We start from the raw sequence: 72,089 nt of genomic DNA, 5'->3' as shown, positions 1-72,089 counted from the left end.
TCTAGTCAAGATGCCGTGCACCTGTTTCTCCTCCACCACCAGCTCTTCCATCGACTCTTTTCTTCTGTTATATATTGTTTATTTATCAGCTCGCCTCTTCTCCTACGGGGTTTGTAGTTGAATAACCAGATTTCAGACAGTATGTCCCCTCGTGTGCACATGTCCACGCTGAGCCTGTTTCTCCCCTTTACCTTAACGAGAGCAACGCACATCGGCGGAAAGTAACCAGTATTTTCTATTCAAGTACTTTACCTTTCACTACCACACTACAGAATGGTAATCCGTTCACTACCACACTACAGAATGTTAACCCGGTATTAGGGGTCTCTCTCCTCCAGAGCTCTTCAATTATCAGGCTCAATGTTTTTGAGGAATGGAGCAGCTAAAGTAAGTTTCCAAGGCCATATTCTCCACAGAGTCCATTCCCCAGATCTCATATTAATTTAAATGAAAACGTGGTGGTTATGAGCAACCCTATATAGTTATCTAGTATACATTCAGATCAGGGGTTTTGATGGCTTAACATTGGATTGAGGGTCACCCAAGAAAACTCACTGATTTTACATTTCATCATATATTTAGTAATTTAGCTGAACGCTTTTATCCAAAGCATTATACAAGTTCTGTACAACAAGTCAGCAGGAAGAGTACAACTCTGGCAAGTAACATTGTTTGTCAAACAGTGTCGAACTTGAGTGCTACAGTCTTGAGTGCATATAGTATAGACATAATTTAGCATAGTAGGTAGTAGTATAATACTAGTAAAATAATTACGTATAATTTTATTTCAACCACAAATGCTTAAACAATAATGTTAGTGATAGAAGGGGGGAATGCTAAAATGGAAAGCTTGCCAAGGATCATGAGGCAGAATTATTACAATAGCCGATAATACATTTTCCCAATGATAAATCCCTATACGGGTGGACTGCGTGGGAAACTAAAGTGACGTCAGACTACACCTCCCTATAGGCTTGCTCTGTAACTCTACAAAACATGGTCTGCTCTGATTAGCATATGAACATAATGGATTTCCCTGTCTGTCTGGTACTTCTCTCAGGACCAGACTAATCAAAGAAGTAATGTGAGATCCCACACACACCGCTTTGCAGAGTGCAATGATGAAAAGGGTTTTAGTTTATTTAGGTTATTTTCAACTCATACAACTAAAATACACATATAAATAAATGTTGTTGTGACAAATCAAATCAAAGCAAGTTACGGACCGAAAAGATGGGCTGAAGCCTTAGCTTACTATACCTACCGTTTTTATTTTATTTTAGGATCCCTTTAAAATGTATACAAAGAAAATATTTTCAAATGTTAATTAATAAATGTATATTATTGTCAGAAAAAAATATCTATATGCATGTACACTAGTGTTCATACCTCAGTTTTATATTTGTTAATCATCTTATTTTAAAATATATATATTTTTGTATATATTTAGTTCATTTCTGCTGCGACCAGCGGCTCTATAGGTCACTCTGTCGGTTTGTTGGTCCCAGCCCGGCATTCTGCTCCTCCCTACTGGCCAAACCCTAGAATGCAGGCCAATGACCTCTGGCCCAGAAAGGTATTTTCGCAGAAAGACAATAGAAAAGACACAGCTCTTATCAAAAAATATTTGATTAATTATATAAAATCATAAAGACCATTTATTATTGAAAAGTCACCCAGAGCCGTAACTTGAAGGTGAAGTTGACTGGTATTAGCAGATGGCATCTATTGATCAGCTGGTAAAGTTGACTGGTATTAGCAGATGGCATCTATCAATCAGCTGGTGAAGTTGACTAGTAGAGCAGACAGCATCTATCTAACAGCTGATGAAGTTGACTAGTAGAGCAGACAGCATCTATCTAACAGCTGGTGAAGTTGACTAGTAGAGCAGACAGCATCTATCTAACAGCTGGTGAAGTTGACTAGTAGAGCAGACAGCATCTATCTAACAGCTGGTGAAGATGACTAGTAGAGCAGACAGCATCTATCTATCAGCTGGTGAAGTTGACTAGTAGAGCAGACAGCATCTATCTAACAGCTGGTGAAGTTGACTAGTAGAGCAGACAGCATCTATCTATCAGCTGGTGAAGTTGACTAGTAGAGCAGACAGCTGGTGAAGATGACTAGAAGAGCAGACAGCATCTATCTATCAGCTGGTGAAGTTGACTAGTACTGAACAGACAGCATCTATCTATCAACTGGTGAAGTTGACTAGTACTGAACAGACAGCATATATCTATCAGCTGGTGAAGATGACTAGTTAAGCATTACATCACGCGCAGGAGTGGGTTGTGACAATTAGACCATGCCTAGGGGTGGTCGTTAGACCCCCCTAGGCATGGTCTAATTGTCACAACCCACGACTGCGTGTGGTGTAATGGCTTTTATACAACTGGCACATTCATCCAACCTTATTGCTATACAATAAACACACATTAATTGAAGATTCATTGAAAAAACCATCCGCCAGAAAAAGTAGTTCCCAAAAAAAAGAAGTTGCCTCCATGTGGAATTGATTGATTGATTGATTGAAAACTTTATTAACAGATTGCAGAATGGGTACAATACAGTACAGCTCAATACACACAATTGTTAAAGGGGAACTCCACTATTTTGGGAAATTAGCTTATTTAACATCTTCCCTGGAGTTAGACAAGAAGATACATACCTTTTTTGTCTCTGTGCGTGCATTTTAGCTTTGGGAATAGACGCTCCGTTAGCATAGCTTAGCTTCATCACTGGAAGTGAGGCAGGACAGTAGCCTTACAGTGCCTTACAGTGTATTGCAAGGTCTGACATTGACCAAATTTGATATGCATGACCTTGGTGGGCTCTAGGTCAACTCCTGAAAAGGGGGTCAATGTCAGACCTTGCAATCAAAAGTTAGGGAGCGCACTGAAATTATGGCAAGGGTTATTAGCCCCCTAACTTTTGATTGCAAAGTCTGACATTGACCCCCTTTGCAGGAGTTGACCTAGAGCCCACCAAGGTCATGCATATCAAGTTTGGTCAATGTCAGACCTTGCAATACACTGTAAGGCACTGTAAGGCTACTGTCCTGCCTCACTTCCAGTGATGAAGCTAAGCTATGCTAACGGAGCGTCTATTCCCAAAGCTAAAATGCACGCACAGAGACAAAAAAGGTATGTATCTTCTTGTCTAACTCCAGGGAAGATGTTAAATAAGCTAATTTCCCAAAATAGTGGAGTTATCCTTTAAGGGGATGCAGACCAGAGAAAGACTTTTGTCTTGTTTACATCAGGGTCCCCCATTTTCAATTCATCAGGACATATATGACATACATGACATACAGATAGACAGTACTGCTACATCTATACATTTATGACATACCAGATTTGCAAATACAGTACTGTTTGTGATACAAAAAGAGTCCAGAAAAGGGAGTATATACATTTGACGTAAAAACTGTACATTGGAGGAGGTTGGGTGGGGTTGGGTGGGGGGGGTTGGGTAGGAGGGGTTGGGGGGGAAACACTGTACAACTGTACAAGCAAGACTGTATGTAGGAGCTATTTTATGGTTTTTGTGCTTAGTTTGTAGTTTGTTAAGTTCATCACCGGGTGGCAGCACGGAGCGCATAGGTTTTGAATAAAGGCACAGGTGTAGGCTATGTCAATCAAGGTATCTAGGTATGGGTGACGGAGAGATCTCACGGTTTTTACCGCATGAACACACGCACGTACCCTCGCTCGGTTTAAGTATTATTAACAGCATTATGAAGAAATTATTGTTTGGCTCATCACATGTATTATGCTAAATACTTCAATTAAATGGGAACATCACCCAACGGCAGGTGACACAGACTCGACATTGTGTATTTTCTAATTGCGCGTGAAAGACGAGGAATCCCTGCACCCAACCGGGCGTCTAACAGGACATCAGGATAGTCGCTACACAAGTAAAAACCTGATCTTACTTGGACAATGGAGGACTTTGGAACCTGGCTTGGAATGCTGCTTCTGGATAAGGATCATCATCCCGAGAGAGCACACCAAAGGAGGACGGGTTAGTGTATCCCATATGGGTTGCTTGCTAATGGAGCAGCAGCATTGAAAGTTTGTTATTATTGTATTGACTTTTTTTTCACGAAAGAGACTGTTGCGCCAGTCTCTTAAAGGAACAGTACGTATTATCGAAAATGGATTCACGTCATGATATTGTGGAGCCCACAGAAGGGCAACATTTTTGTGAGCCAAGAATAAGAAAGCCTTCTTTAAAGGTATTATCAATTATGATTGAAAGGCTCCAAACGGACAGAAATGCATATTGTACACAAGCAAGGAAATTGAAAAGGAAAATCATTACTCTTTTAGTTTCCAACGACAATGTAAATCTTGTGCACCAAAGTCTAAAACAGTTCAAAGCCCTATGTCAAGTTGCCTCTGAGGCACATAATACATTGATGACTGAGTGTCCTACAACTGAGGATACGCAGAGAAAGCAGGACGAATGGTTTTATGCAACAAAGGAAACAAATGATACAACATGGTTGAGCGAAAATGGGATTTTTCAGGACAATGATGATAATGCTGAATTGGAAAAAATGAAATCTGATTTGCATGAGGAAATTAAAGCTGGAGACAGTGTGTCTAATGTGTCTAGTAAAAGGTCAAGCAGAAGAAGCAATGCCAGTAGAGCATCAGGTTCTAGTACTGCATCTACACGCTTCTCTGAGCAGGTCCTAAATTATTTATTATTAATGCCATGGCAGAGAAAGCAGCTTTAATGGAGCAAACCGCTGCTCTGCAAAGGAAACATGAAATTGAGGCACAAGAGGAGAAACTCAGACAGGAACAAGAGAAACTCAGACAGGAACAAGACGGCCTGAGAAAAGTTAAGGAGCAACTGGAGCTTGATACACAAATGGCTGTTGTTACTGCAAGACTTTCTGTGCTGGAAGGCAGTGTTGTTGGAGGAAAGGCCCTTTCAGATGGAATTAATTCCTACCTGAGCAAATCAATTAAAGAGCTGAGACCTCAATTCAACCTACAGGCAACTGCATTTGTGCCAAAGGAGAACACCCTGACTTCGGATCAAGGCTCAAGAGCACCACCTATCTTTTCCACATATGATGTGTGACCAAAGGTGAATATGCACACACACTTTCAGGAGAAAGTACAACATCATGGAATTCCACAAGCAAAGGATACTACTCTCATGCCACAGTGGCAACCAAACACTGGGACGTCTCTCACCACTACTCTAAAGCATCAGTCTCAAAACGCTTTCACAGCCTCCACTGCTGCACCTTGTAGGTCAGTAGCTGCACAGGAACGACAGTCTACACAGAACGCTGCAGTGCAAAATACAGTGGACCAGGATGCCATTTGTGGAATCATGCAAAGGCAGAATGAACTCACCACATTGCTCATTCAACAGCAAATGTTATCTACTTTACCAAAAAGAGATATAACCGTATTTGATGGTGATCCATTGCACTTTATTTCCTTTGTTAGGACATTTGAACATTGTGTTGAAGAGGTAACATGCAGTTATCAAGACTGTTTATTTTCTGGAGCAGTACACCAGGGGGAAGCCCAGAGAGCTGGTGCGAAGCTGCTTACACATGCCACCACAACAAGGATATCAAAGAGCAAAAGGTCTTTTGAAAGAACACTTTGGTAATGAGCACAGGATAGCAACAGCCTACATGGAAAAGGCCTTTCGCTGGCCTGTTGTTAAAGCAGAGGATGTAGAGGCGCTGCAGGAATTCACGCTGTTCCTAAGAGGGTGCTGCAACAGAGATACAGTACATGGAGGAGATGAATGTTCCATCAAACATGAGGAATGTTATGATGAAATGGCCATACAAGCTGCGGGAAAGATGGAGGTCTACAGCTTGTGAGATACAAGAACGGCAAGGCTACAGGGCCACCTTCCCAGAGATGGTAAACTTTTTGGAGAAACAAGTCAAAATATTGTCTCATCCCATTTTTGGTGACATTTCAGATGCACGACCAAGCATCACAATAAAGCCTGTAGATAAGAGTGCGCCGCTACCCAGGAGCAGCATTAAAGGAAGCAGTTTTGCAATAACCATCGCAACCAACCAAGCTGAAACTGTGCCCACAGTGCACATAAATCAAATCAAATTTATTTATAAGGTACAACAACACACTTTAATGTCCCCTTTAAACAAGTCAAGAAGAAAACATAACAATAAGTTAAGAACAGAACAAGAACACCATAAGGTCCAACAAATTTAAAATAAATGCAAATAAATGAAAGAATGCAAGCACTCCCAGACATACCCGACGCGAAGGTAAGGAAAAACTCACTAAAACAATAGGGAAAAATGCTCCACAGGCAGTGTGGAGGAGAGAAACCTTAGAAGGGCCATTCAAGGGGGGATCTCCCTTCTTAGATGTCGGTGATAGTAGTGTTGCAGACTAACAGTTGGTAAGCATGCACTCAAGTGTGTAGTGAAACACAGATGAGTGCATGCAATAGCAACTGAACATTTTGAAAGATTAAAGATAGAGCTGATAGCGATAGCAACTGAACATTTTGAAAGATTGAAGATAGAGCTGATAGCGAATCTATTTGAGGCACAGGGGCGGCGCAAAGAGGGTCGCGTCCTCCCTGTCTTAATCACGGGACATTCAACACTCCGGTCATTGCTCAGGGACAGCCGGAGACAGGGAGATAGGGGGCGGCGCAGAGAGGGTTGCGACCTCCCCGACATCACATGATGCCAAAGCAGCCTACCGTAACTAAGGAGTTGTCCTCAGAGGCCTGCCTCTATTGTGAAGAGTCACATCCATTTTCTAAGTGTTTTAAACTGAATACGATTTCTCAAAGGGAGAAAATTGATTTTCTGAGAGGAAAAGGAATTTGTTTTGGATGCTTGAAGTCTGGCCACATGAGTAAGGAATGCAGAAGTCGTCTGACCTGTGATGAATGCAATCTTAAACACCCGACTATTCTGCATGTCCACAACAACGACAAATTGACCAAGTTACAAGAAACACCAGTCAGTAGTGCACTTGTGTCTCTTCAGGCATGTGGTTGTACTGGGGCCGGAGACCACGACTGTACCCTTTCCATTGTTCCAGTACAGTTGAGATCCAAGAAAGGAAATTGAGTGCTGCAGACCTACGCCTTCTTAGACCCAGGAAGTACAGCAACCTTCTGTACCAACCATCTTATGAAGAAGCTGAATCTACAGGGTACAAAGACCAACATTCTTATGCGCACTATGGGTCAAGAAAAGGTAATTGAAAGCCAAATCCTTACAGGACTGGAGGTGTCCAAGTTGGATAATAACCACTTTATGGAGCTCCCAGAAACAGTCACACATGAAACAATCCCTGTTTCAAAGAGTAACATCCCTACTCAGCGAGATATTGAAAAATGGGAATATCTGAAGGGTATCAGGATCCCAGAATTGGACGCTGATGTTGAACTTTTGATTGGAGCTAATGCATCAAAATTCATGGAACCCTGGGAAATTATCAACAGCCAAGGTGATGGACCTTATGAAGACCCTATTGGGGTGGGTCGTCAACGGTCTTTTGAGGGGTAATAATGGTTGTCAGAGAAGCTGCTCGACCATATATGCCAATAGGACATCCATTGTCAAATTGGAGGAGCTGTTGGTCTCTCAGTACAACCAAGAGTTAAATGAGAAGTCACTGGAGGAGCAGCAGGAGATGTCAAGAGAGGACCCAAGTTTTATGGAGATCTTGGAGAAGTCTATTTGCATGCAGGAAGGACATTATTGCATGGACTTGCCTTTTAAAATGGATGACATCACCATGCCAAACAACAGGTGCATTGTGGAACAGCACCTTCAGAGTCTGAAAATAAAGTTTGAACGGAATAAGGGCTACCAAAATGAGTACACAGATTTTCTTACTCATGCGATTGACAGTGGCTACGGAGAAATTGTGCCTCAAGTCTAGCCGGACTACAAAAATGGCAGTGTGTGGTATCGCCCTCATCTCTGGGTGTGCCACCCAAAGAAGGAAGGAATGAATGAATGAATGAATGAATGAATGAATGAATGAATGAATGAATGAATGAATGAATGAATGAATGAATGAATGAATGAATGAATAAATGAATGAATGAATGAATGAATGAATGAATGAATGAATGAATGAAAACTTTATTTAACAGATTGCAGAATGGGTACAATACAGTACGGCTCAATACATACAATTGTTAAGGGGATGCAGACCTGAGAAAGACGTTTGTCTTGTTTCCATCAGGGTCCCCCATTTTCAATTCATATAGACATTTATGACATACACAACATACATGACATTTATGGCATAGGGACATATAGGTATTTAGTACTGATACATTTGTGACAAACGGTATTCAAATATACAGTACTGTTACCCCTAGATCCTGACAGAGTATATACATAATGATGGGGAGGGGACTGTACATTAGGAGGGGGTGGGTGGGTGGGAGAGAAATATACATACGGTGGGGAGGGAATATATACATGCGGTGGGGAGGAGACTGTCTATTAGGAGGTGGTGGGGGTTTTGGGCATTTACGGTGGCCAGTTTCGAATTGCAGCCTCCCGTAGGTGCTCTTTAAGAGCGGTTTTGAATGTGGGCAGGGATTCACATTCCTTACAGCTTTGGGTAGGGCATTCCACATTGTTGTGGCATAATTGCGAAACGTGTTTAGTCCCTTGTTTGAGCCGAATCTGGGTTTAACATGATTTGTTGAGCTTCCTCTGGTGTAGTGGTTGTGGTATTCACTGACCTTTGGGAAGTATTTTGACATGTACATGGGCACGCCGGTCGTATAGTGTATCTTGTAGACCAGGCCCATTGCAAGTTGCTGTACTCTGTCGTCTACTCTAAGCCATCCTAGGTTGTCAAAGTGGGCAGGGGTGAGGTGGGTTCTGGGGTTCAGGTCAAGTAGTAGTCTGACCAGTTTGTTTTGTGATGTTTGTAATTTTGTTTTAAGCGCCTTTGAGGTGCTTTGGTACCATGAGGTGCATGCATAGTCATAGTACCCTTGAATGAGTGCTCCTGCCAGAGTCTTCAGGGTATTCTTGTTTACCAGATAGGAGATCCGGTACAAGAATCTAGTTCGTTGGTTGACTTTTTTTTATTACATTGGATGCCATTTTGTCACAGGAAAGATTTGCCTCTAGGATGAAACCCAGGTAGGTAATTTCGTCTTTCCTTGTGACAATATTGTCACCCACTGTAACTGAGAAGCCGTCGGTCTTGCTGAGTTTGTTATTTGAACCGAAGAGAATGGACTCTGTTTTGCCCATGTGTAATGATAATTTGTTATCAGCGAGCCATATGCAGATTTTGCCTAGTTCCGAGCTGAGGGTTTTTTCAACCTGCAACTTGTTCTTGTCAGAGACCAGCAGGGCTGAGTCGTCCGCAAACAGGAACAAGTTGCAGTCACAGGCTGACGACATGTCATTTGCATAAATTAGGAAGAGTAGCGGTCCTAGTATGCTTCCTTGTGGAACACCACAGCTCACTGTGAGGGGGGGGGGATAGAGTACCGTTTACCTCTACCATCTGTTCTCTCCCCAGGAAAGACTGAGAGTGGAAAGGCGAGCACACACCAGACGTGGAATCTTTCCAATCGTCAGTCCCAGTGACCAGTTGGGGTTCTCGTCACCATTCACCTTGCTACCAAAACTGTTGTTGCAAGAAATGTGTCGAAGGAACATGTCTTGGGATGACCCCATACCCCAGACATTCTCACAACGATGGGCAAAGGGCTTGTACCGTACGGGCAGTACGGTTGAAGACCAAGACAGGGCAGTTGGAGCTGCCCATATCCAAGCTCTTTCTGCTTCAAGAAGCAGTGGAAGGTCTGGCGGTAAAGGTCACGACCCAACGTTGAGTTACGTGCTGGTAACCTCTGGCTCAGAGAAGAACCAAGAACACTTGTTATAGTAGGGCTGGGCGATATAACGATAACGATAAATATCGCGATATATTTTAATAATCGATATCGAATATCGAAATAAAATAAAAAATCGAAAAATAATTTTTTTTTATATATATATATTATTTTTTTTATATATATATATATATTTTTTTTTTGACCTGCAACAGGGCAGTGGACAGACTTGTCTTTCTTGCCTGCAACTTAAAGTAATGGCTTTGCTTGTCCAAATGACAATACTGACGAAATTGAGATTTATTTTTCTCTTGTCCATTTATTTGGTTTGCTTTCTAATTTAAAATACATTTTGAAACCGTCTGTACACAGTAGGCTATGTGTGCTAGCAGAACTAGACTCCAGTCACGAGTCACAGTGCACATGTGCGGTGGTTTGTCCACCAAAAAAGCACCAAAAGATCGAAAATAAACTAACAGAGCCAGAACTGTTCAACTCCTCTGGAGCCACAGCCAGCAGAGAAGCCGGTTTACTTTAGCTTTTAAACCAGCTGCAGCCTGAGAACTGGAGTGTGAGGGGATGTAACACTGAAGATGGCGGCAACGACAAAGAATTGCTGCAAAATAAACATACATCTGTTGTTAAAAAAAATAAAAAAATAAAATTCTTTTTAATACTTATAACAATTAGATAATTATCGATATCGAGAAATAAAATAAAATTATCATATCGTTATCGCGATATGTTTTTTTTCCATATCGCCCAGCCCTATGTTATAGCTCCTTTTTTCTTCTTTAATGTAATTGTTTTCCACCTTCACATTTGGGGCCGGGGTGTAGGAGCTATTTGATGGTTTTTGTGCTTAGTTTGTAGTTTGTTAAGTTCATCACTGGGTGGCAGCACGGAGCGCATAGGTTTTGAATAAAGGCACAGGTGTATCTAGGTATCTAGGTATGGGTGACGGAGAGATCTCACGGTTTTTACCGCATGAACACACGCACGTACCCTCGCTCGGTTTAAGTATTATTAACAGCATTGGGAAGAAATTATTGTTTGGCTCATCACATGTATTATGCTAAATACTTCAATTAAATGGGAACATCACCCAACGGCAGGTGACACAGACTCGACATTGTGTATTTTCTAATTGCGCATCAAAGACAAGGAATCCCCGCACCCAACCGGGCGTCTAACAGGACATCAGGATAGTCGCTACACTGTACATTGGAATATTGACAACCATACTAGGTAATTTACTGTACATTGGAGGGGGTTGGGGGGGGGGGGGGGAAACACTGTACAAACAAGCAAAACTGTACATTGGAATATTGACAACCATATTAGGTAAATGACTGTACATTGGAGGGGGTTGGGTTAGGACATTTACAGGGGCCAGTTTCCAATTGCAGTCTCCCGTAGGTGTTCTTTGAGAGTGGTTTTGAAAGTGGGTAGTGATTCACATTCCTTTACAGCTTTAGGTAGGGCGTTCCACATTGATGTGGCATAATTGCGAAACGTGTTTAGTCCCTTGTTTGAGCCGAATCTGGGTTTAACATGATTTGTGGAGCTCCTTCTGGTGTTGTGATCGTGGTATTCACTGACCTTTGGGAAGTATTTTGACATGTACATGGGTACCTTGGTCGTGTAGTGTATCTTGTAGACCAGGCCCATTGAAAGTTGCTGTACTCTGTCGTTCACTCTAAGCCATTATCCTAGGTTGTCAAAGTGGGCAGGGGTGAGGTGGGTTCTAGGAGTAAGGTCAAGCAGTAGTCTGACCAGTTTGTTTTGAGATGTTTGTAATTTTGTTTTTAGCGCCTTTGAGGTCCTTTGGTACCATGAGGTGCAAGCATAGTCGTAGTACCCTTGAATGAGTGCTCCTGCCAGAGTCTTCAGGGTATTCTTGTTTACCAGAGAGGAGATCCGGTACAAGAATCGAGTTTGTTGGTTGGTTTTATTACATTGGATGCCATTTTGTCAAAGGAGAGATTAGCCTCTAGGATGGAATCCAGGTAGGTAATTTCATCTTTCCTTGTGACAATATTGTCACCCACTGTAACTGAGAAGCCGTCGGTCTTGCATGAGTTTGTTATTTGAGCCGAAGAGAATGGACTCTGTTTTGCCCATGTGTAATGATAGTTTGTTATCAGCGAGCCATATGCAGATTTTGCCTAGTTCCGAGCTGAGGTTTTTTTCAACCTGCAACTTGTTCTTGTCCGAGACCAGCAGGGGTGAGTCGTCCGCAAACAGGAACAAGTTGCAGTCACAAGCTGATGACATGTCATTTGCATAAATCAGGAACAGTAGCGGTCCTAGTATGCTTCCTTGTGGAACACCACAGCTCACTGTGAGGGGGGGGGGGGGGTAGGGTACCGTTTACCTCCACCATCTGTTCCCTCCCCTCAAGGTAGGATTGCATCTAGCTCACTGATAGACTATCAAAACCGATTGCTTTTAGCTTGTCAATCAGACTGGAGTGATTGCCGAAGGATAAAATTGTTGAGAGCCATCTTATTAATCGTATCACACTTAGAAAATAACATTGCAGGAAGAGAGCTTTTTAGGTTCACATGCGCCTCCATGTCTAGCCACCTGGGGGCGTCCATGGCTACTGTAGCATCACCTATGAAGTAATCTTGCCAGAAGGTCATGGTCCTTGCATTAGCAGCCCAGTAGTAGTGCTGGAATACCGGCAGGGCCAGCCCCCCCATATGCTTTGGCTTCTGCAAGTGTGCTTTTGAAATACGATGTGCTTTATAGCCCCAGACAAATGGCAGAAGTATAGTGTCTATCTGTTTAAAGAAAGAGGCAGTCAAAAAAATAGGCACACTCTGAAAAAGGTAAAGGAACCTGGGGAGAACCACCATTTTTATGACATTCACACGGCCCACCAAAGACACTGGCAAAATTCTCCACCTCTCCATATTTATCGTGATATGATTTTTTTCCATATCGCCCAGCCCTATGTTATAGCTCCTTTTTTCTTCTTTAATGTAATTGTTTTCCACCTTCACATTTGGGGCCGGGGTGTAGGAGCTATTTGATGGTTTTTGTGCTTAGTTTGTAGTTTGTTAAGTTCATCACTGGGTGGCAGCACGGAGCGCATAGGTTTTGAATAAAGGCACAGGTGTATCTAGGTATCTAGGTATGGGTGACGGAGAGATCTCACGGTTTTTACCGCATGAACACACGCACGTATCCTCGCTCGGTTTAAGTATTATTAACAGCATTGGGAAGAAATTATTGTTTGGCTCATCACATGTATTATGCTAAATACTTCAATTAAATGGGAACATCACCCAACGGCAGGTGACACAGACTCGACATTGTGTATTTTCTAATTGCGCATCAAAGACAAGGAATCCCCGCACCCAACCGGGCGTCTAACAGGACATCAGGATAGTCGCTACACTGTACATTGGAATATTGACAACCATACTAGGTAATTTACTGTACATTGGAGGGGGTTGGGGGGGGGGGGGGGGAAACACTGTACAAACAAGCAAAACTGTACATTGGAATATTGACAACCATATTAGGTAAATGACTGTACATTGGAGGGGGTTGGGTTAGGACATTTACAGGGGCCAGTTTCCAATTGCAGTCTCCCGTAGGTGTTCTTTGAGAGTGGTTTTGAAAGTGGGTAGTGATTCACATTCCTTTACAGCTTTAGGTAGGGCGTTCCACATTGATGTGGCATAATTGCGAAACGTGTTTAGTCCCTTGTTTGAGCCGAATCTGGGTTTAACATGATTTGTGGAGCTCCTTCTGGTGTTGTGATCGTGGTATTCACTGACCTTTGGGAAGTATTTTGACATGTACATGGGTACCTTGGTCGTGTAGTGTATCTTGTAGACCAGGCCCATTGCAAGTTGCTGTACTCTGTCGTTCACTCTAAGCCATCCTAGGTTGTCAAAGTGGGCAGGGGTGAGGTGGGTTCTAGGAGTAAGGTCAAGCAGTAGTCTGACCAGTTTGTTTTGAGATGTTTGTAATTTTGTTTTTAGCGCCTTTGAGGTCCTTTGGTACCATGAGGTGCAAGCATAGTCGTAGTACCCTTGAATGAGTGCTCCTGCCAGAGTCTTCAGGGTATTCTTGTTTACCAGAGAGGAGATCCGGTACAAGAATCGAGTTTGTTGGTTGGTTTTATTACATTGGATGCCATTTTGTCACAGGAGAGATTAGCCTCTAGGATGGAACCCAGGTAGGTAATTTCATCTTTCCTTGTGACAATATTGTCACCCACTGTAACTGAGAAGCCGTCGGTCTTGCATGAGTTTGTTATTTGAGCCGAAGAGAATGGACTCTGTTTTGCCCATGTGTAATGATAGTTTGTTATCAGCGAGCCATATGCAGATTTTGCCTAGTTCCGAGCTGAGGTTTTTTTCAACCTGCAACTTGTTCTTGTCCGAGACCAGCAGGGGTGAGTCGTCCGCAAACAGGAACAAGTTGCAGTCACAAGCTGATGACATGTCATTTGCATAAATCAGGAACAGTAGCGGTCCTAGTATGCTTCCTTGTGGAACACCACAGCTCACTGTGAGGGGGGGGGGGGGGTAGGGTACCGTTTACCTCCACCATCTGTTCCCTCCCCTCAAGGTAGGATTGCATCTAGCTCACTGATAGACTATCAAAACCGATTGCTTTTAGCTTGTCAATCAGACTGGAGTGATTGCCGAAGGATAAAATTGTTGAGAGCCATCTTATTAATCGTATCACACTTAGAAAATAACATTGCAGGAAGAGAGCTTTTTAGGTTCACATGCGCCTCCATGTCTAGCCACCTGGGGGCGTCCATGGCTACTGTAGCATCACCTATGAAGTAATCTTGCCAGAAGGTCATGGCCCTTGCATTAGCAGCCCAGTAGTAGTGCTGGAATACCGGCAGGGCCAGCCCCCCCATATGCTTTGGCTTCTGCAAGTGTGCTTTTGAAATACGATGTGCTTTATAGCCCCAGACAAATGGCAGAAGTATAGTGTCTATCTGTTTAAAGAAAGAGGCAGTCAAAAAAATAGGCACACTCTGAAAAAGGTAAAGGAACCTGGGGAGAACCACCATTTTTATGACATTCACACGCCCCACCAAAGACACTGGCAAAATTCTCCACCTCTCCATATTTTTCTTCAATTTTGAGACCATTTCACCAAAGTTCAGTTTAAATAGGAGTTTGGGATCCTTTGGTATAACTACTCCCAGATAGGTGAAGTGGTCATATTCTATTTTAAAGGGTAAGCTGTCAGTAAAGGAAGAGTCTAGGCTCCCTGAGATGGGCATGAACACACTTTTCTCCCAGTTAATGGAGTAACCAGAGAAAGTACCAAACTGCCTGATTAAATCTAGGAGGCATGGGACGGAGGAGGCAGGATCAGCAAGATACAGGACCACATCATCCGCATATAGCGAAATACGGCTCTCATACTTTCCCAACTTTATTCCTGTGATGTTGGGATGACTCCTGATACTGATAGCCAGGGGTTCGAGGGCTAAATTGAACAGTAAGGGACTAATACAACATCCTTGTCGGGTGCCGCGATGGAGTGGGAAGGAGTCAGATCTATCAGAATTGGTAAGAATGGAAGCTCTGGGATGAGCATACAACATTCCAATAAGAGAACAAAACCTGTCACCGAAACCAAAGCGCTGGAGGACACTGAACATATATTTCCATTCGATCTGGTCGAATGCCTTTTCAGCGTCAAGTGATATGATCGCCGGCTTAGTGTCCTTTCTTTGGTTAGAGTACAATATGTTTAGTAATTTCCGAATATTAGAAAAAGCAAGCCTGCCAGGAATTAATCCCGTTTGGTCGGAGTGGACGAGAGATCCGACATGCTGAGCCAACCTAGTGGCCAACACCTTGGCAACTGTCTTTTGGTCAAAATTTAACAAACTTATAGGCCGGAACCCTGCTGGATCAGTCCCATCCCTACCTTTCTTGAGTAAAAGGCACACATTTGCTTCGTAAAGGGCGTCAGGGAAGATTGAATATTGAGTCAAATCAAAAAGGTTTTCAAAGTACCTTCAACCTCGGCATATGCTCCAATATGTGATAACCATAATTTTCCCCCTGGTCAATCCGATATTGTTTTTTCATTATGGAAGGGGAAGGGACTGGCCACTATTAAAGATCTATATGTTGATCGTCACTTTGCCTCATTTAACGAACTTAAGTCTAAGTTTAATCTTACAAGCTCACACTTCTTTCGTTACCTGCAGGTTAGAAATTATGTCCGCAGTAATATCCCAGACTTTGAGACATGTCCTGCTGATTACCAGTTTTATAATCTCATGAGCCGATCACCAGTTTCAAAACACCTGATCTCTGATTTTGTTTCATATTTCTCTGTCCAATCTATGGCTTCCTCCGACCACATTAAAGATGTATGGTCCACAGAGCTTAGTATGGAAATCTCTGATGAGATGTGGGAGGAGGGACTTAGCAGGATACATAAATGTTCTATTAATGCCAGAGTCCAACTTATACAGTTTAAGGTAATTCACAGACTACATTACTCTAAAACCAAACTGCATAGAATATATCCCTCTGTATCGCCTATCTGTGATCGTTGCATGTCCGCAGAGGGTAATCTTTCACATATGTTTTGGTTTTGTCCCAAGCTATTTAAGTACTGGGTAGACATTTTTGACTGGTATACCAAGGCGTACAAAAGAGAGATTGCCCCAGACTGCCTTCTAGCTTTACTCGGCTGTTCAGCTAACACTGCAGAATTACCTTACAATGAGCAGGAGGCCCTGATGTTTGGTATGGCTGTGGCCAAAAGAATTATCCTGAAGGAATGGAAAGACACGTCATCTCCAAATTTTAAAAGATGGCTCACTGAGATGGTCTCCTCTCTGCAGCTGGAAAGCATTCGTCACAGTAGGTCTGAGACCTTGAACAAATTTGAAATGATATGGGGTCCCTTTTTGGAATGCTTAGCTAGAACATAAGTGCTTCTCAATGTCCTCCTGTGTATTTTCTGTACTATGTATTGGTGTTGTCAGGATAGTGGAATTTCGAGCTTCGATGCGATACCTTTTTCGATACCACAGGGAAAAAGGTTCAATCTTAAATTGTAATTTTTTTGATTTTGCTGGTTGGTTCTGTTGCTGGTTGGTTCTCCTCAGCTTCTCTCTGGTACTGTAGGAGAGGATAGATATGGCACTTTTGAAACCCTTTGTTTATCTTTAGATCATACATTTGGAAATAACTGTTCATCTCACTTCAATCGATTTTTGTTGCAGAGCATGGTGTTTTCTCAGGCAGACAGATGTAAACACTGGTCTGTGTTGCATGTGCCTGACGGGCTGAACTGTTTGTATTGCAGTCATGTTCCGACTTAACTGAATGCACATGTGTGTGTGTGGACTGCTGTACTATTGCGGGTATTGAAGTGAACAATGCAACTTCCTTTTTTTTTTTTTTTTATCTTTTTTTATAAATGATTAGGTGTCGATATTTGGGGAAATGAGTATTGAAACAGTTTTGGGTATTCGGAATCGATATGTGTCGATTTTTCGATATTTTCGACAACACTACTATGTATGTGTGTATATATATATGTATATATATATGTATGTGTATATATGTCAGAGAATCAGCCCCTTGCGTCCTTAGTGTATAGCATATGACATGGTGTATGTTTGTTCATTGATGTGACAGTGTCTGGCAACATACTGTTTGTGTTCTTTTTATTTATTTTTTATTTTCTTTGTGTTTGTGATTTGTCTTGATGTGTGTTTGTGAAACTATAAAAGCTGAAAATAAAATATTATAATAAAGAATGGAGTGATTGACAGTGTCGAAGGCCTTTTGTAGGTCCAGCATGACCATGCCGCAGTATTTGCCCGCATCCACCTCTTGTTTGATGTGGTCGTTCAAATAGAGAAGGCATGTGTCAGTGGAGTGGGATGTTCTGAAGCCAGATTGGTATTCGTAGATTCGATTTTTTTCCGCTAGGTTCCTTTCAACCTGTTCGTAGACTATTTTTTCCATGACTTTCGAGATGGAGGTGAGAATAGAAACAGGGCGGTAGTTGCCTGGGTCTAATTTGCTGCCCTTTTTGTGCGTCCTTGGGGACGTGTCCCTGTTTTATGGAGAGGTTTATTATGTGTGTGATGACTGGGGTGATGGCGGCTGCTGAGTCTCTGAGGAATTTGGAGGGGATGTTGTCATGGCCAGTGGCCTTGTTAGGTTGGAGGGCGCTCAGTTTTTTGAGTACCTCATCTGTTGTTACCATTTCCAACTTGAAGTCGTCCTTGTGGACCCCTGGGTTTTTGTAGTAAGCTACTATGTGTTCTACCCCATAATGCCCTGAGTGGGAGGGTAGTTTGTTTACCAGTGTTGTGGCTATGTTTGTGAAGAAAGTGTTTAAGTAATTGGCTACATCCAGCTTGTCTGTGATGAGCGTGTTGTCCGTTTTTATGTTTATGTTTGAGAATCTGGTTTTAAGTTTTTTACTGCAGCCTAGTTGATTATTGAGTAATTTCCAAAGTTCACGTGGTTTGTTTTTGTTGTCATTGATGACAACATCCACGGCTCAGCGCAATTTTTTACCCTGGTGCATCGGAAGTGCATCCAACTGTTCTCAGTAGGACATCCAACAAACTAACACATCCAACTGTCTCTCAACTAAGACATCCAACCAACTAAGACATCCAACTGTCTTTCACCTAGACATCCAACTAACTAAGACATCCAACTGTCTTTCAACTAGACATCCAGCAAACTAACACATCCAACTTTTCTTTAGTTTTTAACCTACTTTCTATAGAACTTCATTCTTAGATGCTTCTATAGAAAGTAGGTCAAACAAATTTTAAAATGTTTTCTTTGCCCTATAGGGAAAAAAAGGTTTTCTTTGCCCTATATAGGGGGGGGGGTTCTTTGCCCTATGAGTTTTTTTTAAATTTATTTTAAAATAAAAATTGCGCGAATTGATTGATTGATTACAAAATGTAGTTTACATTTTTTTCCTACTTTCTATAGAAGTAGGAAAAAAAATGTAAACTACATTTTGCAATTAATCAATCAATTCGTGCGATTTTTATTTTGTTCCACAATGACTCATGACCCATCAATTACATCATCCAACATTGTTTAAGCAACTAAGACATTCGCCGTGACAGAATCGTTTTTTATTTAGTCTTTATGACCCTATCACCATTATCCTTTCGTAATGTTTCTTGTCCGGCTTGTCCGCCATCTTGCTTCCATTCCTAAAACCACGAACGCGCATTGATAGTAATTCGGTTGTGGGCGGGTCCTGCCCTGGGACCAAGAGCGTTGGGTTATGAAAAATACCCACGTGTAAGTTGACTGTTTCAGCCAATCAGAATCGAGAAATTTGCATGCCGTTGTATAATAGAGCAGACAGTATCTATCTATCAGCTGGTGAAGTTGACTAGTAGAGCAGACAGCATCTATCTATCAGCTGGTGAAGATGACTAGTAGAGCAGACAGCATCTATCAACTGGTGAAGTTGATTAGTAGAGCAGACAGCATCTATCTATCAACTGGTGAAGTTGATTAGTACAAGCAATTGAGTCAATTGGCTAAAGGGGGCATGGTGGTTGAGAGAGTCAACAGCTTTAAGTACCTCGGAGCCTACATATCCGAGGACTTGACATGGACCACACACATTAACAGTGTTGTGAAGAAGGCACGACAACGCCTCTACTTCCTCAGGCGCCTAAGGAAGTTCCAAGTCAGCCAGAAGATCCTTAAGAACTTCTACTCATGTACAATAGAGAGCATCTTGACCGGCAACATCACCTCCTGGTTTGGGAATAGCACTGCACAAGACCAAAGCAGATTACAAAGAGTGACACGTTCAGCCGAACGCACAATTGGAGGGGGGCTCCCCACCCTCCAGAACATTTACTACAAGCGTTGCAAGGGCAAGGCTAAGAGAATCATTAAAGACTCCAGTCACCCGAACAACTGCCTCTTTGAACTGCTGCCGTCAGGCAAGCGATACAGGAGTCTCAAGGCGAGCACAGAAAGACTCAGAAGAAGCTTCTATCCCCAGGCCATCAGGCTGCTAAACGAACAATGAATGAACACTACACAACAACAACCACCAAACGCACATAGCACACACATCCACACGCACTCACTCACTTTAAACAAACACACTGTAGCACCCACTCCACACACTTATAGCACACACCCACTTTAAACAAACACACTGTAGCACCCACTCCCCACACTTTATATTTATGGATGAAGGATTGCACTACAACTCGTACACCTTACTGTAAATTGTACCTAAAATTGTACCTCATCCCATTTCTGCTTTGCACTAGATAGTACTGTACATTAGTACACTGCATAGTATTGTGTATTGTATATTATATGGTAACTCAGAACATTGTACATATGTCTATACCGAACACTGTGACCTCATTTTCTTCTTCTAAATTCATGCTATATTATGTTATTATGTTATTTGATACTATCTTGTCTAGCACAGTCTCTGGAGCGTAACAGTAAGAAGCATTTTGTATGAAAGTATTCTGTACTTCTGTATGACAACTATTAAAGAACTTGAACTTGGTGTGAGTGGCCTATTGCAAAAAGGTTGCAGCTATTGCAAATTCACACTCGTTCACAACTATTTAACTTTGACATCTTTGTTTTGCATTGTATGCTTCGTTTTTGTAAACATGCAAATTCCTCTTCACTCAAACTGACTCAAATTTTAAACAACCTCTGTATACAGTCTGGACGTATCTTTTCTTTTTACATTAATTGTGCAGTTTTAAGTCTACGTGCGACTTTATAAATAATAATATGCTGGGTTGGTTCATGATAAATTTGTATTTTATTTCTTTTACAAGCCTTGTATGGGAGTGGGTGGGTTGCTGCTGGATTAAAGCACAGAGGACTCAGGAGAGATGGGAATGCAAGCAATATGAGTAGATGTAATTAAGGAAGCGATAAAGCTTGTGTGTTGGAGTAGATGGGCTAGATTTATCTAACTACAGTAATTGACACGTTATGAGACAGATCCTGGGTGGTTTGTGTGGTGTGTGTAGTACACATTGAGTCATTGCCCAGTCGGAATCCTACTCGTAATCCAGAGGGCCCTCGTTAGCTCTGAAATAGATCGAAAGCATAAAGATACTGAACCAATTGGGAAAAACTCCCATTGAGGGTCCAGGGTTGCATCCGGCATTTAACCCGCTCCGATTAGCATATGTTTGAACAAAATGAATTCCCTGTCCGTCTGCCTGGAGCTTCTCTCAGGGCCCAGACTAATCTCTGGAGGGTCACATCAGAGACACAAAGGGTAGAGAGCTTTCATTCACTATGGGTTGTCCTCGAACCAATAGTCATGGGACTACTCAATTAGTCCATTTTATGGGGGGGGGGGGGGGGGGGGGTCCTGTAAAAATTTGTTTTCCATATACATTCATGAAGAAGGACCTCTTTAACTCATTGACTGCCATAAGCTTTCACCATCTTTACTAAATGGCTCCAGAGTTATTGACAATTTTAGCGATGTTTGTAGACCCATCGTGTGTTCTGTATTATAGCTATGGAGACAATAGTATGGCTCATTTGACAGGCATTGTTCATAGTCCATTACTGACTAATTAGTTAATTTCTACAACTGTAGTTTGTTACACGCTAAACATCGCCCCATTTCCAGAATAATCAAGTCTTTTTCCATAGATCGCGAGATATGACACATTATATGCAATAAGCCCAAATCGTTCTGGTTGATCGCCTGAAGCTCCAAATACTCCCAAATTAAAAAGGTATATACCATGTACATATGTGCATTCACAAAATTTTCCATTTACCATTTCAAAATCTGTTTAAAGCGGTTACGTTGAATAAATGAGACAGAACACTTGTTAAAATATAGAAATAATCAGTTAAAGTTACACATTGGCGGATGGTCGTGGTTTTAAGGCAAGACAGCACCCCCAAAATTGCCTTTTTGCGACGATAGAGATTTTGTTGCATTTTGCTTCCTAAACATGTCTTCTATGAAACTAGTGACAATAAAATGTCAATAACACACATTTTGTTGTTTATTTGACTTCATGTGCCGATAAATTTTTTTTGCTCCCGATCCGATCCCGATCATGTGATTTTGAGTATCTACCGATACCAATCTTTCCCGATCCGATCAAAAAGAAATATTTAAAAAATGTTATCCCAATTTCTCACATTACATTCACCCTGAATGTTGACGTTATCCAGGTGAAAAGTTAACTTCATTCAAGCGAGGCATTGCAATCCTTGACATAAATCATTTGATGTATAATTAAATCAAAGGAAATGCGTTTGGGTCTGAGAGTGTGGCTGGTCTGCCGTTCTGCAGCTGAATACTATTGGTTTGTTTTGGCAAAATTCTTCTGCTCTGTGTGACAATAAATAAATGAATGATGATATGCAATTTAAAACCAAAACTAAGGCCTCAGTATGAGTTTAAGACGTGAACATGGTCATGTTTGTTGAATTAAAAAAAATAGTTTTTTTGCCGATCCCGATCTTCGGAAAATCACGTGATCGGCCCCGATCCAGATCACGTGATCGGATTGGGACATCCCTTTGCCTGATTGCATCTTATAATCCATAAATGTGCACATATTTAATGGGGAAGTGCCTCATCTGCATATATAAACATAAAATTCAGGAAACTTGCAATATATTTTTTCTTAGTTTATATGTACATAACAAACTTTTTGTTGATATATAATCATTCATAGCCAGGTTTATAGTACATTTATACCAAAACTAGGCAGCAAATAGTTTTTTTATGACAGTATATAGACAGTATTTCCTGATAAGAGGACATAGCCACAAAGTCTTTCTATACAAAGTTTCATTTTGAATGTATCAACAAAATAAAACCAAGTTTTTGAATCTGGCATTATCCATTTTGGTGATGAGTCTTGGCGATACATGCAAATGTGTGCATATTGAATGGTGGAAGTGCCTCATTTGCATATATAAACATAAAATTCCGAAAACTTGTAATATATTTTTTCTTAGTTTATATGTACATAACAAACTGGGAAAGTGTCATAGTGATATCTATTCAAGTATTTTTCCCTATTAGGGAGTACTGTCCCCCCTTAAGTTGATATGTTAGTAGAGTAGTGATTTTTAGTGTGTTGAAGATCATTCCACTGCTTCACCAATCATCTGACAAAGAATCAAATGCAAGCTGGTTGTTTCTGTAAAATAAGCCAATTCTTTGTTTGCTGTGTGTGTGTACGCATGATGAGATGTTAAAATCAACATCTCTGGCTCTTGTAAACAGCAGGGATTCTGTTTTATTTGCATTAAGTGTCTAAATCGGATACTAAATTATTTGCAACTGATGTCATAGCTGAAATAGTGCTGTGATTTGCTCTAAATCCAGATTGGCTTGTACTTATTTGAAAGAAATGCCACAAATTGGTTGTTTACCAAATATTCTGTATTTTTAGCTAAAGGATAACGTGGAAGATCGGTCTGCAGTTATTTAGATAAATTCCATCGCCTCCTTGTAATGGGGTCACACTGGCAGACTTCCAAACACTAGGAAATGTCTGTCGTGATAGAAAGATTGAATGTGTGCCTTTAATTGCTGTGATAAATGGAGCGGACAGAAGAAAAAAGGATCCAATTTATCCTCACTATAGTTGAAATCCGGCGTTTCAGTGGTTTGCAGTGGTTCAAAATTAATACATCGCTGGGAGAAACAGACTTAACGATAAGCTGAGAAACATGGTTCGTGGAGCGTATGATTATTAATAAGAGGGGCCTGTGTATTCCACCAGCAGCAAAGTGTTTACTGAAGGCTAAGAAAACTTTTTGTTCAAAAATCAAAACAATCACCTTATTTAATATGCATAGGTGGGGAAGTAGAGGTTTAGTTTAGTTATATTACTGTTGCACTTTACTGTACATTTGCACTCTGGTTAGATGCCAAACTTATTTTTGTTGTACTGTACTTATGATGACAATACATTTCAATCTAATCTAATCTAAAGTTATCTTAAAGCCTGCAGGGCCTGTTCGGGGCCTTCAGAGTGCAACGATGGAAAACAACAATGATTACCGTACCGATGGAAGCGGCGTCACTTGTATGCAAGTGTGGGTGGGTTTCCGCTGGATGAGAGCACAGAGGACAGCAGCGAGTGAGAGTGTAATGAAGGAAGCTCGTCGCTTCAGGAGCAGACAGGCTAGATAGAGGCTTGAAGCTTCTAGAGCAGGGGTCAGCAACCTTTTTGACATGAAGTGCCAGTTTGAAATATAGTTGTAACTAGTGTGCCTGTGCCATATCAACAATATTCCATGCAACGTAAAAAAAGAAACTCATAATAATCTTATGATAATTTTTACATTATTACATCATTATTGTTATTGTTATTATTAACAATATTATTATGATGGTTGTATCAACCCTAAATCTGAGTTGGGGCGGGGGTGCAATGCAGACAAACAGTTTTGCTTTACTGAGCTCCGTTATCTGGGGGCTGTAGTTGGTCACTTTAAGCTGCACACCGGAGCATCTTTTAATCCAGCTGTTTGCTGTTCTCTGATATTTTCTGACATTTCGTTGATGCGTCGCTCGACACTTCAAGCTGACATGGGGATATCTTTTATCCTTGATTTGATTGTCTCTTTGTTTGGCAAGCCTTCAAACAAAACATCTGAGCTACAGAGAAAAGCCTCCTTGATATACTCGCCATCAGTGAATGGCTTTCCACATTTCACAATGCAATGAGCAATGCAATAGCTTGCTTCAGTTGCGTGGTTTTTAGCAGTCGTGAACACTTTGAGAGTGCTGGCTTGCTTTCCATACCTGGCCACGGCACATTTAATAGATTCTGCCTTAACCTTTTTGATGCTTCGTCTCAAAATGGCGTTTCACACCTGACGTTCTGCAAACTACATTTTCTAAACATAAAGTACACACAGCACTGTCCTTCTGACACACAAACCCGTAGTCGTCTGTCCACGAGGGCTGGAATGCCCGAATTTCCTTTGCTTTAACTTTCTTAGCGGGGGTTGCCATCATGAAAGACGGCACATACAGAATGCAACCGCAGCACTGTGTGATTACCTGGGAACTGCGCACGGGCGCGGGAGGCCAGCTGACTGCTGACAGCTGAGCACCATGGGAACAGCTGTATAGCTGTCATAGGGGTGTGCAAAACAGTCGACTTACAAAAAAGAACCTGTGGGAGGATTTCAACAAGATAAATGCGACAACAGTGGAAAATATTTCACTATAATATTTCAAAGCAAAGTAAAAAATAATAATGTATAATTTTTTTTTTATGCTGCCCCCTGTGCCAATGAAAATGCCCCCGCGTGCCTATGCGGGCACGCGTGCCTAGGGTTGCCTACCCCTGTTCTAGAGTAATCAACACGTTATAAAACAGATCCTGGGTCAGCACCAAAGTTTTATTATACACAATCTTTCCTTCACATCTTTAAATAGCATCACAATTTATTACAGATCCGAGTTGACATTCATTATTACAGATTGATTGAATAAATAGATTTGAAATATTTGCATCACATAAATAGAATATTATAAATATTTGCATCACATAGGTACATTAGGTATGTACGGTACATTAGGTACATTAGGTATGTACGGTACATTAGTTATGTACAGTAACACTAAACAACAGCTACGGGATACAGCCGTGACACGGTAAGGCTATACTGGCATCTGTGTGATTCATACTTATAACATATATTATATTTAAATATGCATAATTTCAGTGCATCATATACCTGTACAGACAGTGCATTCAATCAGCAGGTACACACATCCTGAGCACTATGAGGTCATTAACTGATTAAACACCATTCATTATCAGATAATGATCACATCATTATATAACATGCATGATTACACCATTCTCTGTGATGTCATGCTGGTGTGGTGGGGCCCCCCAGGGCATGGCTTAATTTATTTTATTTAATATTGCTAATACACAAATAGCCTATATTAACATGTTTATAACCGTTAGGGATGGGCACGGGAGGAGGACGTTAGCTCTCCATGCTCCACAGCTTCCCATTGTTGTCTTCCAACAACTCACGCCTTTGCAGGATTTCAGAGCGAGATTTATTGGTTTCAGTGGCATTTGGTGGTAGGTAACCAAATAAAGAAATACAAATCGAGCACCCTCAAAAACCACTCGAGTTCAATTGAAACGAGTACTCGAATAATGGATTCCTCACGCCCATCACTAGTTTATAACAGACTAAATGGTTCCGTTCCTTTTGAAGTAACAAATAGCCTATTCGCTGCCTTGCTCCTTGCTCCCATAATAGTTATACCAGGCGTTTGTTAAATAATCCATTGTATAAACATTTATTTGGTTGTAATTCTGTACCAATTGATTCAGCCTGGCTCTCTTTGAGAGGGTGTTTTATGGAACAATGAAGCAACTTTAAAAGTTAGGTCACGATTAGTCTGGATCGGCGCCATTGGCCGACTATTGCAGTCGGAATTCACCTCTCCTTCAGCTATCTGCCACCCATATTTTTTTTGCAAGGGCAGTGTCGCTGCATCCTGGGCTTACGCCTCCCAGGTTGATTGTGATTGGTTTAAAGAAACACAAACAAGCCAGAGTGTTTTGTCTCCTATAGCAGAATGATAATAGGTACAGCGCTAATGCGGTGTGGAGAGAGGTCTGGCTACTTGAGACTAGGTCAAGATGGCACAGCCACGAGGAGAGCAAGGGAGAGATACATCATACGCTCATCAGCGGTGACATCTGCTGGAGTGGAGATTCTGTGAAACTGCATTTGTTTGTAACTGAAGTTACAGACTCTTGAGATGTCTTTTCTCTCCTAACATGTTGCATCATGGGGAGGTATGAGGGTTAAAGTTCAGCCGTGTCCAGGTCTACAAACCAGATGAAGCTAAAATAACGAGCAAGGGACACTTCACCAAAAAGCAATGTGGATTTATTTATCATATAATCTCACACACATCCAAAGGCTCTAAGCAGCTTTGCACACATTCATTTAGTTTGACAGTTATTGAGAGTAAATGAGTTTGAATATGGCCACCAGTGACGTCATCGGGGACATTGAATCCTTACTTAATTACAGCTCCATGAAATTATGTAGATGAAGAAATCGCAATACCTTGTCTTAGGGACTGCAACCATATCATTTCATTGAGCTGTAATTAACACAATAATTGAATGTCCTAGATGACATCACCGGTGGCCATATTCAAACTCGTTTACTCTCAATAACTGTCAAACTAAATAAATGTGTGAAAAACTGTTCAGAGTTTTTGGATGTGTGTGAGATTATGCGCAAAATAAATCTGCATTGTTTTTTTGGTGAAGTGCCCCTTTAAAAGGAATTGATCATTCAAAAGCAATACAGAGGGGGAAACGTACAGACATCCAAAAACATGATGAAACCTCCGGCGGATCTTGTGGATCTGGAGTGGATCTAGTATGAGGAATTAATACAGCCTTGTCCATTTGTCCATAGAACATTCATATGCAAATCAAGGCAGCGGTGCAAGCACACTTTGAAAGTGCAGACTAACTGATGGTGATTTTTCCTTAAATCCAGCTTTCAACAGACAACACAGTGCCCGGTAAAACTAAGAGGTAGGCATCATTGGGTTGTGGGTAAACTGTTGATCTAATCCGTGAATTATATAATCAGATTAGCTTTAATCAAACCCCGAATAGGTTACCACTAAAATATGGTAGAGTAATCTACGGTTATAAATGATTACAGTGAAAATATGTCATGTCTTTAATGCATCCATAGCTTATTGGCGAAATAAGAACAAACTGATGGGAAGGTTTTGGCTCAGCCTCGCTAAAAGACCTCTCCGTTTGAAAAAGGAGAATAACTGAAAGACAACAACATGGCCTATATATCACACCCAAGACAAAAGGTTGCAAATAGTCTAATTAGTAGTCCTTTAACCTGCATTGATTGCCAAATGGGTGGTGTTGGTGTTGACCACAGCAGGAGAATCCAGATGTGTCGGTTTTCACTTACAGAGAAGAGTCCTATTGTAAATCGAACTTTAACACATTTCCAGTGATTATACTTCCTGGCAATTGCACACATCTGGCATCTCGGAAGGCTCTGACAAACCATAACGGGTATTTGCAAAATGCTAATACTATTTGGCCCAAGTCTGATCAATACTGATAGAATGTTATTTTTTTAGTAGTTTGATGATGAGCATTAAGACAAAATAACAAAACGGCCTATTGTCCTATTTTAGATTTGTTGTGATCATGTTAAAGATATTTACCTTAAAAGAGAATGGTGGCAGAGCCCTTTAGCTGCGGCCACCCTGCATGTTTCTCACTGAAGGGCAATAACACATTTCTGACCAACAGGTAAGACACATTTTTCGGTTGCTGTGAACAGTTAATAACTTAAACCCAATCAGCATGCAAATTCAAAAACACAACAAGCCAAGTAGCGTAATCTAAAAATAAATAAGCTAATTAGTTACTGGTCAACCTTTTGCAATCAGTAAACTGGTTGCCTTTTATGAGGTAGGCTAATAATCTGTTAAAAAAAAAAAAAAAAAAAAAAAAAAAAAAAAGTTCAGATTACATTTTTGGAGTAATCCATCCACCCTTGAAGGTAGGTTACAGCATGCTGACCCCAAATCACTACACTGAAAACACATCTCTCAACCGTCACTGGACTACTTTCCCGTTCCCGGGCTCTGGGTCAAGATGTGCCTCCAGGGCAGTGAAGGAGCTAGCCTTGCCCAGCTGATAGTGCTCCGGAGAGGCATTGTCTCCCTGCCTCTCGTCTTCCTTCCTCCCGTTCATCTTACCGAACTCCGCCGTGATCTCAGCCAGAGTCCTGCCCTTGGTCTCGGGTAACGTGAGGCCCAGAAACAGCGCAGAGGCCACGCACACACAGCCGAACGGCACAAAGCAGAAGTCCCCCAGGCCCTTGACCAAGAACGGGAACACCATGCCCACCAGGAAGAGGTTGAGCCACATGAACGACCCTGCGACCATGTACGCCGCGGGTCGGGCCGCCTGGTCGAATATCTCCGCCGGTAAGATCCCTGTCACCCCAGCGGGGCCCATGCCGAAGCTGAGGATGTAGGCGAACACGCACGCCATGCTGAGGTACGCCATCCCCGCCACACCCAGCCCCTGGAGAATGAGAGCCGCCGTGAAGACCGCCGCCCAGCACGCCATGAGGGCGTACCCCCCTGTCAGCAGCCGCCTGCGGCCCACACGCTCGATCAGGAGGTTGCACGCCACAGAGGCACCAAACTCACACGCCCCCGTGCCAATGCAGACGTACTGGACCTTCTCCGGGGGGATCCCCGCCGCGAGGAAGATGTAGGAGGCGTAGAAATAGATGGCGTCGTTGCCACAGAGCATCATGGCACTGCTGGCGGCTATGACGGTTCTGAGCTGGGAGCGTAGGTCAGGGTCCCTGAACAGGTCCCAGGGCGTCTTGGCGATGGCCGTGGATCCGGATTTAGACGCTTCGACAGCGGCCCACCGCTCCTGAAGCATCTCCTCCATCTCCCAGACGGGAGCCGACCCACCACGGAGCCTCCCCAGAGCCTGGGCGCAGGCCTCCCTGTCTCCACGGTCAATGAGGAGGTATCTCGGGCTTTCAGGGAACCAGGGCAAGGTGAGGAGCTGGATGATCCCCGGGAGAGCATTGCTGGCCAGCAGGTAGGGCCAGAGAGGCTCCGAGCCCAGCAGTTCAGTGATGCCCACCACCTGGCCTAAAAAGATCCCGAACGCTGTGAAGACGGCAGAGGAAAGCGCCACGGCACCTCGGAGGTGCTTGGGGGCGCTTTCTCCGAAGTACATCGGCTGGACATTCATGCTGACCCCGGAGTTGATCCCTACGAGAAGACGGGCGACGACGATCAACTCGAACGACCCCGCCGGCCTGCTGGTCAGCATGAGCGCGGTGCCGAGCAACAGGAAGGAGTTGTTGAGAAGCAGCGAGTTCTTCCTCCCGTAGCGGACCGCCATGGGGCCTGCCAGCAGCGCCCCGGCCAAGCCGCCAAGCGAGAAAGCAGATACGATTACAGTCCAAATTAGAGTCACCCGGGGGGGGTCCAGTCCTGTGCCCCAGCGCTCCATGTACGTGTCATTGATGAACGACTGGATGTGGCTGGTGGGAGAGTTGATGATTGAAATGTTGTAGCCATACTGGAAGGTGCCACCAATTGCAGCCGAGCACACGGTTAAAGCGAGAGTTTTTGAATTACCTGTGTCGTCATCTGCTGTGTCTTCAATCTCAGTGACGTTATCACCTTTCATTAGCAGATAAATAAAGCTGGGGGTATCAGTTGTGGACAGGATTGGCTATATATTGGCTTTAGCCTAAGGTTACTCCATCAGAATACGGTTAGTCCTGAGAAATGGCACTATTTACAAGCACTGCAACCTGCCCTTTTTCTTTTACATAAAAAAAACAATATTTATAGATAGATATTGCAATAAAATAGGTATGTTTACCCTGGGGCATCTCACCGTTAGGTAGATGCTATTCAGTGCACGGTGAGGGTCTTTATGGTCTGAGGTGGGAAGTCGGAAGTGGGAAATGTAACATCATCTCCGACTACCTTGCGTCGAGCTACAAAGTTGGAAAAAGATGGATTCTGAAATTCGCTCAAATTACACTGAGGCTTTAAGTGTGGGTTGAGAAATACTACTCGAGTTTGCGACTAGGAACTCCGAGTTGACGTGCCGTTTTATTTGATTGTCCCTAGTCAGTAGGAAATCAGCATTTCCCACCTCCGAGTTATATTCGAACGGAGCATGTTATTCAACACAGTGACGTCATATTTCAGCGACTACTTGCGCACTGCAGACCCGACAAGAGAAGAGATAATGTAAGCATTTAACGTTAACGTTATTTTGTTTTTAAAGCAACTTACATGCATCCTTATTTTATTTACGATTAGGTTACGTTGTCTACATATTCATGTGTGCATTGACAGTGCCAATTATTTTGAAAAGTCGCATGGGAATAGTTACGACGCTTATGCTTTCATTGAAAAAGCACGACGCGCTAATGGTAGCTAGCTAACGTTAGCAACATAACGTTACATCTGATTAAAATAGGTTACCGTAGCTACTAGGTAGACGGGTAACTAGCTGGTCGTAGCTTCTCCACGATTATACAAATACGTTTGAGTCTGTGTAATTACATAAATAACGCTAGTGACTTATTATAACCCTTTATTGTCGATGCATTGCCACACTTCCCCCAGCCTCCCCCACTAGCTTACAGTTCCCTGCCTAGACGCTAGATGGTATTTCTAAGTTCACACTCGAACGAACCACCCGATAAACGTACTGTTTGATTGATTGATTGATTGAAAAGTTTATTAACAGATTGCAGAATGGGTACAGTACAGCTCAATACATACAATTGTTAAGGGGATGCAGACCAGAGAAAGACTTTCGTCTTGTTTACATCAGGGTCCCCCATTTTCAATTCATCATAACATATATGACATACATGACATACAGATAGACAGTACTGCTACATCTATACATTTGACATATCAGATTTGCAAATACAGTACTGTTTGTGATACAAAAAGTGTCCAGAAAAAGGGTGTATATACATTTGACGTAGAAACTGTACATTGGAGGAGGTTGGGTGGGTGGGGGCTGTACATTGGATGGGGGGGGGTTGGGGTAGGGGCACTGTACATTGGAATACTGACAAAGCCATACTTGGTAATTTACTGTACAACTGGGTTAAGACATTTGTAGGGGCCAGTTTCGAATTGCAGTCTCCCGTAGGTGTTCTTTGAGAGTGTTTTTGAAAGTGGGTAGTGATTCATATTCCTTTACAGCTTTGGGTAGGGCGTTCCACATTGATGTGGCATAATTGCGAAACGTGTTTAGTCCCTTGTTTGAGCCGAATCTGGGTTTAACATGATTTGTGGAGCTCCCTCTGGTGTTGTGATCGTGGTATTATTTGTGGAGCTCCCTCTGGTGTTGTGATCGTGGTATTCACTGACCTTTGGGAAGTATTTTGACATGTACATGGGTACCTTGGTCGCGTAGTGTATCTTGTAGACCAGGCCCATTGCAAGTTGCTGTACTCTGTCGTCTACTCTAAGCCATCCTAGGTTGTCAAAGTGGGCCGGGGTGAGGTGGGTTCTAGGAGTCAGGTCAAGCAGTAGTCTGACTAGCTTGTTTTGAGATGTTTGTAATTTGTTTTTTAGTGTCTTTGAGGTGCTTTGGTACCATGAGGTGCACGCATAGTCGTAGTACCCTTGAATGAGTGCTCCTGCCAGAGTCCTCAGGGTATTCTTGTTTACCAGAGAGGAGATCCGGTACAAGAATCGAGTTTGTTGGTTGACTTTTTTTATTACATTGGATGCCATTTTGTCACAGGAAAGATTAGCCTCTAGGATGGAACCTAGGTATGTAATTTCATCTTTCCTTGTGACAATATTGTCACCCACTGTAACCGAGAAGCCGTCGGTCTTGCTGAGTTTGTTATTTGAACCGAAGAGTATGGACTCTGTTTTGCCCATGTGTAATGATAGTTTGTTGATCGTTAGTGACTTTTAATAGGTATTTTAAAAGAACACACGTTTGTCACACAACATTGTGGGTTCTCTTCAGCTGTTATGTTTTGATAAATTGCATATGGTTTGATTGAATTGATTGATTGAACATTTTATTAACAGATTGCAGAATGGGTACAATACAGTACAGCTCAATACACACAATTGTTAAGGGGATGCAGAGCAGAGAAAGACTTTCGTCTTGTTTACATCAGGGTCCCCCATTTTCAATTAATCATAACATAATAGCATCATTGTCATCGTTATGATGTCATCATCATGACATCATAACATAGATCCTCAAGAACTTCTACTCATGCACAATAGACGGCATCCTGACTGGCAATATCACCTCCTGGTTTGGTAATAGCACTGCACAAGACCGTAGCAGACTACAGAGAGTGGCCCGTTCAGCCGAACGCACAATTGGAGGTGGGCTTCCCACTCTCCAGGACATTTACAACAAGCGGTGCATGGGCAAGGATAAGAGAATAATCAAAGACTCCAGCCACCCAAACAACTGCCTCTTTGAACTGCTGCGGTCAGGCAAGCAATACCGGAGTGTCATGGCAAGCACAGAGAGACTCAGAAGCAGCTTCTATCCCCAGGCCATCAGGATGAACAATGAACAATAACAAACCATCACAGGGCTGTACGCTAAGCTTTTTCACTAGGGGCATACTTGCCCCTAAATGAGAAATTTAGGGGCAAAAAATATTTTTTAGGGGCAAATTTTTTAATAACAATTTTACCATTATTAAAAAAAATATGTTCCTCCTGCCTCATTACTGTGGTCCTTTTATTTAACATTTAAGTGCGTTTGTTTTCAGGTTTGTATCTTTTATAATGAACCAACTGAGAGTGTGTAAATCACTAATAGAACAAAAACAACAAACTGTTCAAGTTCAAGTTCTTTAATAGTTGTCATTAGGGATGCCCCCCGGACCCCGGTTTTAAACGGGAACCCAACCGGTACTATATTAGAAAATACCGGAGTATTTATAAGCTCTGACGTCCTCGGTACTGCTATCGATACTCTAGAGAAATTATTATTATTATTATTATTATTATTATTATTTAAAAGTTGCGAACGATCCTCTCTCTGTCTCTGCACGAGAAGCGAGCCGCAGCCAGCGAGTCAATTATTACACACACTCCTCGCGAGTCGCTCGCTAGTGCTACACATAGACATACGGGTACTACATACGGGTACTCCTTAATGAAAGTGCTCCCCGACGCCCCGTGCTATAGCGCTCTGCACACAGACAGCAGCTCTGCATGCACTGAGTCGTGATCATGGCGGATAGAGCGAAGCGTTCTAAAGTATGGATATACTTTACAAGGGTCAATGCCGACAATGCACGTTGCCACAAGTGCAACAAAACATTTGCCAGTAAGGGTGGCAATACGAGCAAATCAATTTATCAAAACATCTGTTGGCAAAACATGATATTAGTGTGCAGAAATGCGCGTATTCGACTGCCTTGCGCGCAGTGTTCCATCTGCATACTGCAGCCGTAACCCAAGATACGGAGTTGCCTAGGCTAATAACGAATTATTACAAATAGGCTAATAAACAAAACAATTGTTTAGCTACAAATACTACAATCTAAACTTTTTATAGATCGTCAAGCTGAGGCGTCAGCCACTATGTCCCAGCCCAGTGAGCCCAGGGCCACCACACATCCTCCCTCTACCTCCCTCCACCACCCAAAGTCCTTTCTCCCTAGCAGCTAGAGGAAGGATGACAGAGGATAGGGTGAACGAGTGTCACAGTTCTGTTAGCCTTTTGCATTTGTTGTTTATTATAAAAAGTCTATAATTCAGAGTCAGACACATTTAAAACATTGTTGCTGCTGTTGCTGAAGAAATTATATTAATTTATTATATTTATTTATAAAGTTATATAAAAGAACATTGCTGCTGCTGTTGCTGAAGAAATTATATTGATTTATAATACTTATTTATAAAGTTGTATTTATAAATAATAAAGCAATGTTGATTCTGTTCTTAATTAATTGTCTTTTTTTCTTGCAAAAAAATAACCAAAAAGAACCGATAAGAGTATCGATAAGAGTAGTAGTATCGATAAAATCCTAACGATACCCATCCCTAGTTGTCATACAGAAGTACAGAATACTTTCATACAAAATGCTTCTTACTGTTACGCTCCAGAGACTGTGCTAGACAAGATAGTATCAAATAACATAATAACATAATATAGCATGAATTTAGAAGAAGAAAATGAGGTCACAGTGTTCGGTATAGACATATGTACAATGTTCTGAGTTACCATATAATATACAATACACAATACTATGCAGTGTACTAATGTACAGTACTATCTAGTGCAAAGCAGAAATGGGATGAGGTACAATTTTAGGTACAATTTACAGTAAGGTGTACGAGTTGTAGTGCAATCCTTCATCCATAAATATAAAGTGTGGGGAGTGGGTGCTACAGTGTGTTTGTTTAAAGTGGGTGTGTGCTATAAGTGTGTGGAGTGGGTGCTACAGTGTGTTTGTTTAAAGTGAGTGTGTGCGTGTGGATGTGTGTGCTATGTGCGTTTGGTGGTTGTTGTTGTGTAGTGTTCATTCATTGTTCGTTTAGCAGCCTGATGGCCTGGGGATAGAAGCTTCTTCTGAGTCTTTCTGTGCTCGCCTTGAGACTCCTGTATCGCTTGCCTGACCGCAGCAGTTCAAAGAGGCAGTTGTTCGGGTGACTGGAGTCTTTAATGATTCTCTTAGCCTTGCCCTTGCAACGATTGTAGTAAATGTTCTGGAGGGTGGGGAGCCCCCCTCCAATTGTGCGTTCGGCTGAACGTGTCACTCTTTGTAGTCTGCTTTGGTCTTGTGCAGTGCTATTCCCAAACCAGGAGGTGATGTTGCCGGTCAAGATGCTCTCTATTGTACATGAGTAGAAGTTCTTAAGGATCTTCTGGCTGACTTGGAACTTCCTTAGGCGCCTGAGGAAGTAGAGGCGTTGTCGTGCCTTCTTCACAACACTGTTAATGTGTGTGGTCCATGTCAAGTCCTCGGATATGTAGGCTCCGAGGTACTTAAAGCTGTTGACTCTCTCAACCGGTGCCCCGTCGATGCTGAGGGGGCTGTAGTCCTTGACCCCCGACCTCCTGAAGTCCACAATCATCTCCTTTGTTTTGCTGACGTTCAGGGAGAGGCTGTTTTCCTGGCACCATCCCGCCAGGACCTTGACCTCTTCCAGGTAGGCCCTCTCGTCGTTGGCAGAGATCAGGCCCACCACCACTGTGTCGTCAGCAAATTTGACGATTGTATTGCTACTCCGCTGAGCCACACAGTCGTGTGTGTACAGGGAGTAGAGGAGGGGACTCAGAACACAGCCCTGGGGGGCCCCTATGTTGAGGGTGATGGATGAGGAGGTGCAGTTGCCTGCTCTCACCACCTGGGGTCTGCCAGTCAGGAAGTCCAAGACCCACTGGCAGAGGTCATAGCCCAAGCCCAGGTCCCTGAGCTTGGCTATGAGTATGGAGGGGACTATGGTATTGAATGCCGAGCTGTAGTCGATGAATAGCATTCTCACATAGTTCCCCTGCCTCTTGTCCAGGTGTGATGCTGCTGTGTGCAGCACATGGGATATGGCGTCCTCCGTGGACCTGTTGGGGCGGTATGCAAATTGCAGGGGGTCCATGTTGATGGGGAGGGAGGAGCAGATGTAGCCCTTTACTAGCTTCTCGAAGCACTTCATGGCTATGGAGGTGAGAGCTACAGGGCGGTAGTCGTTGAGGCAAGCAGGCTTGGATTTTTTGGGTACAGGGATAATAGTGGACTTCTTCAGGCAGGTGGGGATGACAGCCTGTTCTAAGGACAGGTTAAATATGTCAGTGAATACTGGGGCCAGTTGGTCGGCACAGACTTTTAGGACGCGGCCGGGGATGCCGTCTGGACCTGCTGCCTTCCTGATATTCACTTTTTTAAAGGTCCGCCTCACCTCATGCTCTGTTACCCTGAACACTGCGCCTCCATCAGCAGCCGACCCCCCCCCCCCCCCATTGCCGAGGCTTGTGAGCTGGTGTTGTTATTACCAGCATCAAACCTCGCATAGAAGGTATTGAGGTCATTTGCTAAGGAGATGTCACTGTTCAGTTTGAGTTCAATTTTATCCCTGTAGCGTCGTTTGGCCTCTGACACTGTCCTCCTTACGTTGTATCGCGCCACCTTGTGGTCATTCATGTTGCCTGCCTCTAGGCCGTTGTTGTATGCTTTGGTGCGCTCTCTCAGAGCTTCACGGACGGATTTGTCTACCCAGGGTTTTTGATTTGGGTAAACTTTCATTTTGGTAGTGGGGATTGTTTCTTTCACCCTAGTACAAACATAGTCCAGCACTGTCTCCGTGTAGGCATTAATGTTATCTGTGTCGCGGAACACAATCCAGTCTGTGTGGTGAAACACTGACCGGATCGTCTCTGACGTCACATCCCATTTCTGCACCTCTCGCGAGACTACGGGAGTACTTTTAATTCTCTGTCTGTACTTTGGTGAAAGAAAAATGGATGCGTGATCTGACTTACCAAAGCCACTATCAGAATGAGCCTTGTAGCCACCTTTAAATTGCGTGTAACAGTGATCTAGGATGTTACCGCCTCTGGTGTTGCAAGTCACATGCTGATAGAAGTCAGGCAATACCTTTCTCAGATTGGCGCTATTGAAATCTCCCAGAACTAAAATGGCGGCGTTAACATTCGCCACTTGGATTCTATTTACCTCGTCGTGTAGTCTGGAGAGCGCAACCTTGTTGCTGGCTTGCGGTGGAATATACACTCCGACCAGGACGATCGCCGTTAACTCCCTCGGGAGGAAGAAAGGACGACACTTGATGGTTATATATTCCAGTTCTGGGGAGCAGTGGTTGGATAATTCCTTCACGTTAGTTGGGTCGCTCCAATTTTTGTTAAACATGAAGGCAATACCTCCTCCACGTTGTTTACCGGACTCTGATGATGGCCGATCCTTGCGATGGATAAAGAAGTGATCAGCCGGTTGAATTGCGTGGTCTGGGACGTCCGGCGTCAACCACGTCTCGGTGAAGCAGAGGACGTTGCAGTCCCTAACGTCTCTTTGATATTGAATCCTTGCTCGGATGTCATCCAGTTTATTGTCAATTGATTGTACATTGGCTAGCAATATACTGGGCAGTGGTGTACGGTGGCGTCTGTGTGTGTGTGTGCGCGCGCTTGTGTAGTGCTCCTTGAATGATATCATCACAACACACACGCACCATTAATCAGGAGGAGAAGAAACTGCATACATTTGTTTCACAATGAAAAGTGCTTTAGAAATCAAATGAATTATTATTATTGTAAATAACCTCATGAAAGGTTTATTATTTGTATGGGTAATTACCTGCTTCATATTTGTGATGTTACTGGTTTCAGTGTGTGCCTAAAGTGATCAATGTGTTGGGCCGTTTATAGAGATCTATGCCAATTAATGTTTATGTATATCCGGGACTTTTTTTGTATAAGAATTGAGAGGTATTTGTATATATGACCTTTATTTTGAAAACTGTTGCAACACAACCTTATTTACATTTGCGCTTTTGACAGTGAAATGTTCAGTCCAACTTAGCTCGAAGGAAAGACTAATAAAAAAGGTTTAATTGACCCGTATGAGGCTCTTACGGTAGGACTTTGATTGTTTATAGAAGTGGAATGTAATACTATGCAAAACGAGAAATAAACAGTGATTTTACCAGCAGTCATTTCATTTCATATACGGGGAACCGACAATTATTAGTATTATATTATTTGCATATCGTCTCATTATTAGATAGATAGGTTGATATTGATACTTTATTGATCCGCGGTGTCAATTTAAGTAGACAGTATTTCACGTCCTAATAGTGGGGTACTCACGTAATGCATGGCTGATCCTGAACGTTAGAAGTTTCCGTGTCCCCGTCAATCAATCATCACATCATCACATCAATCATCATCATCTTATCATCTCTCCACATCGGACGTGGTTGTCATAAAATTGACTGATATCCATTATCCACTCCGTTGTTCTTGCGGAGCAAGAGCCATATTATTATTTAAAGGAAGCGGCCACATTCAGGTTCGTTTCGCTAGGAATTATGGGATTTGGTGTTGGATGTATAGACTACGCAGATAGGGACATGGTCTTTAATCGCACGATAGACTACAAGTTCCAAGTATATAGCGTGACCCAGATTCACTCCGCGCAAATCTTTTTTTTCACTCAGGCTATCGGTGATCGCAGTAAGTTCATTCATTGCCGACAGATTCTTTCATAGCACCACGACATTTTCGCACTGACAGCTCGCGTGAGTGGCGTCATCACACGCCTTGGATAATTTAGGAGTGAAATGCGAATGCAAGGCTTGAAAGCACTACTCGCAAGCCCGCCCCCAGATAATATTTACCAATCGCAACGGCCAATTAAAGGGGCAATTCGCGATCATATCATCGCAGTGTACAGGCCTGCATCAACACACCCACAGCACACACACACTCACTTTAAATTTACATTGGAGGGGGTTGGGTTTGGACATTTACAGGGGCCAGTTTTGGATTGCAGTCTCCGGTAGATGCTCTAAGGGCCCTTTCTCACGCACGTTTGGAGATCGAATCACTGCTCCCGAGAACGGGGGGGGAGTGTTCTCACTCACCCCTTTTGCGATGCGAAATGGCGCTGATTCGTTTCACCCCCCGCTGAACGGGATCAGTTGGATTAGGTGGTCTCGGAATCGCGCCGTGCGGGACACACACAACGTCGTTACTGTCATGCTTGCTTGAATTTTGGGCAGATAACACCACACACAGCAACAACTGGAGAATACCCACAAAAACTATATTTATGGGCAATTTGAGAGTTCAGACCTCAACCAAAAACAAGTGGATGAAAACATGAAGTTATTGTTATAAGGACCCCAGTCCAAGCTACAACAGTCTGCATTCCCTTAACAATTGTTTGTATTGAGCCGTATTGTATTGTACCCATATGCAATATGTTAAATAAAGTTTACATCCATTCATTCTGCTAGCATTACCGATTCGGCGATTGCATGAGCAGCTGGCTAACGTTAGCTATCAGACCGTGTTAGCTCAGAGCTCCTCTTTCAATCTTAACAAGCATTAAACAAATGGCCCAGTCATCTATTCACCTTTGTTTAATACACACGGACTCAGGGGAGGAAATTAGGCCACTTTACTCGCCAAATGCGAGTATTTTTTACGTTTGGCGAGTGATTCATGAAGACCACTCGCCAGTCTGGCGAGTTGACAGTGCCACGAGAGCACTGCACAAGACCCGCGGACATATATAATGTTTAATAAAAGTTCCCGCAGTACTGGCCAACCCGCGGACATATATAATGTTTAATAAAAGTTCCCGCAGTACTGGCCAACCCGCGGACATATATAATGTTTAATAAAAGTTCCCGCAGTACTGGCCAACCCGCGGACATATATAATGTTTAATAAAAGTTCCCGCAGTACTGGCCAACCCGCGGACATATATAATGTTTAATAAAAGTTCCTGCAGTACTGGCCAACCCGCGGAAATATAGAATGTTGAATAAAAGTCCCGTGGTACTGGCCATCAGTCAAGGAAGCACTCGCAAACAGATAACGTTAAACACAGAAGATGGAAAACAGACAGACTGAGCAACGGGGAACGGCATCCAACCCTAGTACAACTCTCGAGTCCAAGGCAAGGACACATTTAAATTACAGAGGTGTATGTTAGTCTATTGCGCACCGGACTACGACGTAAGGTTAGACATTTTATTTCATGCTCAAAAGCCCCTGGCTTGCACATCGCAGTCACGAAAGGGGCTAGCTCAACCAGTGCACAACAGCAGACCAACCCAACTGACGTTACCACAACACTCGACGGTACTTCACAGCACTGTCGTAAGGCCACCGTGCCGTCTTAAAGGCACAGTGAACACTCGGATGCATACACAACATTGACGTGGCTTGACAACCGAGGTTCAAAGTTAACTTGATTGACTGATTGAAAACTTTATTAACAGATTGCAGAATGGGTACAATACAGTACGGCTCAATACACACAATTGTTAAGGGGATGCAGACCAGAGAAAGACTTTCGTCTTGTTTACATCAGGGTCCCCCATTTTCAATTCATCATAACATATGACATACACGACATACAGATAGACAGTACTGCTACATCTATACATTTCACATCCATCTATCTATACACTTCACAACATACTTCGGTTTTTTTCTTTCACTGCCCAACCCAGTCCAACCCAGCATCTTTCACTGCCCAGTTCAGCCCAACCCAGTCCAGAATAGATCCCTCTTTCATGTTAATATGTGTTATGCTAATATTGTGAAGAGTAGAGACTGTTATTAATGTTTTATGCTAATAAATATTTTAAAGAGTAGAGACACGGTGTGATTATTACTATGATTGAAAATCAATTTAGACGAAGACATACAAAGAAGTAATTATCACAATTAGCAATTTTTTTTGGCTGGTAAAAAATCAGATACTCGCCAGTTGGCTGGTAAGCCAAAAAGTTAGTTTCCTCCCCTGCACACGGTGTTGTCTCTAATGTTATCTAGCTACTGATGGCTCCCGATATCATCAGTTTGGTGCTGGCTAACTAGCGTGAGCTAACGTTAGCTTCTAGCCACAATGCTATACTGTTATAATGGCATCTTCCATTCACGTTAGCATGCAGCTAACAATGTAGCTAACAAAAGTCACCGATCTTTTTTGAGACTAAACTATCCGCTCTTGGTGGTCACTTGTGTTGATGTTAGTTTTGTTTCATCAACAAATGACAGGCAGAACACACAGTGAATGTATCCGTTTTGTTTATTGCACGTTCTTTGCTGAAAAGAAAGTGCTACAGGCTATACTAGACTAGGCTAAGCTAACTAGCGTTAGCCCTGGGAAACGCTCAAAAGCGAACTCTACAACACCATCCATTCGTGATAAAATGGGGTGGGTTATATTGACAAGGCTTGACAACAGAGGTTCAAATATAACTTCATATTTATTGCTTATTTATTCATTTTATATCAGCATTCAGTCTCCAGCACCATGTTAACACTTCCTGTGTTTACATTTTCGAACGTGACATCATCACCTACGGCAAGCGTAAACGCTCAAAAGGCAAACCGTAAACAGAACCCAGAACGAAACTGCAGTGTGTACGCAAACTAGAGGGGAGAGAGGGGGGAGTTCGATTCAGATCTCGGAACGGGCCAGAACGGAACGAAATAGAAACTAATAGGGTGAGTGAGAAAGGGCCCTTAGTGTGTTTTTGAAGGTGGGTAGTGATTTGCATTCCTTTACAGCTTTAGGTAGGGCGTTCCACATTGTTGTTGCATAGTTGCGAAACGTGTTTAGTCCCTTGTTTGAGCCGAATCTGGGTTTAACATGATTTGTGGAGCTCCCTCTGGTGTTGTGTTTGTGGTATTCACTGACCTTTGGGAAGTATTTTTGACATGTACATGTAGGCCTGCCGCGATAAGCAATAAATCGATTAATTGCTGCGATAATTAAAATTAATGCAATGATTTTGACGGGCGCGATTAATTGCTATTTGCGCGTTTGTTTTAATGAGGCGGAACCAGTCCAGTACCCCTCGTCAGTCACTCCGTGTGGGGGGCCGCTGGCCTTACTACAGAGCACAGCACGGGAGCTCCGTGGGGCACTAGCAACGCCACATATAGCTTAACTACATTTCTCAATAGTGTTGCTCCTTTTAACCAAATAGCGTTCTTTGTAGTGTAACGTTAGCTATTTTTAGACCCAAGTAGTTACTCGCTACTGCCCGGAGAAACTGGACTGCTAAATAAAGATTAAAGATCTAGTGTTGATGCTCATTCAATGCCAACAACATTAGCTAAATAGCTAACAAACGAAATACAACGTATAGCATAGCTACAACACAGAATAACGTTAATACAATTACATGCATCATTGTTTACAATGAACGGGTGGGACTAGTCAAAGGACTGGACACGGGGACAAGTTAAACATGAATACATTTATTATAACAGGTAATCGAGTTGCGCTCCCGTGCCTACGCACCACAGGGCTATTCTATTCTATACGGCTTTGACGCTTCCTCCTCATCGTTGATTGCCTGTAGTAGCTGCATCTAACGTTAGTAGCTAACGTTAAAACTAACCTAAAGTTAGTTGCTCACCAACAATCTCAACATTTGTTTTAGGGATGCCCCGATCGATCGGCCACCGATCGTTATCGGCCGATAATCAGTATAAATATGCGATCGGGGAATTCCGATAATTAGTCATATTCGCCGATCGCGGAAACTGATCAAGTGGATATCTCACTCGCTTGTCTCAGACGCACAGGACCTGCAAACTGCTCCTCCTCCCTAGCCCCGCCCGTACCCGTGTAGAGTTTGTAAACACAGAGGAGGCGGACCTCCTCTGCTGAGTCTAGATAATGCATTCGACCTGAGCTAACGTTAGCTACCTAGCTATCGTTACTGTTTAAACAAAATTACCCAGTCAACTATTCACTTTTAGTAGGCATTGTCTAATGGTATTTAGCCGGCTAGCTACCGATAGCTCCTGATATCAACAAATGCTCCAGCAAGTCTTGTAGTGCATGTTGATACCTCCGTTAGCTAGCTGACGTTAATTCACTGTTCAAAACGAAATGTCCGATTGAACTAAATAGTTGTCTTAACGTCATCTAGCCGGCTAGCAGTAGCTACAGATAGCTCCTGATATCAATGTCTTATAACATTGATTGAATGCGTATTCGAGCTGAGGGCTTGCTGAATGTGAAATGACCAAAGCACTTAACGTTACCAATGGGGTCCCGCTGCAGCGCCGGAGAATCCTTTTGCTCGCTATCTGCAAACAGCTCCAGTGTCTGTGAGACATTGATATCAGGAGCTATCTGTAGCTACTGCTAGCCGGCTAGATGACGTTAAGACAACTATTTAGTTCAATTGGACATTTCGTTTTGAACAGTGAATTAACGTCAGCTAACGCGAGCTAACGGAGGTATCAACATGCACTACAAGACTTGCTGGAGCATTTGTTGATATCAGGAGGAGCTACTAGAGTACACACAGACAGTGGAGCTGTTTGCAGATAGCGAGCATTTTGACTTGTTGCGTGGTGGCGATGTCTCGCAGATAATACAAGTACAAGTCTAATTATATAATATATATATTTTATAAAAAAAAAAAAAAAAAAAAAACGTTTGATATAAAATGATTTTTAATTTCTTTTTAATCAAAAACTATCGGTATCGGATCGGTATCGGCCGATATGGCTCACGACGATCGGTGATCGGTATCGGTGGCAAAAAACGTGATCGGGGCATCCCTAATTTGTTTAAAGGGCTCTGGTTTTATCATTAGCTCAAAAACACAGAACCGGACGAGATGCTGCTAGGATAATAACAACAATACTTCCGCTCCGGTCGGTGGGCTTCAAAATAAAAGTCTAAACCCGGAAAAGACGGAGCGGTGGGCTTCAAAATAAAAGTTTTGGGAAATAAATTTCTCAAAAAAAAATTCTCTAACCGGTCGCAATAATATCGCTTATCGCGATATTTTCAGGGGCAATTAATCGCCCAGCAAAATGTGTTATCGTGGCAGGCCTATGTACATGGGTACCTTAGTGGTGTAGTGTATCTTGTAGACCAAGCCCATTGCAAGTTGCTGTACTCTGTTGTTTACTAATCTCTAAGCCATCCCGATGGTTGTCAAAGTGGGGAGGGGTGAGGTGGGTTCTAGTAGTAACTTAGTAAGGTCAAGCAGTAGTCTGACCAGTTTGTTTTGTGATGTCTGTAATTTAGTTTTTAGCGCCTTTGAGGTCAGGTTGAAAGTGATTGTTATCATAAGCATGTGAAATTATCGTATGCATCATTTCAGAGAGCAGTGATTATATACCTACATAATTTCAATTCCAGTGATATACTAGTACTACGTAACTTCTGATATACATAATGTAAAGTGAGCAGTAGACCATAGTGCAGGCAGCAGTTCGCTGCAAGTGTCCTCGCAGAAGGCCTAAGGCCTTCTAACCTGACACTTGAAGTTAAGATAAGATAACTGTTACATATTCCTTTGTTGATCCCCTTGGAGAAATCCGGGCGTCGTAGCAGGAGGGGGGAGGGGAGGTTTAGGTATGGGCAGGGTTAGGGATGGGTACCTTTCACATTTGAACCGATACCGGTACCGGTACCTGTGAATCGATACCGGTACCCAACGGTACCTTTTTTCTGTACTTTAGTCTCAAGAAATTTAATTTACCTACCTCAGTCGGCTTGTCATTGCTCCGACTGCTTTGTTGTTGAATCAAGTCAAATCCGTTGACATGAAAATAAAAAAGTAATTTTTTTTTTTTTTTTTGGTTTCTCACTTGATTCGATACTCGGTAGTACCGACGTGTTTCGGTTCGGTACCTCAAAAGTACCGAATTCGGTACCCATCCCTAGGCAGGGTAATAGTAGAAAGACATAAATATAGGCAATACAATTAGATCTGAATATACAAATGAGGAAAATAAACTGTAAACAATATAATTAACTCTGAATTTAAGATTATGAGAAAAATAAGGTACACAAGTTGTTGAACTCGTGTCCACTTTTCAGCGAGACAACTCTCTCAATGACTTTCATATATGGCTTGATAGAGCCAGAGAAAGAGAGACAGGTAGGGAGGGTAGATCTAGTGATGCACCGATGTGAAAATTGTGGCCGATACCCGATATTAATATTGCTGTTCTGGCCGATACCGATATTTACCGATGTCGATATCTCTGTATAGAAAACACTTTTTTATGATAATCAAATAAAGAGCTATTTTCCAAAACGCATTATTTTTTTTACTTTTGTAACTTATTTTCAGAAATGACTGATATTTTGAAACTATTTAAGGCCAAAACATGTAAAAAGAAAAAAAAATATTAAAAAAAAAGTTTTAATTTTTTTTTAATACCGGCCCTATCTTGATATCGGACCGATACCGATGTGTAAAAAAACTGCCATATCGGCCGATATTATATCGGCGGCCGATATATCGTGCATCACTAGGTAGATCTAAATGATCCCCAGCCAGAGACAGACAGGTAGGTAGGGTAGATGAGACGGAGAAGAAGGGGATGGGCAGGAGGGAGTAATTCAGAACTGTAATTGTTCTATAATGTACCTTAGAAGGGGGGACAGGCAGAGTATATGAGAAAGACCTATGGCTCTGACAGCACTAAACATCTAAAATACTGCTGTGCTGAAACTCTTTGAACATTTTATTATTATGAAAGGTGCTAATAAAGTGCATTATTATTATTATTATTATTATTATTATTATTATTGATACTGCTTGACTCTGCCCCCCATTCCTCTCCTCCCACTCAGGGCACCGTCCCCTACTAAACGGAAGGAAGAAGATAAGACCAAAGACAGAGGGAAGGAGAAGACGGGCGCCGTGAAGGTAGGAGCTGAGAAAGACCGCGGCAGAGACAAGAACCGCAAGCGCCGCAGTGCCTCCACTGGGAGCAGCAGGTGAGAAGGACAGCGGGTTACAGTGGAACGTTTACCACACAACACTAGGCCAGGGTTGGGTACCGTTCACATTTGAACCGGTATCGGTACCTGTGAATCGATACCGGTACCCAACGGTACCTTTTTTTCCCGGTACTATAGTCTCTAAAAATGTAATCTACCTACCTCAGTTGTAAAAAAGTGTAACCACACTTGCAACCGTTTTCGGCTTGCCATTGCCCCTGGCCTGACTGCCTTGTTGTTGAATCAAGTCAAATACTAGGTAAAAGGTATTGTGTGCGTGAACGTTGACATGAACGTGCAGCACACTTCATAGGTTTCGCTGTAAACGAAATGTTGACATCATCAGACTTATAAAATATATATATATATACATTATTATTATTTTAATTTTTTACAGTACCGAAATGTAGCACCGGTGGATCTCACGTCAATCGGTACTCGGTAGTACCGACGTGATTCGGTCGGTACCCTTAAAATTACCGGATTCGGTAGGCATCCCTACACAACACCCATTTTTGTTCATGTAGAAGGATGAAACGGGGCACATTTGGCAGTGGACAGAAAGAGGGTAGGAGGCAGGGGACTCGTTAGTGGATTCTAGAGTTGGGCATTAAAGCTGCAGTAGGCAATGCATAGCGTGAGCTAGGGCTGGGCGATATGACCAAAAACGTTATCGCGATAAAATTATAAAATTATTTTCATATAATTCGATATCGATAATTATCGTCGATATAATGTCCGTCAAGTTTAATTAACTTCTTATGCTGCTGCGAATGTCTCAAGTCGAGTTGATGTCGTCATCAGTCTGCGCACGTTAGCCGACAAGCGGAGTATCTCATGACAATAAATATGACACTAAAATACTCTCTTCCGCCACAATATATTGAAACGACGTCCACTGTATATCCCACACTACCATAAACGTGGCCTCAGAATTCAAAACACACATACTCGGCACGTAAATATATAAAACAGTGCCGTGCAAGCTAGTTATCCTAGCCAGCCTGTTGGTTCTAAGCGATGTATTCCATGACAATGTGCTAAATATGACACTAAAATACTCTCTTCCGCCACAATATATTGAAACGGCGTCCACTGTATATCCCACACTACCATAAACGTGGCCTCAGAATTCAAAACACACACATACTCGGCACGTAAATATATAAAACGCCGCCGTGCAAGCTAATTAGCCTAGCAAGCCTTGTTGTTGAGTGAGTCCTACCTCCTTCCGGGTCTCGGCCATCTCCTTCACTGATTGGTTGTTAGCTGTTGTGCGTAAGTACGTCATCACGTAACGCTGGTTGTTGTTAGTGAGTGTGCTGAGCCGAGGCTGAACGGAGCCAAGCTTGAAAAATCGATATATCGAAACTTTGCGACCACGTTTCATGTTTATTTCGAGGAAATAATTTATCGCGATAGTTATCGTTATCGTTTTATCGCCCAGCCCTAGCGTGAGCTCTGCATTACTTTTCAAGCCCATGTAATGGGAAAACAAAGGGTTTCCACTAGGGATGGGTATCGGTAGGATTTTCGATACTACTACTCTTATCGATACTGCTTAACGGTTCGGTACTTTATCGATACTCTTATCGGTTCTTTTTGATTATTTTGCAAGATTTATTTTTTTTTTATTACGAACAGAATCGACATTGCTTTATTATTTATAACTTTATAAATAAATATTATAAATACATATTATTTCTTCAGCAACAGTAACCCTGTGACACTTGTTCACCCTATCCTCTGTCATCCTTCCTCTAGCTGCTAGGGTGAAGGGACTTTGGGCTTGGCTGAGACCGTGGTGGTAGAGGGAGGAGGGCTGGGACATGGTGGCTGCAGCCTCAACCTGACGATCTATAAAAAGTTGTCATCTTTCAAATATATTTGTAGCTAAACAATTAGCTAGGCAATTATATTAAATTTATTAGCCTATTCGTAAAAATTCGTTATTAGCCTAGCTAACTCCGTATCTTGGCTTACCTGCAGTGGACGTGGATGGAGATGGAACACTGCGAGCAAAGCAGTCGGAAACGGCGCATTTCTGCAGACTAATGTTATGTTTTGACAACAGATGTTTTGACAAATTGCTTGTATTGCCAGCACCCATACTTGCAAATGTTTTATTGCACTTGTGGCAACGTGCGTTGTCGGCATCGACTTTCGTAAAGTGTACCCAGACTTTCGAGCGTTTCGTTCTCTCCGCCATGATGAGCGCATGCAGAGCGGTCTGTGTGCTGCGCACTTCAGCACGGAGCCAAGTACCCGTATGTGCATTTGTGTGAGTGTGAGCGACTCAAGCCGCGATTGTGTGTAACTCAGTCCCGCTTCTCATGCAGACAGAGCAAGACAGAGAGAGAGGAGAGATAGTTTGCAACATTTAAATTACTTGAAAGAAAACTCCATCATTTCTATAGCAGTACGGATAATGTCGGAGCTTATACTCTGTTTCTTTCTAATTTAGTACCGGTTCCCGTTTAGAACTGGGTTTCGGGGGGCATCCCTAGTTTCCACAGACTCCCAGTGGCACCAGCAGCTTTAAGCTGAATTTAAAATGTATTTCCCAGCCTCTGATCAATGGGTGGTTTTGCATATTGTGTGTACTTTTTGACGAGGAACGTGGTGGTGGTATTACCATGAACCCCCTAGAACACCACTTTGTCAGGCCAAAAGCATCTGATGGCGTACAAACAACAACTCCCTTCATCAATAACCAATCGGATGTTTTGGGGAGTATGTGGAAAACCTGTTGTAGTACGTGCATGGGCTTGAAAGGTGATTTAGAGCTCGCTCTATGTCTGCTCACTCTTGCTCATTTAGCAGAAGTTGCTACTGCAGCTTTAACTCCTACATCCACGATTAACTTGAAATAACAAAATAATATTGAATATATTAAATGTTTTGTATTCAAGTCGTTGTTTTCTGAGCTACCGGGAGCTTGGTGCTTCTGGCGAATGGAACACGCAGGAAATCAAATTGGGGCGACAGTGGCTCAGGAGGTAGATCAGTCGTCTGGTAATCCGCAACAAAATTGTAAAGTGCTTTGGATAAAATCACTATAAATGCACCATTTACCATTTAAAATGACCAGTTCAGTGTCGCTATGTGTTTTCTGCTAGTATGGTTGTGAAATTGCTATAAAATTGGCTCTAACTGGTATTAACCCTTTCTCTGCCACTTATGTACATCCTTATTCCATCCTCTGCCAGCTCTTTGTCTATGGAGAAGTTCCCCTTCTTTGCAGGGCTATAACTTTTTAAATTGTATTGCTAAATTGACATTACTATGGCCCATTCAACGTCAATTATCTATCGTGTAGGATGTAGCAACGTTCTACTTTTTCATTCACATATTCATACTAAAATACGGTCTAAAGTATATGTTTTTATCGTTTTCTGCAGCATTCTGCAGAATGTGATTTATAGCCCTAAATACATTATATTAGATCATCAAATGTAGTTTGATACCGATTGACGTCATAATAAAACTTTCAATTGCACAAGGTCCTAAACGTCTTGCCTCATCATCTGCTGGTGACCGGAGGGGGGGGGGGGGGGTTATAAGTAGGGGTGGGACGATACATCGATCCAGATCGATATATCGATCTATTATCAATAATGAAATAGGATCGATGCCACGTAAAAAGATCGATTCATATTGCGATACTCTTATTTTGAAAATCCGGCGACGGCGACGTCATCGCCCCGCGCCCAGTGTTGTGAAACTCCGTTTAACATCAACAGCACACAGAGCGTCACTAGAGCAAGACTATTGTGCCTATTCTGTGACCCAAAACATGTCCCTGCTGTTTTATTCCGCAACAGGTCCAATGCATCTAACCTGCTTTGCAATCCTCGCCACTCCATTATGCCCATGTCGCGTTAAAGATAGAAGATAACGTTACGTTAGCGCCGTAAGCTAACAAGCTAACCCAGAGCCGAGCAAGACTATTGTGCCTATTCTGTGACCCAAAACATGTCCCTGCTGTTTTATTCCGCAACGGGTCCAATGCATCTAACCTGCTTTGCAATCCTCGCCACTCCATTATGCCCATGTCGCGGTAAAGATGGAAGATAACGTTACGTTAGCGCCGTAAGCTAACCCAGAGCCGAGCAAGACTATTGTGCCTATTCTGTGACCCAAAACATGTCCCTGCTGTTTTATTCCGCAACGGGTCCAATGCATCTAACCTGCTTTGCAATCCTCGCCACTCCATTATGCCCACGTTGCGTTAAAGATCGAAGATAACGTTACATTAGCGTAAGCTAACAAGCTAACCCAGAGCCATAGGCAGAGAGAAGTGGGGACTGGGAAGGAGGGTGTATTCTCGGGATAGCCCCACTAACAGGATCTGGCCGGCTTTTCCAGCCAAAATACAGCTCTGTGACAGTGAATAGGATATTAATATCAAGAAAAAAAAGAAAAACAAACCAAAAACAGTGAACAGGAGGTCTATTTGTATTAAAAACAATAGATTGTTTTTCATTTAAATGTCTGAAAGAGCTCAAAAATAAAAATGTCAAATGATATTTCCATTGCCTTTTTTTGTCGATTTAAATGTTACTGATTGTGTTAAATGGGCATATAATATCGTCTCATATCGATCGCAGGCACCTGAATCGAATCGTATCGTATCGTGGCAGACTGTGTGATATCGGATAATATCGTATCGTTGTCCAAAGAATCGATATCGTATCGTATCGTGATGAAACTGGTGATTCCCACCCCTAGTTATAAGTAGGGATGGGTACCTTTCACATTTGAACCGATACCGGTACCGGTACCTGTGAATCGATACCGGTACCCAACGGTACCTTTTTTCTGTACTTTAGTCTCAAGAAATTTTATTTACCTACCTCAGTCGTAAAAAAAAAATCCAAACTTCAAATAACTACAATTTCGACAGTTTTCGGCTTGTCATTGCTCCGACTGCGTTGTTGTTGAATCAAGTCAAATCCTAGGTAAGCATATATTGTGCGTGTGAACGTTGACATGAAAAAAAAAAAGTAAAAAAAAAAAAAAAAAAAAATCGGTTTCTCACTTGATTCGATACTCGGTAGTACCGACGTGTTTCGGTTCGGTACCTCAAAAGTACCGAATTCGGTACCCATCCCTAGTTATAAGTCCGTGGCCGACGTTAAAGGTCAACCTCCACGTTGTATTTTTGTTCAATAAACAATGTGGACTAGGCCAACAGTGGCTTTCATGAAGAAGGGGGAAAAAAAGTATTGAAATTGACCCAGTTTTAGTGTTTTTATCAAACATTTTGTCTGCCCAACACAATCACCACGCACGTGCATATTTTATTCAATGGTTCATAACGTGCGTGTGTAATCGTCACAACAGGTGCAGGACAACAGGGGGCTCACCAGGGGGCGCTGAGAGTCACACAGCTAGTGGCAGGCAGAGAGCCCTGCTACCATAGATATATGCTTGCTACTACTAGCCGAATGGAAATGTATCTGTTTCACCTCACTATTGCTCCGTGATTATAGCCATCCATCCATCTCTAAAGCTAACCACTATTTGTAAAAGCCACAACCACGTTACCATATTTGTAATAATGTAAATCATTGTGTCGTTGTACACATATTGTGTTTATAACGTTAGTAGATAACATAGCTTAGCTTGGTAGCTATTGTGCTAACAACATATCCCGACATCCGGCTCGCTGGCCGGCATGAACGGCCGACCCAAAATGGTTCTCTCCTCTCTGTACACCCCGACCCATCCCCACGGGTGCCCTGCCGGGGGGGCCCATGGACGCGGCGGCAGCCGCAGGGCGCCCGAGCCCGCAAAGGCTAGTGTTACACGATAGCTATGAGCTAACTAGCGCTGCAGGCTCCGGCGCCCTGCGGCCGCCTCCTCCGGCTATAGGCTAACGTCAGTGAGTGTAGTGGTCCCGACTGCGTGTAGCAGGGACGGCGGAGATATAGGCTAACTGTGATGCACAGAGTGAGCCACCATTGATCTAGTACTATGACCCGGACGGACATAAGGCATACGTTTCCTGAAGTGACGTCACGGCCGTGCTAGGTGCTAGCGTCTGATAAGCTTTTAGATTCGGCTCATTAATATGCACCTGTTGTCCTGTTGACCTGTTGTGACGTCGGCGTTTGATAAGCTTTTTTGATTCGCGCGTGCATGTTATTCGTGCGTGGACCTTTTTAACTCTTTCAGAGTGGCATTTCCGGTGTCAAATGAAAAAAAAAAAATGAAATTATATACCAATGATGTAAACTACCCATAATTGATCAGTAGGGTTTAACCTGGAGGTTGGGCTTTAAATGAATCATGTAGTATGGGTGATATATTGATCATAGCAGTTTGTATCGAAAATGGTAAACAAACAGGCTGAAACTCACCCCAGTCTCCTCGTAGAGTTGGGTGATGAGCGTGGAGCAAAAAGATTGCTATTATGGGATGTTGATATATGCGATCCATTTCCAGGTTGTATAATAGTATATACGTCCAAATCATGTTGTTTATCGAGTTATTGGCAACGGATCGCTATCCATTGTGTCGAGCTCGAGTCCGAATATGGATGAGCACCACTTCCTGCCGCTCATTTCCTGTTTGGGCGATCCGCCGATCGGCCACCAGATGGCGCTCTTGAACCGTTGGAGAGTTGAGAGGAGATCAACAGGGGAAAAGACTCTGTGGGTAAAATATGATTGCCATCACAGATTTTTGAAATATTGATCTCAAAGACGCCTTACGGCGTCATTGGCAGATTACGCATGGCGGAGAATGACATGGAAACTCGTCCTTGGCGAATAAAGGGTTAAAAAGGTCTTAAGTCTTAAATCTAACTTGTTGAAACCTGCAGATACCCTGGTAATAGAACACCAGTCCCATGACGGCCTATGAGTTGCTTGCTTGTGTACATCATGGTGACACCTGACACATCTAAACCAAGCTTCCCTCCCTTCCTCCCTCTCTGCAGGTCCAGCTCCAGCTCCAGCAGCAGCTCAGGCTCCAGCTCAGGCTCCTCCAGCGGCTCCAGCTCCTCCGGTTCCAGCCGTTCCGGGTCTTCCAGCTCTCGCTCCTCTTCCTCCTCCTCCTCCTCCCCGAGCCCCAGCCGCCGGCGCCATGACAATAGAAGACGCTCTCGCTCAAAGTACGAGATTGGTCATTTTGGCAGAGGAGAAGCACTTGGATATATATATATATATATATATATATATATATATATATATATATATATATATATATATATATATATATATATATATATATATATATTTGTATCCCTCTGTCCTCTCATCATTGTAAATAAGAATTTGTTCTTACTTGACCTGGCTGGTTAAATAAAGGTTAAATAAAAATAGAACCAAATGTCCAAATATTAGAGGGAGGAAATCGTAAAAAAAATTATAATAAATATACGAGCCGCTCTCTGTCACTGGAGGTTTAAAACCCCATCTTATATACTACAGGTCTACCGTAAATGTAAGACTTTATAAACCCCCCTGGTTCTCCTCTGGTTCGTTAGGTCTAAGTATAAACCCCCCTGGTTCGTTAGGTCTAATTAAAACATCTCCTCTGGTTCGTTAGGTCTAATTAAAACCTCCTAGTTCCCCTCTGGTTCGTTGGGTCTAATTAAAACCTCTCCCTGGTTCTCCTCTGCTTCGTTAGGTCTAATTAAAACCTCTCCCTGGTTCTCCTCTGCTTCGTTAGGTCTAATTAAAACCTCTCCCTGGTTCTCCTCTGCTTCGTTAGGTCTAATTAAAACCTCTCCCTGGTTCTCCTCTGCTTCGTTAGGTCTAATTAAAACCTCTCCCTGGTTCTCCTCTGCTTCGTTAGGTCTAATTAAAACCTCTCCCTGGTTCTCCTCGGCTTCGTTAGGTCTAATTAAAACCTCTCCCTGGTTCTCCTCTGGTTCGTTAGGTCTAATTAAAACCTCTCCCTGGTTTGTTAGGTCTAATTAAAACATCTCCCTGGTTCTTCTCTGGTTCTTTACGTCTAATTAAAACCTCCCAACTTCTTTTCTTCCTTGTAGATCCAAGGTGGTGAGGAAGGATGAGAGGGAGCGACGTCGGAGGAGCCCCAGCCCCAAGCCCACCAAGGTCTTCCTGGGTCGCCTGACCAGGAATGTCATCAAGGTAGATTCCCTGAAGGCAACCGCAGTAGCGCTTAATCTGTGTCACGGCAGTGGTTATCAACTTGGTTAGTCAACCCAGGTTTTCCCATGGGTTATGAGCATGCTCACATAAAAGGTGACAAGCATGGACCCTGTCTTTTACTGCCATCTATTTTACACAGGAAGACTTAAAGGAACACGCCAACATTATGGAAAATGCACACACACACACACACAAAGGGAGAATGGCTTATAGCCCCTCCCTTTCCTCACTATTGGATCTCCCCCTCCCTTTCCTCACTATTGGATCTCCCCCTCCCTGTCCTCACTATTGGATCTCCCCCTCCCTTTCCTCACTATTGGATCTCCCCCTCCCTGTCCTCACTATTGGATCTCCCCCTCCCTTTCCTCACTATTGGATCTCCCCCTCCCTTTCCTCACTATTGGATCTCCCCCTCCCTTTCCTCACTATTGGATCTCCCCCTCCCTGTCCTCACTATTGGATCTCCCCCTCCCTTTCCTCACTATTGGATCTCCCCCTCCCTTTCCTCACTATTGGATCTCCCCCTCCCTTTCCTCACTATTGGATCTCCCCCTCCCTTTCCTCACTATTGGATCTCTGCGAAAACAAAACTGATTCCTCCAGTTGAGCTTAGTTAGCAGCTAACGTTAGTTAACGTTTTTACCGTGACGTGGGCATAAAGGAATGGCGAGGATGAAAAGCATGTTGGACACATTGGACCCGTTGCTCGCTGCGCTTTCACTGCACATAGAAACAGCGCAACTCGCGAGAGGAGTTGTCACAGGGCTGTCGAACGCGGGGCTGAAGAGCTAGATGTCTTAGCTTCTAAAATGTATGGTCTGCGCTGGTCTGTGTCTATTTATTATGAAATGACAATTGCCCATCATTGAAGGTCCGCGCTGGTCTGTGTCCATTATGAAATGACAATTGCGTGTCATTGGAATCCTGATTATTTTCTAACTCTGCGGGTCTTGGGTACCGAAATGAGTCACCGATTGATCTAACGTGAATCGGTACTCGGTAGTACCGACGTAATTCGCTCGGTACCCATAAAAGTACAGAGTTCGTTACCCTACTGACTGCACTCTGTAAGTAGATCTGTCGAAACACACTCCATGAAGCTTGGCCATTAGAGAGTACAGTAGTTCTCAGGCAGAAATATTTAGAACTTCCCGAGGTGTATCTCTGGATTGTCTGTTATTCAGTAACAAGCCTCGGCCTCTGCTCTTCTCTTCCAAGGACCACATCCAGGAGATCTTCGCCACCTACGGCAAGATCAAGATGGTTGACATGCCCATGAACCGGATCCAGCCCCACCTGTCCAAGGGCTGCGCCTACGTGGAGTTTGAGACCGCAGAGGAGGCGGAGAAAGCAGTGAAACACATGGACGGAGGTACATAGAGGGGTCTGGGGAGGTATGTAGAGGGGGCAGGGGTATGTAGAGGAGGCAGGGGTATGTAGAGGAGGTGGAGGTATGTAGAGGAGGCAGGGGTATGTAGAGGGGGCAGGGGTATGTAGAGGGGGCAGGGGTATGTAGAGGAGGTGGGGGTATGTAGATGAGGCGGGGGTATGTAGAGGAGGCAGGGGTATGATGAGGACGAGGTATGTAGAGGCGGAGGTATATAGAGGGTTTACCTCTTTATTTGCAAAATAGTGTACCCTCTTTTTTTAAGCGTATATATATATTGTGATATAAACTACACTGTGTACCTCAAAGTAAGTCTTATAACACTGATGCAATTTGCATGAGAATAGGGTATTTTCAAGAAAATAAACGCCCTTTCTGTTGTGAAGATTATCCCATGTGATAAAAAGTCATTGTCATCTTTTGACATCGCTGTACCTTTTTGTTTGTTTTGTACGTTTCAGGTCAGATTGACGGACAGGAGATCACAGCCACTGCTGTGTTGGCTCTTAGGATCCGCCCTCCCCCCCGCAGGCTCACCCCCCCTCGTAGGATGCCCCCCCCACCCCCTGTGTGGCGTCGCACACCACCTCGCATGAGGAGGAGGTATGGCTGTTCCATTATGACCACAATCGTCGTCATCGTCAAAAAATTGCAGTGTAGTCATTTGAATAAAAAAAAATTATTATAAATGTAATTAAGCATGTACAACAGTGCTGTATATACCGCATATACATTTATTTATATATATATATATATAATATTTACCACATATATATCCATATCTGTCTGAATATACCTGCATATAATCCATCTATATACTTACTTATACACCTGCATATAACCCATATAACTGTATGATAGCATTAGGGCTGTCACAATTAGTCGACTATGAAATTTCATCAATTTGCATATGCATGATCAACGTATCATATTGTTAATTGTATGCGCCATTTGTGGTGGAAATGGCAGACGTTCAAAGTCATAACATGCGCAATGTGTATTCGAACTAATGTGCAGTGAATCACATTCAAAATATAAATAACTTCTCTTAAAACACTATTCGTGATTCTGCCTAGAGCCAGGACTCGACAGTCACAGTGCGCGTTTCACTCTCATTTGATAACTTCCGTGTTTCACTCCAGCTGGAAGGGAGGAGCTGAGCCTGATACCCCCACTTTACATTTTAGAAGCTATGGTAGCTGTTCAGCCTGCGTTCTACAGCCTGTGATAACTCCTCTTGCCAGTTGCGCTGTTTCTATGTAAACTCCACGAGCAACAGGTCCAATAAATGCGTCTAACATGTTTTACATCCTCGCCATTCCTGTATGCACGTCTCAGTAAAAACCAGTTCCAATAGTGAGGAAAGGGGGGGACTGAGCCTGGCATTTATTATAGGCTACTCTTTTTGCCATAGATTAGGCTAATAATTAGCTTTAACAATCCTGATTCCTCAGCCTATTTTATTCAAAAGGAAGATATTAATTTAAATATGTATAGGTAGCCTATATATAATTTATTTTATTCGTATCTCCTGTGCTGGCACAAGCACTACCATAGCGTGGAGTGGAGAGATAACACACAATACATATAATAATTCATGGGAATATACTAAAAAGCTATTTATAATTTTTGGCCGGTAAAAATCTCTCTGGCTGGTAGTATTTTTTAAATCTAAAGCTAAAAAGGATGAGGATACTCATTAAACATTTTGAAATATTCAATTGCAAATAGAATCAATTGTAGTTTTTCTGGTAAATTAATAGTTTACTTTAGATTAATCAACGAATCGATAAAATAATCAACAGATTAATCGATAACAAAATAATCGTTAGTGGCGGCCCTAGATGGCATGTACAATAATATTGTATATACCATATATATATATATTAATTCTTATCATATATCTATCCACATATGTCTGTTAGGGATGGGTACCTTTCACATTTGAACCGATACCGGTACCGGTACCTGTGAATCGATACCGGTACCCAACGGTACCTTTTTTCTGTACTTTAGTCTCAAGACATTTAATTTACCTACCTCAGTCGTAAAAAAAAATCCAAACTTCAAATAACTACAATTTCGACAGTTTTCGGCTTGTCATTGCTCCGACTGCTTTGTTGTTGAATCAAGTCAAATCCTAGGTAAGCATATATTGTGCGTGTGAACGTTGACATGAAAAGAAAAAAGTAAAAAAAAAATAAAATTAATAAAAGATTTATTTTTTCTTTTTTTTTCTTCGGTTTCTCACTTGATTCGATACTCGGTAGTACCGACGTGTTTCGGTTCGGTACCTCAAAAGTAACGAATTCGGTACCCATCCCTAATGTCTGTACATACCTGCATATAATCCTTTTTACATTTCTGTAGATACTATATCTCAGGGTTCGAAATTACCTATTGGTAAACAAACGTATTGCTGAAAATATACACTGACTGCTGTTGTGACATGGTTAGGATGTTTATTCTTGAATACGTTTGAAAAAAAAACTATAATGTCAGACAGTCTAGACTAGAGAGAATGATTTATGACTTGATGTCATTTGCGGTCCGTTACCTGGGAAAAAAATAACTTTATTTCTAACCCTGCTATATCTATATCTGTACATATTCCTTACCTACTCTTACTAGCTATAGCACTATTACTCAGTAGTACTAATTTATATATTTTATACCCAGTTTAATCACCTGTACATTGTATATTACTATTGCGCTTTACTGTTACATTTGCACTGTACTTGTGCTGTATAATGACAATACCGTTTTTTCATAATGGTGGTCCTCTCTCTCTCTCTCTTAGGTCTCGGTCTCCACGGAGACGCTCTCCGGTGCGTCGCAGGTCCCGCTCCCGTTCCCCTGGTCGCAGGCGTCACCGATCACGCTCCAGCTCCAACTCCTCCCGCTAGAGATGCCCCCCATTCGCCCGCCAGCGCTCCTCTTCTACACCCTGAACCCCTCCCCGGGAATACATTAGGATTCCCCCACTGTTTCTAATAAGTGTGTACTTTTGATAGGCTACATTAACCTTTCAGGTTTACGATTTAGAATGTTGAGAATGTAACGTTCTAACGACCTCGGTGGCTCCCGGTCGACACGGTTTCAATCGGGCAACGTGAACATTCTGGACGGACTACGTTTGATTTCCCGTTGGCTGTAGAGGCTTGGCACGGAACGTTTCGTGTGTCGTTCTCTTTCTTCCAACATGGCTGCCTGTAACCATCGGTGACCGGTTTTGACAGGAAACACCTCGGTGCAGCGGTTTTGTAGGTGAAATGTTGGAAAATCATCTCATTACTGTTCCACTTGGACTTGTTTACAGGATCCACCGGTTTAGACACCGGGGTGTGAGGTTGCTGTTTACACACGGCAGCGGTTTTCCTGCACATTTCAGCTGTCGTCTCCTGCGACGTAGAGGGAAGACAGGCTTTCTAAACATTCTGTGCAAAGCCTCTATGGATGTTAGCAAAACACGACATTGGGAAATAAACTTCGGTCCAAGCTGTTCCCATAGCAACGCAATTCCAAACTGGATTGAAAAACGACATCAAAAATATAAACCAATAAAGTACAAAACTATAACTCACAGGGAGGCGAGGTTGACACTTGCCTGGTCTTATTACACAACATATTATTTGATTTTAAGCAAACTGTTCTGATTGTGAAATATGTCGTAGGATACTCCCTCCCCCTTGATTTCAGTGGCGTTCATCCGGTAGAAGTTCCTGTTTTGTAACATAGCGTCCTGGGGAGCATGTCTGTGATATGAGAATCAGCATTTAGGCTATTTCTTGAATCGCTGCTCATTTAGCTTGCTAGTAAACTGTACTGCTAAAAAGATGCTAATGATGGAGCATCGCCGTCGGTTGTGTGATAGTAAAGGGCTAACCTTCTGTTGTGTGGCAGTGAAAGGGTTAAAGAACACCATCAAGTAGTCGGTGGGCGTAATCACCTCGCCTCCCTGAGAGAGAAAATCCCCAAAGGAATGACACCTGAAAGGGTTAAAAGCTTAGGCTCTCTTTTGGTAAACGCCACTGTTCGCCCCTGGTGCACAACCATTAGGAACCGTCTCCTAATATTGACTTGCACCCCTGTCTGTACAATACGTATTTCATTTGTCTCTTTTTAAAAGAAGAACCGGTCTGTTCCCCTTCATCGACATGCATCTCCTTCGTGACTGCAGTGGATTTAATAGGTGGAAATCTATAGGGGACCATCGATCACCTGGATTTACTTGGCCAGTCTATTTCAGCGGAAGAGCAGGTGTTTATTTTTATGTTTTGTATACACACTTTTAGGACAAGGAGGCATACAGTTAAATGTCTGTAGATATGCATAATGCTGTGTGTGTGCTCAATTTAGAGGCAAGCTATTTGTGTAAGAAATTAGTCCTCCTTTTAGAAAGCTTTGTTGCGTGAGTCTGCCTTAAAACGACAGTGAGTAATCCAGCGTGTGTTTGTGCTTTGGGCCTTTTTTAATTGGAATTTGGTGTTTTTACAGGATTTTATGTTTTTTATTTCTCTTAGACCTTGTAAAGTTACTTTCCTTCGTGTTTCAAGTTCACACGCAAGTTACACAACGACGACCAAATGTGATTAACAAGCTGGACTTTGGGTCTTGACAATAAAGATCATGAACTATCCTTAAGATTCTGTTTTTGATGTGGAATATTTTGAACAGATATTATTCACAGAGGCGGATAAGAGTCTTTGATTAAGGATAGAGTTTATTGGCGGAATTACATTTTGCAACACAGACCTATAGGTTACAGCAATGGGCCCTATAGCCTTGATCTCTAGAGCATGGTGAGCTAACCGTATTTATACAGGAGAACAGACAAAACACGTGGAGCATTAATGTATATAATATGAATTATAGATATCATTCATAAATATATGGATAATGACGTTCTTATGAGACATCTCTGTGTGTGCATATCTGTGTACACGTTGATGTGTAGATTAGAGTGATGGCTATGAAGTGCAATTGTGCATGCGTGTTAGAAAGAGAGAAGTGTGTTGGTAAATGTCCAGTATTGATAGAGTATCGGAAGTTCAGCCACATGTTCCGGCAGGTGAGTGTATTTTCTGTGAAACATGGCGACGAAGAATGTCTTACAGAGGTGTGTTATTATAATCTCACCAGGGGCTGAATCTATACAAGTGTGCCTCCAGCCTAGCTGATTATTTTAAGGTTTTGGATTCTTCTGACTTACTGACTGTGTGCACATGTGTGTGTGTGCTGTGTTGTAGTTCATGGTCAGTGTGCCCCAGCTTCCCCCAGGGCTCCCAGGAACGCTCCTCCCTGCTGCACGAGGACAGGAACAGCCCACGTAAATAAATCAATCATAGCCTGTTATGAGCAGAAAGGTCAGGAGTGGAGTCATTGTAAGGTACATGCATACATGTGAGTAAAAGTACACATGCAAATAGACATACACACACACGCATACACCAAGGAGTTTTAAGCGATTAACCGTTGGTGAACCAACTTGTGTTAATAAACTTTATTTGTATAGCACCTTTCATACAGGGGATTGCAGTTCAAGGTGCTTTACATCAGTAAGAAATAAGACATAAAATCAGTGTAAAACAGGCAGCAAGAGCAAAGCATAAAGTAGGATAAAATAATGCAGATATATTAATCAACGTCGTCATATCAGAACCTAACGTTCCAATAGGCTTCTGTAATCTGGTCATAGTATGCACCCAGCGGATAGTGGGGCGTCAAAATAAAAGTTAAATAATAGCAAGGGTAAAATGATAGTATTGAGAAATGTAATTGCGTCTCTCATCCTTTGTCACTTCAGAACATGACATTGGCGTCTTTAATTTCTCCTGGTGAGAATTTAGATGACAATACCCTCCATACCGGAGCTGACTAGCATCACACTAATCTAACCTCCCTCTCAGATTCCCTCACTGTTCTTGTTAATTGCTTCATTGTGTGTGTTCAGGGTCTGGTACGTCCAGCAGTCTCACTTCCACATTTTTTAAGATTTTGGGTGGGGTGTGTTTATTCTTTTGGGGTAGAGGCTAAAATACTCCGACCGCAGGTGAGATTATGCGAGTGCCGGCACAATGCAATGGCATTAGAAAATAATAACATGTTACATCTTCCGGTTACATTAGAAAATACAATGGGATCGGTTGGGATTTGATTAGATTGAAAGATAACAGGGGCGACAGCGGATCAAGTCAAGTCAAGAGATTTATTTGTCACGGCATACAAGTATACAATGAAATGCGGGTGGTCTTGCCCGCAACGATGTGCAAATAACATATAATAGAATCAACATTGTGCAATAAACAAGTAACATATAATAGAATCAACATTGTGCAATAAACAAGTAACATTGTGCAGTAAACAAGTAACATGTTAGGGCATATCGGTATATGTACATAAGTTATTTACAGAGCATGGAGGACATGCTAGGTCCTTTGGTAGTGTCTTTCTGTACATGCTAATTTATACAATCTCCGGTTATACTATACTATTTTTAAAGTGACCTTTCCTTAGTGGCCATAAGTGTGGGCGTGTGCAGCATGAGTGTGTGCTTGCTCATGTTAAAGTGGCTGCTAGTGTGTGAGCGTGTACAGTGTGTGTGTTGTGTGTGTGCTCATGTGTGCTTGTGTGTGGAGAGTTCAGTGTTCAGGGCTCTGATGGCCTGGGGGAAGAAGCTGAGCCGAAGTCTCTCTGTCCTAGTAGCTGGTGTTCGCAGGGGTCTGCCTGACTTCAGCAGCATGAACAGGCTGTTGTTGGGGTGGTGTGGGTCTTTCATTATTCTGCAGGCTCTGGATTTGCACCTCTTGTTGTATAGAACCTGCAGGGGTGGTAGTGCAATACCCGTGGTACGCTCGGCTGAGCGCACCACTCTCTGTAGGGCCTTCTTGTCCTGTGCCGTGCTGTTTCCATACCAGGCAGTGATGTTTCCAGTCAAGATGCTCTCTACAGCTCCGGAGTATAAGGACTGGAGTATCTTCCCAGATACTCTGAACTTCCTTAACTGTCTCAGGTGGTAGAGGCGTTGCTTCGCCTTTTTTACGACTGATTCTATGTGTGTTGTCCATGTCAGATCCTCTGCGATGTGGACCCCCAGGTACTTAAAGCTGCTCACCCTGTCCACGGTAGCCCCGTTTATCCTCAGTGGTGTGTGTGTCTCCTGCTGTCCTCTCCTATAATCCACGATCAGCTCCTTGGTTTTACCAATGATCAGGAGCAGGCTGTTGTCCTGGCACCAGCGTTCCAGTACCTCAACCTCCTCCCTGTAGGCCTTCTCGTCGTTGTCCGAGATCAGCCCCACCACCACTGTGTCGTCCGCAAACTTCACTATGGAGTTGGAGCTGAACTTGGCCACACAGTCATGTGTGTATATAGTGAGTACAGCAGGGGGCTCAGAACACAGCCCTGGGGGGACCCGATGCTCAGGGTGATGGTGTTGGAGGTCTGACCCCCCACCCTGACCGCCTGGGGCCTTTCACTCAGAAAGTCCAGTATCCAGGCGCTCAGAGTGGAGCTCAGACCTAGCTCGATCAGCTTGTCCACCAGTCTGGTGGCTTGCCCCCCTTCTGACGGTCCAGGTGAGAGAGGGTGCTGTGCAGTACTTGGGAGACCGCATCGTCAGTGGACCTGTTTGGCCTGTATGCAAATTGCATAGGGTCCATATCACTGGGGAAGGAGGCACAAATGTGATCCTTGACCAGCCTCTCGAAACATTTCATGGCCACAGAGGTGAGTGCCACCGGTCTGTAGTCATTGAGACCTGCTGGGGAGGGTTTCTTTGGTACCGGGATAATGGTGGACATCTTGAAGCAGGCAGGGACCACTGACTCCTTCAGGGATCGATATGGTGGTGAACACAGGGGCTAGCTGGTTAGCACAGGACTTAAGTATGCGTCCTGTTATTCCATCTGGGCCAGCAGCCTTTCTGGTGTTCACCTGCATAAATGCTCTTCTCACACTGTGTACCGTCAATGAGAGAGCGTCCCCGCCCCCCTGCGGATGCCCCCCCCTCCACAACAGCCGGCGCGCCAGTGACGTCACTAGCCGTTGAGCTAGTGGCGCCGCTGTTTGCACCAAACCGCGCGTAGAAGGTGTTGAGCTGGTCCGCGAGGGAGGCGTCGTCGCTCCCCATTGAGGGGGCGCCGACTTTGTAGTCAGTTATCGTCCTCAGTCCCTGCCATAAGCCTCTTGTGTCATTCTGTGCCATTTGTGCCTCCATCTTGTCAGCATATGTCTTTTTTGCAAGTTTAACAGCCTTGCGCAGAGTGTAGACTGTTGTCTTCTACTCTTCCATGTTTCCTGACTCTCTGCCAAGGTTATAAGCAGTGGTGCGAGAGTTCAGAGCTGCTCTGATAGTACTGTCCACCCATGGTTTCTGGTTCGGGAACACCGTCGCCTTCTTTGTGGGGACAATACTGTCAGCGAGTGTTGTTATGAAGCTCACAACGGTGTCTGTGAACTCGCTGACGTCACTGGCGCTTCCCTCGAACATTCCCTAGTCGACGTCATCGAGTGCGTCCTGAAGCATGGCCTCTGATTGGTCGGTCCATCTTTTTACCTCACGTGACACGACGGCGTCACGTGATCTTTGTTTGTATGCCGGCACCAGGGTAATGGCGGCATGATCCGACGTGTTCGTTGCTCCCGCTAATGGTGGAGCCGGTACAGCCTTGTATCCGGCTCTGAACGGGGTGTGTGCAAGTGATCGAATGTATTTCTTCCCCTGGTGGAACAGACGATGTGTTGAAAGAAAGACGGCATGACTTTTTTCAAATTCGCCTGATTGAAATCCCCGGCTACAATCATGGCCGCCACGTCTTGATGTTTGATCTGATGTGTGTTTAGATGATCGTGTAGCTCCGCCAGCGCCGTGGCGACGTTCGCTTGGGGAAGGATGTATACTGCAGTCATGATACTGCAGTGAACTCACGTGGAAGATGGAAGGGGCGACATTGGATCGAGAGGTGTTCCATGTCCGGGGAGCATGACCGGGAGAGTACCTGTACGTGCGTTCGCCAGGAAGATAGATGGAATAGCCGGACGGTAAGTAGATCTTATTAGTCTTAATCTGATCCCGCTCCTCTTTCCTCTGTGTTTCTTCTTTGTCCTGCCGCCTTTGTCTCCCTCGTTGTCTTTGTCCCGCCTGATCTCCGTTGGCCAGTCTTGGCATGATAAAGTGTCTCTAAACTCCTCTTTGAGTCCGGAGTTTAGGTCAATAAGTGACTGGCGGTCGTATGACGTCCCCGCCAGTGATGTTTCGAAAAAAAAAGTAGTAAAAACAAACATAATAACTAAAAATGTGCACATTCGTTGCTGAGCAAAACCCACGGCGACTGACTCGGGTCGCGCCATGTTAGATCAGGAGGTAGAGCAGTCGTCTGGTAATCCGGAGGTTCCCAGTTTGGTTCCCGCGCCTCCCGGGCAGCGTGTCGAAGTGTCCTTGAGCAAGACACTTAACCCCTCATTTATCCCAATGAGCAGGTTGGCACCTTGCATGGTGAGAGGTGGACTCAGTGGACATTTTTAACCCTTTCACTGCCACACGACAAAGGGTTAACCCTTTCACAACCACACTACAGAAGGTTAACCCTTTCACTACCGTATGTAGTGTGGTAGTGAAAGGTTAACCTTCTGTAGTGTGGTAGTGAAAGGGTTAATCTAGCTTATAATTAGCAACACCTCTTTTTATAATTGTTTTATTTTATTTCTTTAAATTGTATTCTTTTAAAATTGTTGTTATTTTCATTTTATTTGTGCTGAAATGTGAAAGCACTTTGAGCTGCATTCCTGGTATGACAAGTGCTAAACAAATGAAGTTTATTATAATTGTATTATATTATCATATTATTATTATTATTATTATTATAACCAATAACATCTCTGTGCTTCTTCTGCAGCATGATCACCAGTCTTGGTAGGAAGAAGTGTGTGAACCCTGCAGCATCGTGGGTCTTTATTCTGTTTAACTGTATGAAGCACAATCTTAGGGGGCTCATACAGAACCAAGCCTTTCACTGTAATGTGCATGTACCTTATATGTGACAAATAAACAAAATGTGAAACTTGAAGGTACGTCTGAATGACCACGCCCTGCGAGAAACGCTCTCTTCAATGTTGAAAATGTCTGGTTTTAATTTTTCTTTTATAAAGTTGGTTAAAAAAGAGAAAATGCCACATACGTTTCAACACTAGATTATAAATTATTTAACCAGATGAAGACCTAGTGTTGAAACATTGTGTATTTAATAGGGCTGTCAGTTTATCGCGTTAATTAGATTAATTAATTACACAGCTAATTATCGCGTTATGAAAATTAACTCAATTAATTACAAAAAAAAAGTTTTTTTTATATAATTTTTTTGTATCTCATTCATTCCATGAGAATGTAGAATACACATTTACAGACTTTTTTTTAATATGGTCCATTTGCATGTTCTTGGTATCTGATTCTAGGGACATCTATGAATCTCAGGGAATGTATTCCCAGTGTCAGAAATACTGTGGGCTAGATCCACAAAGAATGGATTGCACAGTGCAAGTTGCACCCTTACTTACAATTCATTATGAATTGAAAATGGGGGACCCTGATGTAAACAAGACGAAAGTCTTTCTCTTAACAATTGTGTGTATTGAGCCATACTGTATTGTACCCATTCTGCAATCTGTTAATAACATTTTCATTCAATCAATCAATCAATCAATCTGCGCGGTGATTGATTGAATGGAAATCTTATTTTGAGTAAATTGTAATGAACCAAATGAGAATATCAATAAATTGTTTTTTATCTTTGACTGTGAATAACACCATGCTCAAATTGACCAGACCTGAAAATTAATAGATGGAAGATGATTAAACAGAAGGTTTTGTAGATACAGTACTGAATTCTGCCATCTGGACACATGCAATTTGAAATATGATTATAGAATATAGAATATCAGGCATAAAATGGTTATGCGATTAAAATGCGATTAATTAGATTAATTAATTACAAATCCTGTAATTAATTAGATACATTTTTTTAATCGCCTGACAGCACTAGTATTTAATAAACGTTATGGGAGCGTCGGAGGCGGTGTGCAGCGTTTTCTCTTTTTCAACCAACTTTCCCATTTGTGCCTATGTCTTAGGGGTGGGATCAATACAGCGATACATCACAATATTTTGTGTGCCGATATTATATTGATACTGATGCATGTATGGATATATATATATTTTTAATATATATATTAGTGCTGTCAGGCGATTAAAAAAATGTATCTAATTTTGTAATTAATTTTGAGTTAATTTTCATAACGCGATAATTAGCTGTGTAATTAATTAATCTAATTAACGCGATAAACTGACAGCCCTAAATATATATATATATATATATATATATATATATATTGCTTGATAATCTAATTTTGCTTCAATAATAATGATTGGACTGAGGTAAACAGACAGACGTTATTTTATTAGAACATATATAGTATATTTAGTTTTAGTGCAGATGTTGGCCAAGTTTCCTATTGGAGACACAATTTGCAGTTGGGGGAAATGGTAACAAATTGCAATATTATAGTATAGTATGGTGACTCATCTCTGTTCTCATCCATCTGCAGGAGGGAATATGTTGCCGGCCATTTAGGAGACCACTCTGAGGACGGTACAAGTATGGAAGCAAATGAGTGCCAGAAGTATTTGAATTTAATCAGACACCGCATTTATAGCATTGAAAATAATAACTTTGAAAACATGTATCTGAATTTTTTCAGACACCGCATTTTTGTATCTTCTAAGCCAGAAACCTCCAACTATGCAGCTGCTTTTTTCTCATCGTTATTATTATTTATTTATTTGTACCTGTTACTTAACAGCTGAGTTTTTCCCAATCTCATTCACCTTTGTGTTTTAAAATAGTATGGTTTGTTATTAAGAGTAACATCAACTTAGTGTCCTGTGCACTAAGGATGGGTATTTATATGAATTGACTCAAATCCTCTGACTAAAATTACTCTGAATCTCAAACCCCACCCTCTTTTGTTTGATCCTCCAATCACACGTGTTGGTCCGTGGGAAGGAATAGGTGCGATTGGAGGATCAAGAAAAGAGGGCGGATTTGCGATATGTCGATTTAGTGGTTTCTAGATAACTCCAGGCGGAGCACATTGACATACTGCAGCCTATGAGATTCTAACGTCTCCCAACAGAAAAGATACAGCGTGTGGCGCCACCACATGGATTCATTTGTAACTGCAAAGATTCAAGTGAGGGATTTCTCTAACCTTAGTGTGACAAATATATGTTTTCATTTAGTATTTCACTATTCAAATAGGTGGTAATAAAAACGACTACTTGATTATTCGTGCCCATCCCTACTGTGCACTTTGAGTGATCGTGAGACACGCACACACACTTCCTTGGACACATGCATTTCTACAGCAGGGTCAGTAGTCTGGATTCAGCCCCCATGAATTACACACTTCTGCCTGTTCTCAAACTCCTCAATCATTCACTTCAAGCGATTACATCCTGAATCATAGGATTATTGTAGGGACTTAGAAAATAGGAGGGGGGGGGGGTGATTCAGAGGGGGCTGGAAAATGCAGGGTCCACTTTAGCACTGCTGGTATTGGTAGGTATTCCATGGTTAAAGGAGAAGGCCACCCATTTTAAGAGTGCCCATCATCCTGGTGCCCTGAGCAGTTCAATCAGTCAATATTTGTGAAAATTCTCCGCTCTAAAGCTAGAAACCGGTGCGAATGTTCGCATTTGTGACATCACCTGGACGTAACAAAAATCTGAGGCTGCACCCGTAGACAATGAATGGGGGCACTGATCCCCCTACAGCACGTATCCCCATAAAGAGTTTTCAGTGAGGTCAGACTTGTTAGTAACATTTTATGGTGCCACAAAGTCCATGACCCAGTCACTGTAATCTACGGAGCTGCCATCGATTTGACATCCAGTTGACGTCACAATTCAAGTGTCTCTCTTGGCGGGGCTAGTTGGATATCACTTATACAGTCTATATAATGTGAATTCTTCAAATGGATCCCCCCCCCCATTACAGGCACCATTCTAGTCTTGGCGTCAGTTCGCCCACAATCCAAGATGTGTCTTGACGTGAAGTTGTCCTAATCCAACATGAATGCTCAAGTCATTAGCAAATTAATTGCAGTTTTTGTCACATTTTGAATTGAGTGATTGTGGATTGATCTGATTGGTGGCAGGGCATCCAGCAGACCACAGAGGACACGTGTAGCATTTCATCATGACCTGAACCACTCAGAATGTTTTGTATGTTTTAATAGTTTAATTACAAAAACATTCATCAGGCCAAAACAGTTGTATAATATATTATGTTACATTTCCATTCTACCGTATATACAATAGGGGGGGGGGGGAGAACAAGGTCACAGGATGTAATCTCTGTGAAAAACATCTTGGTTGTTGAAGGTTTGAAGCCAGTAATGCTAATGGTCTCAGAGCCTCAGGTCTCCCTTCAACAAGATGTAGTCGTTCCAGATGTAATTGTGGAGTGGTTTTAGTACAGAGGTCAGTAGTTCCAGTGTAGTGGGCTAGTTCATGGTTTGGTGTCTCCGCTCTCTTCGCTGGGAGGCGCATCCATCAGGTCTTTGAAGCCCAGTTTTTCCAGGGGCTCCTTGGCCATCAGCTGACTGCAAGGCAACAAGACTCAATAGGATGAACAGTGGACATGGGTTTCATCAGATAACGTTACAGTGTTTATTTAAACTCGAAAGGCAACTGAGGTTTCCCTCATTTACAGACATGTTGAGTGTACATACAGAAATAAGCAAAAAATGTACAACATAAATTAAACATAAAATCATAACAATAAAGACGAGGTAAAAGCAAGGATAAATCAACTAAAACACGTAAAACTCGATTGACAAACATCGCACACACATCCACATTAAACATTTACTTTAGACACTAAACACTTTAGTTTCAAGTTGTTTTATTTGTCACACATAAGGTACATGTAGAGTGAAATGTTTGGTTCTGTATGAGCCCCCTGAGATTTTTTTCTTTTAAATGCAAAAATTAGGTAGGGATGTAGTGTAAATCTTTTAGTAAAAAAAGATAGAAATATGGTGTAGTGTTAAAAGTGTTTCAATTGTCCTAAGTGAATGTTAAGGTGAGTGTGTGAATGAATGTAGATGGATGGGTTATTGTCATTGAGCATCCTGATGGCCTGGGGATATAAGCTCCTTCCTTGCCCCAGACCTCCTAAAATCCACAATCATCTCTTTGGTTTCGCTGACGTTCCGAGAGAGGCTGTTCTGGCACCACAGCGCCATGTTCTCCACCTCTCCCAGGTAGGCCCTCTCGTCGGTTGCAGCGATCAGGCCCACCACAGCGGTGTCGTCAGCAAACTTAATGATTGTGTTGCTGTTGTGCTTTGCCACACAGTCATGTGTGTAAAGCGAGTAGAGGAGGGGGCTCACTGCTCAGAACACAGCCCTGGGGGGCACCCGTGTTGAGAGTGATGGATGAGGAGATGCATTTACATGCTCTCACCACTTGGGGTCTTCCTGTCAGGAAGTCCAAGACCCACTGGCAGAGGTTGTAGTTCAAGGCCAGATCTCTGAGCTTGATGACGAGCTTGGAGGAGACTATGGTGTTGAATGCTGAGCTGTAATCAATGAATAGCATTCTCACATAGTTATTAGTTCCCCTGCCTCTTGTCCAGGTGTGATGCTGCTGTGTGCAGCACATGGGCTATGGACCTGTTGGGGCGGTATGCAAATTGCAGGGGGTACATGGTGTTGGGGAGGGAGGAACAGATGTAGCCCTTCACTAGCTTCTCAAAGCACTTCATGGCTATGGAAGTGAGAGCTACAGGGCGATAGTCATTGAGGCAAGCGGGCGTGGGTTTTTTGGGTACAGGGACAATAGTTTTTCAAACAGGTGGGGATGACAGACTGTTCTAGGGACAGGTTGAATATGTCAGTGAATACCGGGGCCAGTTGGTCACTTTTAACACTACACCATATTTTATCTATTTATTACAAACATATGTGCACTACATCTCTACCTCATTTTTGCATTTTCTACTTTAGTTTTGTATATTATTTTATATATAGTGTTTGGTCTTTATTCTTTTTAACTATGAAGCACACTCTTAGGGGGCTCATACAGAACCAAGCATTTCACTGTAATGTACATGTAAGCTACCTTATGTGACAAAACATGAAAACTTGAACTTGACACAAAGGTTGGACATCAATGTCTTTAAACTCTGCAACAGAGGGGAGAATCTCAAGCTTTAAGGACTGTTGGGAGTTAATTCCATGAGCTAGTTGCATTATAGTGAAATGCAGATTTACCCTGTTCCAAGCTAACTCTGGTGACTTTAAGGACCAGCCAGTCACTAGAACGGGTTCCATACGTTCCAAAATACCGTTCCAATAATGATGTAGTATAAAGAGGTAGCTTACCAATAAGGGCCTTAAAATTTAACAAATAGTGTTTGTTGCGCCTCTGTCAGAGAGGGCCAACCAACCTTCTCATAGAGGACAGTGATGAGTGTAGTGTCTTATCATTAGTGATGAATCTGAGCTAAAACAGCTATATAAATCTATAGGCCTACATGTATCCCTTTTCTCTGCTTAGTGAGATGGTAAAATCGTATTGACTTTTTTGTTACCAAGACTCTACTCACTTATCCATCCGGCATTCCAGGTAATCTTTGGACTGAATCCGACATTTAGAGTTGTCGAAGCGGTTGTCGCTTAGGCATCTCATAAATATCTCTTTGAAACCTTTACACTCTCCTGAAATGACACACACAACGAGGTGAATGAATGAATGACAACTTTATTTAACAGATTGCAGAATGGGTACAATACAGTATGGCTCAATACACACAATTGTTAAGGGGATGCAGACCAGGGCGGTCAGGTGGCGTAGCGGAGATTGCGTTTGTCACCAACACTGGAGACGCTGGATTCGCCTGTTCGAATCCAACTCACAGCTCCGGCGTTGTCACCAGCTTGGCTGGCCGTTCACACTAATACAATTGGCTGTATTAGAGGGTGGGAAAGCTGGCAGGGTGGGTCCGGGTCGTTGTAAACAGCGACTCCTACAGTTAGGTCGGGGCGCCTGCTCAGCGCGGATAGGATCTAAGGGGGGTAGTGTGATCCTTCCACACGTTACACCCTCTCAGTGAGAGTCCGCGCTGCCAGGTGAAAAGAAGCGGTTGATTGGCTAGACGTGTGTCGGAGGAAGCACGTGATAGCCTCCACTCTCCCAGACCGACTGTGGGGGGTAAGTGCGCAGCGACCAGGAAGGGGATTGGGAATTGGCATAACGACTAACATTGGGATGGGAGAAAATCGGAGGAAAAAGGAGGGGGAAAAAGATCAATAAAGGGGATGCAGACCAGAGAAAGACGTTTGTCTTGTTTACATCAGGGTCCCCCATTTTCAATTCATAGTGACATTTATGACATACACAACATATATGACATTTATGGCATAGGGACATACTGTACATGACATACAGGTATAATACTGTTACATTTGTGACATAATATGATATGCAAATATACAGTACTGTTACCCATAGATCTTTACCCGAAAGTCTTTCTCTGGTCTGCATCCCCTTAACAATTGTATGTATTGAGCTGT

The 72,089-nt window shown here is 42.7% G+C and overlaps 3 protein-coding genes across 3 annotated transcripts in view; 1 reads left to right on the top strand and 2 right to left on the bottom strand.

Moving 5' to 3' along the window:
• Positions 1 to 28,522: 28,522 nt before the first annotated feature.
• On the bottom strand, positions 28,523 to 30,133 carry LOC311235514 (solute carrier family 2, facilitated glucose transporter member 11-like; the record flags this gene model as incomplete). Its single annotated transcript, XM_084322982.1, has 1 exon — positions 28,523 to 30,133. The coding sequence occupies one exon, from the start codon at positions 30,131 to 30,133 to the stop codon at positions 28,523 to 28,525; it is 1,611 nt and encodes a 536-aa protein (XP_084179108.1).
• A 532-nt stretch (positions 30,134 to 30,665) lies between these two features.
• Positions 30,666 to 60,093, top strand: LOC311235988 (RNA-binding protein with serine-rich domain 1-like). The gene is made up of 7 exons (XM_084323544.1): positions 30,666 to 30,708; positions 45,792 to 45,938; positions 52,888 to 53,061; positions 53,944 to 54,046; positions 55,286 to 55,439; positions 55,916 to 56,057; positions 58,255 to 60,093. Coding segments are annotated over exons 1-7 (828 nt in total). The 5' UTR covers positions 30,666 to 30,706; the 3' UTR covers positions 58,361 to 60,093.
• Positions 60,094 to 68,745: 8,652 nt separating this feature from the next.
• The window catches only part of cox19 (cytochrome c oxidase assembly factor COX19), a 3,624-nt gene continuing 280 nt past the window's right edge, over positions 68,746 to 72,089 (bottom strand). The window contains exons 2-3 of the mRNA XM_084322539.1: positions 71,123 to 71,234; positions 68,746 to 69,113 (exon numbers count right to left, since the gene is read on the bottom strand). Of these exons, the coding sequence (XP_084178665.1) occupies positions 69,020 to 69,113; positions 71,123 to 71,234 (206 nt within the window). The 3' untranslated portion in view covers positions 68,746 to 69,019. The remainder of the gene's footprint in view (positions 69,114 to 71,122; positions 71,235 to 72,089) is intronic.

The sequence above is a fragment of the Notolepis coatsorum genome, assembly GCF_963971535.1.
Source record: "Notolepis coatsorum genome assembly, chromosome: 10".
NCBI lineage: Eukaryota > Metazoa > Chordata > Actinopteri > Aulopiformes > Paralepididae > Notolepis > Notolepis coatsorum.
This window is presented reverse-complemented; position numbering and strand designations above follow the sequence as displayed.

Excerpts from the sequence above, each read along its gene's own strand:
- LOC311235988 (XM_084323544.1), top strand. Across the intron at positions 53,062-53,943 it reads AGAAGACGCTCTCGCTCAAA|ATCCAAGGTGGTGAGGAAGG; the intron begins GTACGAGATTGG and ends TCTTCCTTGTAG. Across the intron at positions 55,440-55,915 it reads AGTGAAACACATGGACGGAG|GTCAGATTGACGGACAGGAG; the intron begins GTACATAGAGGG and ends TGTACGTTTCAG.